At 37.7% G+C, this 52,013-nt stretch overlaps 10 protein-coding genes across 10 annotated transcripts in view; 3 read left to right on the plus strand and 7 right to left on the minus strand.

Moving 5' to 3' along the window:
- Positions 1-3,118, minus strand: part of LOC133743404 (UPF0481 protein At3g47200-like) — a 3,355-nt gene extending 237 nt beyond the window's left edge. Inside the window, exons 1-2 of the mRNA XM_062171337.1 lie at positions 2,325-3,118; positions 1-1,408 (exon numbers count right to left, since the gene is read on the minus strand). The exon at positions 1-1,408 is cut by the window's left edge and continues 237 nt beyond it. Coding sequence (XP_062027321.1) covers positions 1-1,384 — 1,384 coding nt within the window. The 5' untranslated portion in view covers positions 1,385-1,408; positions 2,325-3,118. The remainder of the gene's footprint in view (positions 1,409-2,324) is intronic.
- Positions 3,119-6,708: 3,590 nt separating this feature from the next.
- Positions 6,709-8,076, plus strand: LOC133744702 (anthocyanidin 3-O-glucosyltransferase 2-like). Its single transcript, XM_062172769.1, has one exon. The coding sequence runs from the start codon at positions 6,709-6,711 to the stop codon at positions 8,074-8,076; it is 1,368 nt and encodes a 455-aa protein (XP_062028753.1).
- Positions 8,077-16,673: 8,597 nt separating this feature from the next.
- Positions 16,674-20,723, plus strand: LOC133743546 (uncharacterized). The gene is made up of 9 exons (XM_062171520.1): positions 16,674-16,716; positions 16,837-16,870; positions 17,117-17,163; positions 17,655-17,751; positions 17,968-18,111; positions 18,186-18,216; positions 18,726-18,871; positions 19,583-19,661; positions 19,872-20,723. Exons 4-9 carry the CDS (start codon positions 17,720-17,722, stop codon positions 19,968-19,970), a joined length of 531 nt encoding a protein of 176 aa, XP_062027504.1. The 5' UTR covers positions 16,674-16,716; positions 16,837-16,870; positions 17,117-17,163; positions 17,655-17,719; the 3' UTR covers positions 19,971-20,723.
- A 79-nt stretch (positions 20,724-20,802) lies between these two features.
- On the minus strand, positions 20,803-25,515 carry LOC133743544 (NAC domain-containing protein 83-like). Its single transcript, XM_062171519.1, has 3 exons — positions 24,701-25,515; positions 23,750-23,891; positions 20,803-22,356 (listed from the first exon to the last, which is right to left on the minus strand). Exon 3 carries the CDS (start codon positions 21,911-21,913, stop codon positions 20,945-20,947), a length of 969 nt encoding a protein of 322 aa, XP_062027503.1. The 5' UTR covers positions 21,914-22,356; positions 23,750-23,891; positions 24,701-25,515; the 3' UTR covers positions 20,803-20,944.
- A 765-nt stretch (positions 25,516-26,280) lies between these two features.
- On the minus strand, positions 26,281-28,202 carry LOC133744703 (aspartic proteinase CDR1-like). The gene is made up of 3 exons (XM_062172770.1): positions 27,669-28,202; positions 26,478-26,585; positions 26,281-26,391 (listed from the first exon to the last, which is right to left on the minus strand). The coding sequence occupies exons 1-3, from the start codon at positions 28,200-28,202 to the stop codon at positions 26,281-26,283; spliced, it is 753 nt and encodes a 250-aa protein (XP_062028754.1).
- Positions 28,203-28,356: 154 nt separating this feature from the next.
- On the minus strand, positions 28,357-28,959 carry LOC133744704 (aspartic proteinase CDR1-like). The gene has a single exon (XM_062172771.1). The coding sequence runs from the start codon at positions 28,957-28,959 to the stop codon at positions 28,357-28,359; it is 603 nt and encodes a 200-aa protein (XP_062028755.1).
- A 3,259-nt stretch (positions 28,960-32,218) lies between these two features.
- Positions 32,219-33,571, minus strand: LOC133744705 (aspartic proteinase CDR1-like). Its single transcript, XM_062172772.1, has one exon. It carries the CDS (start codon positions 33,569-33,571, stop codon positions 32,219-32,221), a length of 1,353 nt encoding a protein of 450 aa, XP_062028756.1.
- Positions 33,572-34,123: 552 nt separating this feature from the next.
- LOC133745897 (pentatricopeptide repeat-containing protein At2g36240-like) lies at positions 34,124-36,442 on the minus strand. The gene has a single exon (XM_062174058.1). The coding sequence runs from the start codon at positions 36,406-36,408 to the stop codon at positions 34,963-34,965; it is 1,446 nt and encodes a 481-aa protein (XP_062030042.1). The 5' UTR covers positions 36,409-36,442; the 3' UTR covers positions 34,124-34,962.
- An 80-nt stretch (positions 36,443-36,522) lies between these two features.
- Positions 36,523-40,087, plus strand: LOC133745898 (1-(5-phosphoribosyl)-5-[(5-phosphoribosylamino)methylideneamino] imidazole-4-carboxamide isomerase, chloroplastic-like). The gene is made up of 8 exons (XM_062174060.1): positions 36,523-36,662; positions 36,748-36,809; positions 36,902-37,109; positions 37,560-37,645; positions 37,754-37,855; positions 38,216-38,349; positions 39,144-39,192; positions 39,614-40,087. The coding sequence occupies exons 1-8, from the start codon at positions 36,545-36,547 to the stop codon at positions 39,788-39,790; spliced, it is 936 nt and encodes a 311-aa protein (XP_062030044.1). The 5' UTR covers positions 36,523-36,544; the 3' UTR covers positions 39,791-40,087.
- A 1,210-nt stretch (positions 40,088-41,297) lies between these two features.
- LOC133745795 (UPF0481 protein At3g47200-like) lies at positions 41,298-45,509 on the minus strand. Its single transcript, XM_062173932.1, has 2 exons — positions 44,720-45,509; positions 41,298-42,920 (listed from the first exon to the last, which is right to left on the minus strand). The coding sequence occupies exon 2, from the start codon at positions 42,894-42,896 to the stop codon at positions 41,388-41,390; it is 1,509 nt and encodes a 502-aa protein (XP_062029916.1). The 5' UTR covers positions 42,897-42,920; positions 44,720-45,509; the 3' UTR covers positions 41,298-41,387.
- Between the last annotated feature and the right edge of the window lie 6,504 nt (positions 45,510-52,013).

Genomic DNA, 52,013 nt, shown 5'->3' on the forward strand with positions numbered 1-52,013 from the left:
GCCAACGACGCTTGCAATACTTGTTAACTTCCTGGGAAAGCTCTAGGTAGTAGAACTCGGTGACATATGTATCACTGTAAAGATTGTCAAAGATCTGGGATGCCTTTTCTGGATTCAACCAATTCTTAATGATTCCATATTTGCAGAGTATATCAATGTCTTTTGGAGTGTTGATGAGTATATCTAGTAGCATTGCATAATTTGTGATCCTAGGATCGCACAGATGGTAACACTGCTCGAAGCTGATCATGTTTCGGAACAAAGCTTCAGTTGACTCGTGAATTATGAAAGGTGGTATTTCGAGTACCCCATTGCTGAATTTGATGTCCAATATGCCATAATCCGTACTACCCTTCTTGAATTTCACTCCAGCTTCTATCAGGCTTGAGGCACTTGGAATTAGTTCCCATCTTTCCCTATTTCCGCTTTCTAATTGCAACGTTGACCCAATTAACGAAGATCTCAACAGATCTAGTACATGTTTAGTTTCGTTATAATGAGTGCTTCGCAACAAGCTAGTTTCCATTGATGAATCTAATCCTCTTGTCCCAAAAATTCGAAAGAACCTCAAAGTTAGTCGAGTCAGGACATTAACAGACGATATTGGCTGTGGAGAACGAAAGATAAGAATATCGTCATCAGAAGAAGTCAAGCTAAACAAACGATGAAGCACCATCCAAGGTATTTGGTTTTCTAACAAGAACAAGTCACGATCTACAACCTCGAGCATACAAGCCCTATTCATCACGGGGTCATTCGCTGAAGTCGATGAATCAAGACCTCCGTATTTACGGAATAGCTCGATGAGAAAGCAACCATCAACTAACAAGATTTTGATAAACTCATCTCTAGTGAATTCAACTGGTACAGCATAACATTGGCGGGCTTCTTCCTCAATACATGCAATCCATTTTACCATGTCTTTCAAAACTGTGCCCTTTGTTTGTGAGACTCGACTGATGAGGTCTTGCGTATATTTCAGTTTAATTTGCTCTGTGGCTGTCAATCCTGGTTTGCCATGGTGTAAAGGCCCGATCGAGAATGCCGTGGGGACATAAGTTTTCTCATTAGTTCTAAAGAGTATTCCGGGGGTTTCGAAGATGGAACATTTGGTTGACAAGAGGGAGTTTTCAAAAACAATACTATCCAGTGAAGATCTCAAATCACTTTCCACAAATCCAATATCAATGTTTTCCATAGAAGATCCAAAATTACTTTCGTCTGATGCAGCTGCAACATCAATATTATTTCCCATGAAAGATCGAAAACTACTCTCATGTGGTGCAGCTGCAGTATCAACATTAGTTCCTGTGGAATATCCGAAACTGCTCATTTCAATAGGACCAAAATCATTAGCGCTATCATCTCTACCAAGACCTTCCATATCCTTCTATTTTTCTTCTCCTTCCTGTCAAAAAGAACTTTCCTTTACTCAATAATGTCTTTTATTCTGTTTATGACATATGTCTAATTAATGAGTTCATAAGTTAAAAACGTAAAACTTTTTTTTCTTTTGGATTAACCGGGAGAGGAGATCCGAGTTCACCAACTTTTTGTTCGAGTATAACACTTGAGTTAAAAAGAACTTTTCTTTACTCAATAATTTAGAGAAAATTTCTTTATAGCATTTCAAATTGCTAAATTGGTGAATCCTTTGACACAAACAAAAGTGCCTAGCTTTTTAAGTAGTAGAGATATGCTACTACAAATCTATAATAGCAATTTCTGTAAAAAAAAAAATGGCTCAACATTAGAGTGGGAAGTTTTTTTTTATCAGATAAACAACTCAAATGCTATGACTAGTCTTTCGTGAGTCGAATTCATAGCCTCCCACTTACGAAGTGGAGATTATGTCACTAGACCAAATGGTACTGGGCTAGAGTGGGAAGTCGAGTTCTCTAAAACTTAAAATTATACATTAGAGGTTTTAATCTCCTCTGATATAACAAAAAAGAAAAATCTCCAAAATATAGACTCATGTGGCTCTTTTACTCTTAGACTCTTAGTGCAGTAAATTAACTACATTTTCTCTTTTATTTCTTGATTTTTACAGATCTGAGTTGCTCATCATCTTATCCACACTGAAAAGGGGAAAGAGGACAGCAAAGAAACGTACAGTAAACATTAACAAAGATGCATGTTGAAAATGACACATTAATGCTTTCTTCAGTTACAATCATGAATGAAACTTAAGAACCATCTGATCACTTGTTAGTCGTATATTAGACAAGAAAAAACAAGAAGCTATAATTTTCTTTCGAAAAGCATATGCATGTATTAGTGAGCAAAATCAGTTGGAAGGCTCTCATGAAAGTGATACTTACCTGGTATCTTGAAGCTTTTAGGAACCAGGTGGATCAAGTGCTGGCTCTTCCTTCCGAACCTCTCTATGCCATCAGCCTAATATCGGGTTTGGTATAAGTTGCTTCGTACAGAATATTAGTTCTTGGAACTGAACGAGGGAGAACCAGCCGCAAATTAAGTCTTCTTCGTCTACTGACCAGAGATAAATAACCAGCAAACTAGTCAAAGTCAAGCAAAGGGAACGAATACTCAATTGGTGTGCTTTTATCTTTGACCAAAAAAAAATAAAAAAATTGGTGTGCTTTTGCGGATGTCGAATTATTATTCTAGCTATACTAAAATGCAAACAGAGTGAGGACAAACGAAATGAATAGTTCCTTGACCATTCTACCCCTCTCCTGCATGCTATTTTATGAAATTACCCCGACACCTGTCTAGCCCCAGTCATTCTGCTCAGTGTACGTGTGTCTCTGCTTCCTTACTCCCTTTCTACATGTCTTTGCTTCTTTACTCCACAGTAAGGGAAGGAGAGAGGTAGCCGCTTCATTCGCTCTATTCCAATTTCAGTTCAACGAGCCAGTAGCTTTACAGGTTTGCTTTTACAATCATGGCATTCAAATCCCCACTTTATACGAGCGGAAAGGATGAATTTGTGTTTTAAATGGCGAGATTAAAGTGGCGCAAGATTAAAGTGGCGGAGTGGAATCAGAGAAAGAAGGAGGGGAGGTTTTCGGGGAAACTATCCATCTCGGGTGTTTTGTCCTTGGACTGACTAGCTTTCACGAGAAAGAAAGAGGAGAGAAATCTGAGTCTGGGTTTGTTTTGGATTGCGGATGTAAGTTTTTTCTTATGAAAAAAATCTCCCACTTATGAATGAGAGACGATGTCACTATACCAAATGATAATCCATCCAATCTTTTGAGTTTTTAAATCATTATCTTTTTGGGTTATTTTTTTTAACAAATAGTCAATGATATATATATACACAGTCCTTCTTGGCTAAGGATGTCCTTACCTTATCTTGGGAACAGATTTCAAGTTTTTGACTACTTTTCGATCACATATTCACATCTTAACCGTTCAGTTTTTATATCCTAATGTATAAATCATCTCTGCAAAATTTCAGCCAAATTGATGATCGTTAAGACATTCAAAACTGCAATTTACAATAATGAACACGAACGGTTCCGGTTCAACAGATTCTTTCATTGGTTTAATATAGTTCGATACCTTAACGATCATTAATTTGGCTGAAAATTTGCAGAAGTGATCTATACATTAGGACCTAAAAACTGAACGATTAAGATGTGAATATGTGATCGAAAAGTGGTCAAAAACTGAAAATCCGTTCCTAAGGCTAAGATAAGGATATCCTTACCTGAGAAGAACTGTGTGTGTGTGTGTGTGTATCCTATCTAGAGCAGAGCTCCGATTTGAAATTAAAGTGTGCAGTTAGAGTTTAGGGTCACTTATCAGTCGTATATCCACATATGACCGTTCAGTTTCTAGGTACTAATGTATAGATCATCTTTGCAAATTTTCAGCCAAATTGATGATCGTTAAGGTATTTAACTCGCTTAAACCAATGGACGAACTAAATCTGTCCAACCTGAACCGTACTAGCTTTAAGGCAGTTATTAATGCCTTAATGATCATCAATTTGGCTGAAAATTTGCAGAGATGATCTATATATTAGTACCTAAAAACTGAACGGTCAAGATGTGGATATGCAACCGAAAAGTGATCCTAAACTCTAAATGTGCACTTTAATTTTAAAGCAGAGCTCCGCAATGGATATGATATATATATATATATATATATATATATATATATATATATATATATATATATATATATATATATATATATATATATATACAGATCCTATCCGATTAAAGTGAGAGGTTGGAGTTTAGGGTCACTTTTCGGTCTCATATCCACATCTCGACCGTTCAATTTTTAGGTACTAATGTATAGATCATGTCTGCAAAATTTCAGCTAAATTGATGGTCGTTAAGGCATTGATAAACTGCCTTAAAGCTAGTACGGTACAGGTTGGACAGATTCAGTTCGTCCATTGGTTTAAGCGAGTTAGATACCTTAAAGATTATTAATTTGGCTGAAATTTTGCAGAGATGATCTATACATTAGTACCTAAAAACTGAACGGTCGAGATGTGGATATGAGACCGAAAAGTGACCCTAAATTCCAACCTCGCACTTTAATTTCAGAGCGAGGCCTCGCTCTGGATAGGATCTGTATATATATATATATATATATATATATATATATATATATATAGTTATTGTACTTGTTACTTTCCTTATCTGGTTGGTCTGATTGAACTCAATGCCATGCAATGTATGTCTAGGCTGCAGCACAAATAGGGTTTTTATTTTGATTTAGGGTTTGTAAGATATGTGGAAAAACATATCTAAACATTTGCCACCTCTGGCTCTTGTTTGGTTTCCGCTTTTATCGGCATCTCCAACTATATGCTGCCAAACTTGCATCTAGAAAAGCTCATTTTAGGGAAAAATGTTAAAGCATGTCTCAGATGATTACTTACCAACATATCCTATCAAAGAACGTACACTAAGATTATTACCTACCTATATATGATCAAACCAATTTTTTCGATATAAATACGAAAGAGAATATGAAACTTTGACAAAAAAATTAGAACCCAAACGTACGAACATATTAAATCTAAGTGATAAGATTCTGTGGGGAAATTGACTCATCAAAATCAATTGAAGTGATTGATTCTGATTTGGAATACTTTGGATTTGGACCGAAAACTTGAGGTTTTAGTCATGGTCTTTGCCAACAATTTTAGTCATTTCAGGATCATTCAATGATTCAAAATTTCAAATACTCGTCAAAGCTGAATTTGAAAGATATATATATGGGTCAGGATCGTTTGCTATCTTCAATCAAAACCGACCATTCATTCTCAGCTTCTAATTAAACCCATGTGTTATTAATTTGTATTTATCCAGTAAGACTTATGGACATAGTCTAATTCCTATCCTTTAGTTAAATAAATTAGATCAGAAAACCGTCAAGGTTACGCTTTAAATTTAGACCAAAGAAGGCATATGACATAGCAGTCTATAACGAGTCATTAAATTCAAATTTTCAAACTGAACAAAATGTTCTTGAGAATTACACAAAAAAGGAGAACAAATTATTTGTTGCTTCCATTATGATTAGATGGAGTCATAACCTTCCAAACTTAGAAGTATTATGGGCTGCAGACAAACCTAAAAGTATTGTGGGCTCCCAGGGGAGCTTTATGTACGCAGACAAACCTATTATAGAACAGTTGCCAAATACCCAAAGTATACTTGGGCTCCTTTTCTTACATTCATCTTCTACACTAACATTTAATGTGGTAATGCAGTGTGGTTAATGTATTCTTGATAAGTTGTATTCGTGATTGGTGTTAATGATTTAACATTGATTGTTAGCTAGAGTACGTGCTTAGGGTTTATCTCTCAAATGTTGGAACAAGGGTGATATATCACCATAAACCTTACACAATCAAAACTGATTTTAGCCACGCACATGTCAAGCACTATTTTGCAGATACATCATTGAAATGCCACTAATTGACAATTTTCTTGACATCAATGACATGTACTTCTTGATCGTCGCACATATGTTGTGGATTTCTTTTCTTCTTTGATTAACTCTATCAAATGATGAGAGATTTCGTATGTGGGACATTTACACTAAATGTTATTTTTTTTTTAGTTTTTAGTGTAGTAGCATTTTGATCCTTGTATACGTTGTTACTTATTCTAGTTATTTGATTGTAAGAAGGGGAGTGAAATCCATACTCCATGTTTCTTATTTTGGTAACTTAAATTTTATCTTTACTAACTTAAATTTTGTCTTTTTATGATAATTTTGAGCATAGAAGGAAAGAGGGAGTGTGGATTTCACTCCCTTGATAAGAATTTATTTGTAATTAGTGTCATCTCCCTTACTTACTTGACCATTGATTTAGGGTACAAGTACATAGGAATAGATTCCTGTGTTGTTCTAGCTTTGGGCCTGTTAAAAAAAAAAAAAAAAAGTTGTAATGTTCATTAATACATACCAATAGTAAACTTGCCAAAATGTATCTGCAACTTAATTTGTTTGTAAAAAAATTTCAAACTGATAATTGGTAACTTAAAGTACTTTTAAAGCCTCATAATGATTCTGGTTAGTTTTTCTTACATGCAGGTTATATTAGACTCATAATTTTTATACTAGTATATTGAATGAAGGAAAGAAATAACGTCTTTGCATTTAAGAAGTCAGCTTCAACACATTGTCGATCTGTAACCTTCTTATCTCGCTTTGTTTAAACCATCGAGCCAACCTGCGATGCTTGATAAACAAAGTGACGCAATGAACAGAATCTCACCAAAAGGACATGTTGCCATTCTTGCATTTCCGTTTGGCTGCCACGCAAAGCCTGTGCTTAACTTGGTGTGCAAGCTTGCGAAAGCTGCCCCAAACACGCGCTTTTCTTTCTTCAACACATTGAAATCCAACGACTTGCTGTTCTCAGAATCAAAATCCGAGATTTTGGATAACATAATACCCTACAATGTATCAGATGGTGTTCCAACAAATCATGTCTTAACAGGAAACCCGCTAGAGGCAGTGAACCTTTTCCTCAAGGCGGCGCCTGAAAACTTCAAAACCTGCATTGAAAAGGCAATGGCAGACACAAGCATGCAGATCAGTTGTCTAATAACAGATGGATTCTTGGTCTTTGGTAGCCAGATGGCTGAGAATTTGGATGTTCCATGGATTCCAATTTGGATACCCTTACCTTGCACCCTGTCTGCTCATATTTACACTGACGTTATCCGCCATTTATATGCAAATGATGGTGTTGATGGTCAAGGCAAAACCCTAGAAGTCATTCCGGGTTTGTCTACAATGCGCATCGAGGACTTACCAGAAGGAGTACTTCCCAGTGAATCTCTATTCTCGCACACGCTAAGACGAATTGGACTAGTCCTACCACAGTCGACAGCCGTTGTCATGAATTTCTATCAAGAACTAAACCCCACGCTCCTTGAAAATGATCTCAAATCCAAGTTGCCCAGGTTGCTCAATGTAGGTTTTCTCTCCCTTTCATTACCACTACCACCATTGCCACCATCAGAATCCGATGCCACAGGCTGCCTTTCGTGGTTGGACGAGCAACGAGCTTCGTCTGTGGTGTATATCAGTTTCGGAACTGTGGGAGCTCCATCTAGGAGTGAGCTTGTAGCTCTGGCTGAGGCATTGGAAGCAATTGATGCACCATTTCTTTGGTCTGTTAGAGACAATTTTAAAGACTTATTGCCGTCTGGTTTTGTTGGAGGGGCAAACAAGCATAGGAAAGTTGTGTCATGGGCACCTCAGGCGCAAGTGTTAGGACATAGCTCAATAGGTGTGTTTGTGACTCACTGCGGGTGCAATTCTGTGTATGAAAGCATTTCGAATGGGATCCCAATGATCTGCAGGCCATTGTTTGGAGATCACAGAATGACTGCGCGGATGGTTGAAGAACTGTGGGGTGTTGGAGAAAAAGTGGAGGGCGGAGTATTCACAAAGAGTGGAGTGATCAAAAGCTTCGAGCGGATTTTGAAAAATGAAGAAGGGAAGAAGATGAGGGAGAAGGCCAGAGCCCTCAAGGAGATTGTAGGAGTGGCTGCTGGGCCTTCTGGAAGCGCTCTTCAAGATTTTCGAACTTTGGTGGATGTAATTTCTTTGTTTTAAGGCAGGCTTAATTAGCATATATATAGTTGACTATGTGACCAATTGGCTAGTCTAAAAAATCATAGGGAAAAATAAGGGTCCGTTCACTTGGAAACGCTTAGCGAATTGCAATCTTACAGTTGATGCTAAAATTTATTAATGAATTAAATTATGTTTAGTCCCTGTACTTTGTCCCTCTCATCGTTTCAGTCCCTGACATTATAATTTAATCTAAAAACTCCCTGACCTCACAATTTCCCTCCAATAGGTCCCTCCCGCGTCAAATTAAGAGTTGGCCTTAGGTGAAATGTCAAATATACCCCTTTGTTATTTCTTTTTCTTTTTTCCTTTTTAATTTCTTTTTTTCCTTTTTTTTTCTTTTTCCTTTTTAATTTCTTTTTTTCCTTTTTTTCTTTTTTCTTTTTCCTTTTTAATTTCTTTTTTCCTTTTTAATTTTTAATTTTTAATTTTTAATTTTTAATTTTTAATTTTTAATTTTTAATTTTTAATTTTTCCTTTTTAATTTCTTTTGTTTTCTTTTTTGTTTTTCCTTTTTAATGACCATCGTATCCTGCTGCATCGGTAGCGCCACGTCGGCGAACCAATCCAGATCGACCCGAAACCCTAATTCTTGTTCTCCACGTCGGCGGCCCTTTTTTTTTCTTTTTTCTTTGGGAAATTTTATTTGCACATTGCTATCTATTTAATACACACCCCAATTTTTTGATTTTTTTAAAAATACATTTTTACCCTCAAAATAGATAAACACAACAAAATAAAATTAAAAGAATACACAAACTTAACATATTTATGGGTTCGAGTCACCATGGGGGTAGGAGTGAAATCCTTTGATTCTCTAATTTTTAAAAGAAAAAAAAAAACATCTAGAATCCATGGCCGAGTTCATAGACAACCCTCCATGGTTGTCAGGAGCAAAGGAAACCAACACACATCTTTCTCTTGAACGAGCCCAGCCTTCACCTAGTTTGCAAGGATCGTTTACATATATTAAATACACACACATGCCCAAAACATAATTAGAATTGCGTAAGGTTTGAGAGTTGGGATATCAATATATGATGGAGAATCTTCCAAGCAAAACCAAACCAAACAAGCAACATAATTGAGCTACTGAGACCAATTGGATACAAGGAAACTGCACCTACGATGGAATTCAAGTTTGTATTACGATGATCGAACTACAAGATTCAACAAGAGATCAACAAATATAGTAATTCTTGCACCAATACTTTATCTTAGGAACAAAGAAGTATATTTGGGTGAGTGGAATGAGGTTTCATCCTGTCACAGTGTCACTGAGGATGCACACTATGGTGGTCTTGCATTCCGTTGGTTTTCTTTTCTTAAAAACATGAGGGGCATTACAGGAAATTAGAGGGAAAAATTGAACAAAAAAATTATGGGGGTGTGTATTTAATAAATAGATATGTGCAAATAAAATTACACTTTTTCTTTTTCCTTTTCCTTTTTTTATTTTTCTTTTTTCCTTTTTAATTTCTATTTTCCTTTTTCTTTTCTTTTTTCTTTTTCCTTTTTCCTTTTTAATGACCATCGTATCCTGCTGCATCAGTAGCGCCACGTTGGCGAACCAATCCAGATCAACCCGAAACCCCAATTATTGTTCTCCACGCCGGCGGCCATTTTTCTTTTCCATCACTACTCTTCTTCTTCACTTCTGGTTTTGGTCAACTTGGCCATCAAAAACCATCATTTCAACTAGACCCAAAATCCAAATCACCATTTTGAGCAAGACCCAAAAACCTCAGGGTCTGAAAAAATGGTAGTTTTCAGTGAAAAGTTTCCAAATTGAGGCTTGATGTGGAGAGAGAAAGTGAGATTTGAGTGGGAGAGAGAGAAGTAGGCTGTGAAAACAAGAGGGGAGTGGTTTAGCGGCGAATTTCCGAGCTGATTGGGATCTGCTTGTGTTTGGAAGATGGCGTCGGTGACGATGGAGGCGAGGGCGGATCCCAACAGAGGGAGATGGCTTCAGAGAAGGTGAAGAAGTGATCGATCAGCTCCTAGCCTCTTGCTTTTGCTCGATGTCCATCTCTGCACCGCCAAGCTAGGTCTTTGCTGGGTTTGGTTTCAATTTGGGGAGAGAAACAGATGGGTTGTGGAGTTTGATCGGAATGAAATTGGTGGGTTGAGGAAGGAGAAAGTAGGCAAAACGAAAAGAGAAAAAAAGGAAAAAAAGAAATTAAAAAGGAACAAGAAAAAAAGAAGAAAAAGCAAAAAAGAAATTAAAAAGGAAAAAAAGAAAAAAAAATTAAAAAGGAACAAGAAAAAAAGAAGAAAAAGCAAAAAAGAATTAAAAAGAAAAAAGAAAAAAAAGAAATTAAAAAGGAAAAAAAAGAAATTAAAAAGGAAAAAGAAATAACAGAGGGGTATATTGGACATTTCACCTAAGGCCAACTCCTAATTTGACACTGGAGGGATCAATCAGACGGAAATTTTGACGTTAGGGACTTTTCAGATTAATTGAGAATGTCAGGGACTGAAACGAAAAAATGATCATAGTACATGGACTAAACATAATTTAATCCTTTATTAATTAAGGTTCTGATTCCACAATATTTTCTCGGGAACGGATTCTATGCACTGACAGTGCACTTGCACTGACGAATATTTTAATACTACGAAGCAATCTCAACCATTCATATTTAGGATAAGTTATCTATGTAATCAAAGCCATTCATACATACAAACTTTTCATTAACAGACGTTAACTGTGCAAAGACTGAATAAAAAAAAAAAAACTAGTCAAGAAGATAAAATTATTAAAGGGATAAATCTGGGTAAATTCTGAAATTAAATCGGCAGAGGGAGGGGGAGGGGAAGAGAGCAGTCGCAAATCGGGTCGACGACGATATCATGTAAGCATTGACTCGGCGTGAGCCGCCGTGTGGGAAAGTACAAAAGCCGGCGCATGGAGTGACCTCATCGGGATCGAGGTTCGGCAGCCCGGCGGCTTGACTGGTCCTGTAAGCCTAAAGTTGGTGAGGGTTTTTCATTATATGAGCGTTCATGCGGTGGTGAGTACCAATCTGCAAAGCTTTTAACTTTTCCGGTGGAGCTTCAAGTTGAAGGAAGTCGATGAAGAGTGGAAGAGTAAGCAAATCTGAGATTCTGGTTTCTGGGTTTCGGTGGTTCAGATGAATAACATAGCTACAATAAATATAAAAAGGAAGGAAGCGTTCTCACCAACTGTAGTTAGCAAAGCGGTAGAGGCTTCAAGTCATGGACCGTATGTTGTTGTTTCGAACCACGACATTGTTTGGGTGTGTTTGTTTTTTTGGTGTGTTTATCTTTTCCTTTTTTAATAAACAAAACAAACTACATAAATAATTTTTTTTGGTTATCTTTCTCTTTTTTTTTTAATAAACTACAATACTTCAAAATATATAAATAAACAAACTATATTAATTACAGAAAGACGAAGTAAAAATTTTATAGACATTTTATTTAACTTTGAATATATTTTCCTCTCAAGGTTCGAGCCACTTCCACCTCAGCTCTATAGTTGTTTTTTCTTTAATAAAGTATATACTTAAATAAAAGGTTGTTGTTTTCATTATTAAAAAATATAACTGCACTACTTGCTCGACCTCTCTTAATCAAAAACAAAAATAAAATATAAAAAAATTCTTTAGAAACCTACATTACTTAAATAAAATTTTAGTTACATGCATTTTAGTTTTGATAGAATATGGTTGACAATAGGATCGAAACATAAACGAATACTAAAGAGGATACATTTTTTAGCGTAGACATTTTATACCATAGTAATCACATCCAACAGTCAAATTAGCAAATTTCTTTTTCGTCCATGTTGTTTGTCTTGGAAGATATACCATATACGTTTGTATATAACCAATGAAAAAATTTGACCACACCAGTAGGCATATAGAGATTTTGTGCGATTTGAAACATTAATAATGAGATACAAAAGATTTGACATTGTTTATATGTATACCACATCGTAATATGAACCATGTGAAAAAATTACCTTGTCTATCATATAAGCCTTGACTGAGATGGTCAATTGTTAGTTATGGCCATATATATATATATATATATATATATATATATATATATATATATATATATAAAATAATAATAATAAATAAAAACTTTATTTTTTCTAAACAAAAAGTAACAAATCATTGAAATTGTTATAGTAATTCAAAAGACAGTCATGTGAAAAAATTGGCACGGTTCGTGGTCGTTATGTCATTGGTCAACTAAGAGGTTGTATATGTTACTTCGGTTTGACTATGTGGATCGAAGTCAAAAATATGGCGAAATTGTTTACAGAATGCATAAAATATTACAATCCTCTCTTCCAACGGTTGGTTTCCCTAATTTCCCATGTCTTAATGAAGTTGCTCTTTGAAAAATTTAATTGATAAATGTATGGTTATAAAGGTAATTTTGGTTGACCAACTTAATCAAAGTAGAAACGAGAATGAAATTGGAAGAATTTTTGGATAATTTCAATATATCAATTTTTAATTTCATTTTTTTAGAATGAAATTGAAAATTGATAAATTTAAGGAAAATTATTACTATGAAAAATTTAAGAAATTAAAGTAGAATACATGGGTAAGCTAATGCAAATGCATTACTACTATGGTAATGTCAAATGCATTAGTACATATTACTACCCAGAAGAATTTAAGAATTAAAGTAGAGAATTATTAGAAATTGAGTCCATGGTATTAGAGATTGTTTAGAGACTTCGGGAATATTTTCTGAATTTTTCTTGATGTGAAATCCCCAATTTATAAACTCAATAATAATGTGCACGTCGTGGGGAGTTTGTAAAAATTTTCAAAATTTTTTTCAGACATCTGAGCTATTTATTACGATTTTTTGTAGTTCATAATAATGAAAAATTTTAAGGAAAGAGAAATTAACGTGGTAAAATCTGAGCGGTTGATCAAAATTTGATCCTACGGTATAAATATGCAATTCAGATCGAAGAGCCCAGAAGCATCGGGTCTCTCGACCCGTTTTCGCGACCCATGAAGCTATGACGGTGACCCGACCAAATCTTCGCCTTCAGGCGACATGGCGCCGGCGCATCCGTCCCATCCGACTCGCATCTCTATCTTCGGAGTCCCTGTTGTATTGGTTAGTCCGTTAGTCAAGTGTGTAGGGAGAATCGAAGGCTGAAATCTTCGGCAGCTCAAGCTGTTCTTCTTCGATTTCCGGCGACTCCGGTCACCGTTAGCGGTGCATGGGGTATGAAACATGATCCACTCGTCGAATTCTACGTATCTGTATGATTATTTTTCAATTTTAATTGGGTTTTGAACGAATTTGTGTTTTGGGTGTCGTCGGGCTTCGTGGAGCCACTGTCCACGGTGGCTGCTACTCTAATGCTTCTTAGTTCATTTTCATCTTTGATTCATGCCCAGAGAGCGTATTGGTCTCCTCGTGATTCGATATCCTCACCATGCTTGAGTTGAAACAAGCAAGAAGGTTGTGTTGATGGTTGTCCTTCGTCTTCATTTGTGTGATCATGGAAATTGTGGTGTTGATCTTGGAACCTTGTTGATCTTCGTAACTTTCTTTTTAACTGTTCCTTTTGTTTTTTTATCTGCGTTGACTAACGTCTGACCTAGATAACATTAACTGCCACGTAGGAAATTTTTGTCAGTGTTCATGCACCAACGGTGCATGGAATACACTCCCTATTTTCTCAACAAGTAAACCAATGTTACAGTAACATCTCCTTATCAAGTTAATATACTTATTGCTAAAAGTTGGATTTATAAGCATACATAAAAGGAACTAAAGGTCATGGAGGCCAACCAAAACAATAAAGAACAGAGGCATATATTACATGTATTTCCGAAAATGAAGCGCAACATAAAACGAATTGCAAAGTGCAAAAATCAAACAACCATCACAGGTGGTCGAGTTGGTAAGAGCCTCCAGGTGTGGAACCCCCACACCCGGGTTCGAATCCCGCCGACGCTTATTGGAGTTAAATCCCAATATATTCTTGGTGGCCAGGGGGGAGGAAGCGTTCTGACAAGATCTCCCGAGCACGGATTAGTCTCTGGGCCTAGGAAGCCTTTGAGGACACCGTGTGATTGACAAATTAAAAAAAAAAAAAAAAAGTGCAAAAATCAAACGAGGTAACATTATGGAACATTTATTTTTTTTGGTTACAACATTAAGGAACATTTATTAGCAATGGGATAGCCACCAAATAAACTAGCTGAGCAAATCCTAACGATTTTACCTTTCAATTTTAACTCTTGATTCATCTTGATCATATGTGGGCCACAGCTCAATTTCCTTCAGTATTTGTCGAGAAACTTAAAATCTTAAATATCACATCCGTATATCTTTAGAACAGTTTAAGAAGTAATCATGGTAAGTCACAGTGTGATTCTCAAATTTAACAGTAAAATGGCGGTTCTGCCCTTGCCTTTTTCTCACAATTTCACGCTGCCATTGCCCGAGGTATTCTACGGACTGTTTCTTTTGTTCTCACTGCGCTCCCATCTCAGCGATTTCTGTTCCCGGTATTCATCTTGAGCTGAGGTCATCATAAGCGTTGTGCTTCAATCGATTTCTCAAGTTTGATGTGTGAGTTTTTGGTTTTTGTTCGTTTTTAGGCGATAGTGTGCTATTTCTGATCGAAAGAAATTCTGAAGAAGGGAAAACGATAGGAGGTCTTGGGATCATAAGAAGAGGAGAAGAGTTTTTTCATCGGAGCCTCGGAGGTGATGTTTTATTGATGTCTGTAGTTTTGTGGTTTTGAATCGGTGGATTTTGTTGTGGTTGGGTTTCAATTGATCTTGGTTTTTATAGGTATTGATTTTGGTTTCTATGTGTTTGGGTATGGCACAGGTTTCAGTGGGTGGTTTTTGTTGAGGTTTGGATTGTCAGTTTTTATACATGTTTCGGTGTTTTGTTTGTGTTTGAATGGTGATGATTGTTTTGTTCTTATTGTGTAGGTTTTATGCAAAGGAGTATTTGGGTTGTTCTTTTGGTTTTACTTGGTTGTGCTGCTGTGAATCAGGTATTTAACTTTTGTTTCTGATTATTGATTAATCTTCTGTCTTTAAATCGGAGGAAAACAGAAAGCCAATAAGCTCGCTGAGAGTTTTTTCTTTTGGCTTCAAAAACATGTAATTGTCATATACATGTTCCTTAGAAGCCATGTTAATATTGAGTTGGAATGGCTTGGAAGCAAGGAGATCGATCGATGAGCTTGCTATGTCAAATGTCTGACAGGAATTGAAGTACTATAGAAATGTAGGAAATGGATTCTATATATCAATAGAGCACATATATTAACCTCTTTCTTTCTTTTGGTTAACATAAGTGGATTCTATTTGCTTTGAAACAATAAGATCTATATGTCAGGAATCGCAATGCAAACTAAACTCTTGCTATCTATTCATTATCTTTGCCTATTCATTGATGCTTTTGTTATTTCATTATCTATTCATCATCTGATGATATCTCTAAGGCCCTTATGCTTTGACTCTTTAAACTTCACCAACCTTTTCTACCATTTTTCACAACCCTGGCTCAACTTTGTAACAAAATGCATTACAACCCTACTATATGCTACCACAGGTAATGAACCAAAATCCTATTACTTGAATAAGAAAACGGCTAATCCACCATCTTCGGGAAGCCTCTGTCAACATCTAGATTCACTATTATCCAGCCTCAAAGTATAGTACATTCATTGTCAATTATTATCTTCTTAACAGTGACTGATCCCAAATTAGTTTTCTTCGTTTTTCAGGGTTCGTAAAACTCCAACCACTGAGATACAGAAGACAACAGAACAAATCAATCTTTGTTTGCTTTGTAAAAGGTAGATATTACGATTTTGATTGATTACATTGATTATAACAAAATGAATGTCCTTCCCTTGATAGAACTTAATTTCCAAACTTTTATTATATCTCAAAACAAAAGTCTCTGTTGTTTCTTTGTTTTCTTAATTAAATGTTTAAGAGTAAGAACAAAATCAAATCAAATACAGGAGGGGATTCAATTATCATATTATTCAATCATTTATATATGAAATTTAGTCCGATTTTGTAGCCTTTCCTCTACTTTTTGAATAGTTCGAAGAACCAAACTCTTTTGGTACTGTTAGCCTTTCCCAGATATTTAAAGATCTTATTCATCTTTGTTAACCAAACTACTCACCTACGAAATCTACAACTCAGTATCATCACATGAAAATTCTGCCCCGCAGCAACGCGCGGGAAATATTTCTAGTTATACTATATATGAAAGATGAGTTAACTGTTCACACCTGTTCATGTAACAGTAAAATGACGGTTTTGCCCTTGCCTTTTTCTCACAGTTTCATGCTGCCATTGACCGAGGTATACTAGATGCTTCCATCGGTTTCTTCTTTCTTCTACGGCTGTATAACTTCAGTTGTTGGGTGGGTTCTGCCGACACAGAGTGGGAAGATTGAGTAGCCCAATGTTTTTTTTTTTTTTTTCCTTTCTCCTTGCTCTCAATGTTCCAAAAATACAGTGAGTAATTGAGGCTGATGAGACTCATGAGAGAGAGAAGGAAGGGTGGTGAACTGGTGATGTTGTTGAGTAATTGAGCTTCGTCGAAGACAGACAAAGCACAAACTTCCAGGTTTTCTTTCGTCTGAAGACTAACAATTTCTCTGAAGACTTTTTTCCTTGATTCTTGGTTCTTACTGTCGATTGCTAATTTTTTTTTATGCATGTTCTTCTGGGAATTCTTTTTGTGCAGGAATAGATTCATTGGAGGCTTGGCAAAGAGTTGGGTAAGTGATTTTGCTATCTAGACTTTCGTTGGGTAGCGATTAATTATCCTTTTTGAATTTTGCATGAGAATTGATTTTGGGACTGGGTTTCTTTCAGGTTGGTTGCTTATGTTTTGAAAAGCTTTATCCTGAATGCTGGTGAGTTTTCATTCCTTCCATATTGGTTTTCATTCTTGGTTCGTGTATTCTGAATCAATTTGAAGAAAAACGAAATTTTCATATTGTAAATTCTTTTGTTTTGTGTAGCTTCAGGAAACAGAGTGAAGGCTTGAACAATAAGGAGCAGCACAAGGTTTGATAGGAATATTTTGGTTTTCTTCTTTGTCCATGATTTTCACAAATAGAATCCTACATCTTTGCAAAACAAAAAACATAAATGTATATAAATTTCCCATCTTTACATGGATATAGCATAGTGATACTGTTGCATGGAAATAAGGTGGAGAAATAAGAGAATTCGATCATTACTCAAATTTGGGTTTGGGGTTTGTTTGGGTGTGAGGTCGATTGCTGATTTAGTCAGGGAAGTGAGCAAGGTTAATTTCTCTCTTTCTCCCTCTGATGACAAAACAACTTTTCACTGAACAGAAAATGTAAAGTAATGAAAGGAGTATTCACTACATTGTACTTCTCCTGTGCAAATAAAAATCCTAAATAACACTCTTTGAATCTCAGTAAATCATAGTGACAGTGTTTATTATTCTCTTCTAAAGTATCTATTTGTATTATTGTAGCTGCAACTGACATTTATCTGTGAAATGTTTTTCTTTTAGGCAAAACATTCCAAAACATGCACCAGCACAATTTTACATCGACAATGTTCTGGCTCGAATCAAGGAGAAGAAGATAATGGCCCTGAAGCCTTTTGTTAATCAACTTGGGTTAGTCACGAATTTTATATATGTGTGGCCTACCCTGAACTCAGAAGTTACATTTTGGTTCAAAGAAAAAAAAAAGATTTACATGCTGCGTTTCTATTATGAAATCTGATTATTGATTTGGTAAAGCTGTAATATTTTTTCCAGATATAAGCTTAAGCTATTAGGGAATGACTCAACTATATTTAACCTTACAATATCATGCCATTTTTGTTTCAGGTATGTCAATGTTCCTCAAGAAATCAACAGGCTGAGGTGCGGGGTGAATTATCACGCTCTTAAATTTCTTCCTGAAATAGAGCAGATGGCTGATTTATTGGCATCAGGGATGAGAAACCGCACCGGAAGTTCCAATCCTTATATGTATGTACATTTCCATTTAATAGGAACTACTCAAACTCCTGCTTGGTTCTCTCTAACAACTTTCCACTCGGCAGGGCCCTGCATCTTAGGTTTGAGAAGGGGATGGTAGGTCTATCCTTCTGTGATTTTTTGGGGATGCTAAGGTATTCAAATTTCGGTTTGTATAGTTCTTGGAAGTGAAAACGCAAACTTAGTTCAAGGTGAATATCTTACCGGAAAAAAGTATATATATGGTTCTGCAATTATATGACTACAGTTTAGTGACACCAGCATTACCCTTTGCATTCCAGGCCTATTTAGAAATGTGACTCCTTACATTGGAGATGCTTTAGGAATTTTACTTCATAGACTTCTCAGTATTATAAGGACCGTAGGTTTGAGTTGATTATTTTATTGGATATTAAAACATATATGTAGTTCCTTGATCATTAAGTAGAGTTTGGTTGCACCAACACTGCCCTTTTGGCTATCAAGCTTATTTAGAAGTGTCTTTTGGTATACATTTGTTATCTGGGAGAGGCTATAGGAATTTAACTCATAGATTTGCTGGTATCATAAGCACCTTCAGATTGACTAACAGTATATTTGAAATGTTGGTCTTTTCCAATATTCAGGTCAGGTTGAAGAGATACTTGGAGATGACGGGTGCTGATGGAGGACCGGCCTTGGAGAAGCTTATGAGCTTTGCTTGCATTTTGGGTAATAAGCTAAGCTACTGCAACCTTCTCTTTCCAGATCGCTTTGCTTGCATTTCAATCGGGTACTTTTGCTTTTGTTCTTTAATTTTTGCTACTTTTATTCGATCAGATTATTGAGCACAACAAGTTTGGCAATGCTTATTCCTGCCTTAAAGAAAGTTTAGCTTCAAAAAAGAATTTTTTTTTTTTTTTTTTTTTTTTTTTTGTTTTGGTCAGTTTTGGTAGGGTGGAAGCTGTCGTTTTTGTCAAGGCTTTTGTTAGTTCATTTATGATTGGTCAATAATTCATTTATGGCGTAGGAAAAGATCTTACTTACATTGGATATTTGTCGAATAGGCTGATATGTTCTCATCAGTTGAATGGCATATTAGGTAGTAGTTGCTTTAGAGCATAATCTGTTTCAAGAGTGATTTAGAAGCCTTGCCAGATTTAGAGCATAGTCTGTTTTTGATTATATACATGATATTTCCAGATTAGGTTTTGGCTTAGAACACATCACTTTGGTTGGCTTAGAACCTACAAAAGAGTATCAATAAATTTTTTGTCGCCGGGTATCAAGAAAATGATAAAGAAATATGTCTGGTACCAGGTTATGGCCACTAGCTCAGCTCCTTCCTAGACACTTATTTTTTTGAGTAAGTTCTACTCTGGTTTATATGTGGTTAATTGTGTTTCTGTTGATGTGCATTAGCAACTCTTATCGTCAGTGATTTATAGGCTTCTATTGTCTCTATTTTTTACTTTATTACCTTGATGTTTTATGTACATCACAGATATGGCATGGAGGCCATCTACTTTGATGAAGGTGTAAGGAACTCAAGACGACACCAACTGGAAACAAGAGCATTGGATGTATGACTACTCTCTATGTTTCTAATATAACAAATTTTGGTTAAGTTTTTCCAGTTTGAAACAGCTCCTGGAAATCAGTTTACATTTTTTGTTTCATTACCATGCGTATTGTAGTTTAAATGTTGCTTTTGTTTGAACTTTCCAATTTTTGTTCCCTGCTGATACTACCATGCTCAAGCATTGAAAAACTTTAAATTGACATTGGAGCAGTCATTAAACAAAGGAGAAGGATTGCCTCATCTGTTCAAACCTGTAAGGAAGGATGCATGCTTCAGTTTGACCATGGATATGCAAGTAGTGTTTGTATAATTGAAATTATGAGATTTTGTTGCTTATAATTGATAGAATAAATGCCTGAGATTTTGTTTTTTTGCTGGTGATCATCACATATTTGCAAAACACATTGTTTTTGTTATTTCTTAACATGCATTTGAATCACCTTGATGATTCTCCCCTTTTCCTTCCTTACATTATACACTTGCACTGTTGATTCCTTATATTCTTTGGAAGAGTCCGTTTTACCTGTGTGACTACTGTGGTTTGATACTTTCTGGACGCACTAGAAACTTTTAGTTCCATTGCAGCTCTGGGCATTGAATTTTCTTCTAATGATTAGCCTTTGGTGCAGGTTTTGATAGAGCTCTTTATAACCTGAACTTTCTTGAAGTTACTAATATGGCTCTCTTAAGAACTATTTGTTTTCTCTGTTTATCTGCAAACTTGCTGCTACTTGCTACATATTCAACTGGTATCCATTCTTATTCCCTTCTGCTGCATTCTTACTTTGTCTTGGCTAATTAGGTGACCTTTCGTGAGGAGTTGTAAATTAAAGGATCTGCAGATTCAAAACCAACAAATGCTGTGAACAATGAACCAGCTGAAGATGCGGAGTCTGAACTGCAATCATAGACAAGTTTTTTGCTAAGTTTAACCATTTTTTGTAATATGCACATATACACCTACTTGGTTAGCATATTTTGAAATCTGGCTAAAGTACCATATTTTGGATCATGTAAAACAATGTCTAATGTAATATATAACGCACTTATATAGTGTACCTAATGTTTGTAATTTCGCTAGTGACATTAATTGTTGGGTTTTTATGGCAATTAACCATAAGATGAAACTTTTAATACTGGGGCGGTGAGGCCCTCAAACTCATATTATTAGTTGAAGAAGAAGATACAACAAGGGGGGCATAAAGCCTAAATCCCGTCAACAATTACATATATTAATTCTGGTAGAGATCGACCGCAAAAGAGAAAAAAATATGAACTAAAATGCTAAGTGCTCAAAATCTGAACAAGAAAATCATTCCATTCACCCTCTTCCATGGTATATGGCTGGTCATCCTTCACTAGCTCCCCTATAAAAGAGTCGGGCCAGTTTGCACCAACCATAACATCACTCAAGTTGCCTCCATACAGATCGACTTCCCCTGGTGTCAAGATACCCTCTTCAGCTGGCATTTGCTGCAACTGATTTTTATCTTGGTCACTCATTATTTCATTAGCTGAAAATAATGTTGGTATCTGACATTGTTGCCCCAAATTTTCTTCGCTTGGTTGAGGTTCAGCTGGCAGCAAGAATTGTTGTTGATCATACCATTTTTCTAGCTGAGGGAAATCCAATAATGATGGTGCTGGCACATTTTTCTTCGCTTGGAGCATCTCATGATTCTCTTCTTCTTGCCTTAATTTTCTCTTCTTCTTTTCCGGTGGTATATCGTTCTTCCTGAGTAAACAAAGAGAGTATGCATTCTTATTTACTTGTTCCTGCTTGTGCAGGAGTTGCGACTCATCAAGTTCGAACTCGTACATGATCCAGCGACCATGATGCACAGAGCTCGTATTCTTGTAGGTGTAGGTTTTCTTGAAACCAAGAAGAGTAGTTGTTGGCTGCTGATTCTGATCAAGAAGATATATCTCCTTGGCTGCGTCCTGGCCTTTCCATGTACCACTCCCAACTTTTCTGCTTATACGCGAGGCTTTTGCACTCACCTTCTTCTTTTTGGTAAAGAAGTAGAGATCTTTGTTCCTTCTCAAGTCGTTTGCCCTTCTTGCTTCATATCTTTCCCATATATTCCAAGGTTCTTGCTCACCATAAAGATCCAACTCGCAAATAAGGGCTTCTTTTCCGGGTACCTCCTCTCCATTCACCTTGGGTTTAAGGTAATACATGAGTAGTTCATCTTCCATGGGGCAAAACCTTTGGCCCGGAAGAAGCATATAACGCTCATAGCCACCCTCCATTAATGGAAGTTGGTTGTTGTTTCTGCTGGCCCGACTTTGTAGGGGTTTATGCGTACGTGGAGCAATCAGATTATTTAACTTTTTTTTTTTTTTTTTTTTTTTAAAGAACCTAGAAATTGATATGGGCACCCAGAGAAAAGCTCCGGGCACCCAATCGGATTTCCAATATATAGTTCAACCGTGAAACTTGAACCACGACGCCGCCGATTTCTCACCACCTCAGAGCCTCCGTCGTGAAGCTGACCGGAATTGGAGGCGTTGGGTTCGGAATCGGGGCTGGGCCTTGTCGATCGGAATCAGAATCGGAATCGGAGCAGGTCCTTGTCGATCGGAATCGGAGATGGGCCTTGTCGATCGGAGTCCGAATCGCCGCTGGGCCTTGCCGTCGAGTGTTTTCGCCGCCAGGGGCGGATTCAGGGGGTGGCGAGGTTTGGCAGTTGCCCCTGCACACTTGGAAGAAGGCGAAGAAGATGACCTCTGGGTCTGTTAAAAATGGCGAAGAAGATGATGCTCTGATTCTTTTGGAAACCACTATGAATTGGGGTGAATTTATAGAAACTCAAAACTTGATCGACAGGGTAGGGGTTTATACGTACGTGGACCAATCAGATTCCAATAAATGACTTTTAGAAAAGAGATCCTCGAAACGATGCCGTTTAGAAATAGTTTCATTAAACAAAACAACCGTTTGAAAAATTAATTATAAAAAAAATTCAAAACATTGCTATTGGTTTTTATTTTTGATTTTTCTTCCTTTCAAGTTCGCAGGGGCCCTCCATCAATTCATTTATCAAATTTATTTTCTTATCCTAATTAATGAATCAATAGAAGCTGATGGATGTTCATCATCTCATCGAGATTCATTGATTATTTTTTCTTTCTTACTGAATTTTTTTAATTATAGTAAATAATATTTATTTGTACATTTTATTGATATATATATATATATATATATATATATATATATATATATATATATATATCTATACTATTATTAAGAGAAGAGGTTTTGTTAGCCAAAACTGAAAATTTTGACAGATTTAACCCTGAAAGATTAAAAAACTTTGACAACAAATTAAATCACTTGGGTAAATAGGACAATTATAAAATAGATTTTATTAAGAAAATTGAAAAGAAATTATCCCACAACCTCCCATTTTCTCTCCCACTATTTTCTCTCTGCAATAACTACCCACTAAATCTATTTTCTTTTGCAGATAACTTTTTTTTTTACAATTAAAATTTTTCTTACTTGGTGGAGCATGTGATTGCAGACTAGTATATATATATATATATATATATGTTGTGATCAATGAATTTTTATTGATCTTCACCTACAGTGGCGGATCTAAGATCCGAGACTTGTCTAGGCTAATTAGAAGTACATTAATATTTTTTTTTTATTGAGGTTTGGAACCCACATGAGAACAGAATTACCAAAAGCAAATCCTAAACATGATCGCAGGTCTAAAATTTGAACTGATGCACTGGAATATAGAGCAAAGAATGTTAAAACCACACACATCCTAAACAAGATCGCAGGTCTAAAATTTGAACTGATACGCTAGAATACTTCATAGGAACACACTAAAGAAGTTAACTTGCTGGTGTTTTACACAGTTTATATAAAGATTAAGGTACCTCTCGGTTTATTAAAGATTTTCATCCAATATTTATTGCCTCTACCAAGCATATCCTAGTACCATTAAATTACTAGTGTAGGTAAGTTCTCAAAGAAAGAAATCTGCCTGTGTGTATATATATATACAAACAATATATGAGCAGAAATAAATTTTTGTAAGCATCAAACCAATGAACTTAGTACTTGATCATTACCAGCTTCCATCTCTTTTCTTCGATTCCTCGATTCGGATCACCATCGTGATACGCTCAAAGCAAGCGCATAATTTAACCCTATAAATATCATTAGTAGTATAAGCAAGTAGGGATCGTTCTATTCCGGGGATTGAGGGTACACCTGTCATTGTCAAACAATTAAACAATTAAAATTAAAACAAAGTAATATAAACACAAAGATATTCACAAGTATAAACATATTTACGAAAAAGGGGGAATTTTGGATTTTGGATTCGAAAATAAACTAAGTTAAGAAAACAAATAAAAATGCAAAAACATAAAAATACGAATGGAATGAAGGAACAAAGATCAAAACCGAAACTTATGATTAAAATTGATTCAAACCCTAATATTGTTCATCTAAGTCATGAGAAAGGAGTTGATCATGTGAAACATTCGAAAGCAAATGAATTCCCATTTTTTACTTTTCAATGCTAATTAACCTAAGCGAAAGCACCTAGATTAATCCTATCAAACATGCAATCAAACCCTAGAAAGCTAGTCAATCATGTCATGTTTAACGCATTACACATAGAGAAAGGCTATCAACTCAAGTGTACAACTTAGTATGGAAAAGTCCACCTAATTGCAATTCTCTTTAATTAAATTCGATCTTTGTACAAAACCTTTACTACTTTGATTCAAGTTTACACAAAACGAAAAGTCGATTTCATGTTCTTAAACCTAGCACCAATTATATCGAAACCCTAAGTGTTTGCAACCACATAAGATTAAAATACAAAAGTTATCCATAATGCAAATTTAATTAAACAAACCCACATAAGCAACTCTTGAATCACAATATATGAATCTGAAAATTCTCAATTAATCATAAAATTCCAGAAATTAACAATTGTTCAAACATATATGTCAACTAAGGCAAAACCAACGAAATACAAAGCAAAGGTTACAAAGTAGAGGTCGAATTACACCGTGGATGGAAGATGAAGATGGGTGAATAACGTTGAATCCTTTGAGACTCGAAAGCAAGCTTCAAAGGTGGAGGATGGATGATGATGCTCACGGCTTGGTTCTTCTCTTCCTTGGCCTTGCTTGAACTTCGTGGCTTGCCCTAGAGGATGTTGGAAAGGAAAATGGAAAGGAAATGGAGAGACAAAGAAGATGGAATGGATGAAGGAATGTGGTTAGAGTGAGAGGAGAAGGTGTTTATATAGGGAAGAAAAAGAAGAGTGAAATGATAAATGGAAGAAAAATAATGAAAGTGGTTTGTAAAATATGGAAAAGATGGAGTAATGATGAAATGAAAGCAAGGCATGAAGGTGCAGAAGTATGGAAGTGATGATGATCTATTGGAGCAGAAAAATATATCCAAGGAAAAAGAGAAAAGCATCTAGCTTTCTTCATGTGGGTAGGAAACTTGAACATGTGGTGTTGAGCTGTTTTTAGATCAGTTTCTGCCCCTTTATTCCTTCAATTATTTCTCCAACAGGACTTCAGATTTGGCTCGTGACTTCTTCATATGAAATGATCTACCATGAGTGTAGATCATTTTGGTAAAATTTCAGAATTTATTTCCATGCCTTTGGGCCAGAATCTCTGCTGGACTCCTTACGGGTCCAGTTTTCCAGTTTTGCTTCTGCAGGAAATTGGGCTGACTGTTTGAAGGCCTTCCACTCAAAACTAGCTCTGGCACTCTTCATAAGAAATGATCCTTAGGATGTCTAGAATGGATCTGGAAAGTTTCAGCTCATTTAGAGTTCATTTGTTCAGGCGGCCGCTCCTTCCTTGCTTGGCTTGGTTTCTCCTAGCCGGAGTAGGAAAATGTGTAAAATTGACATTTTAGTACATTTCCATTTTTCTCCACCATTTATAGGTAAGTGTGGACCTAATGCTCATTTCACCATCATTTACTCCAATGTACCTAAGAAAATAGAAATTGAGTTAAAAATCGATTCGTTAAGGAATTAACTAAGCAAAATGTGAGGAATTAACTATTAAAATACCACTTTAAAATGCTCCTATCACATCGCCAAATACAAATGAGAAAAACTAAAAGAAAACATGCATACAGTCAGTTCTTTCCTTTTCAACAAAACTTGAATGAATAAATATAATGAACGTTTCAGCCTCTCACTTACAGATTCACCAAATTTCAACGTCCCAACAACTGGTTGTGGTTTTTCTTTTTGCTTCCTGTAAACAATTGGGATCCCAGTACATTAATGACATAAACAATAAAGGAGGTTATTCGCAAAAGTCTTCTCAACAACTAAAATAACTCGAACTGCAACACTTCCACAACACTTAATAAGAAACAAGGATAGCAGGGGTTACCGATACACTTCAGTCCGACACGAGGGAAAAACATCAATTGAATAATCATAACTCGTCCGATATGAGCTTCCTCCACTAGCGAAAGAAGAAGTTGAAGACGTCGACGGGATGACATCAACATTTTCACTATTATTTTAATCAAAACAATATAGTTAATTAACAGTCCTAGTAGTACAAAAGTGTTCAAATTCAATTGAAAACAGTATCCCGAAAACTTACTTTAAGGCAATGGCTATAAGGGCAACAAGAATTGCAGCGAACACAAGAATAATGGAAGCAATCAGAGTAGTTCCAAATGAAACCCTTGCTAAATACTCAGCCCCAGCCTGTCAAAACGCATCATATGAATGCCGATGTCTTGCATAACTTGAAACACAATGAAGAAATTATCAAATCCCATAAGCATCACTACCTTTTCCTTCTCAAGCAGCGGCTCAACTCTCATTATGAAAGATCTGCCTACAAGTTTTGCTCGATAATCTCTGGGAAAAACATAGAGTACATCGCCTTCATCGGAGACCTATATATCCAGACCATAAGAATTGTACCATTTCACTAATATAATCTATAAAATAATCTAAACATGAGCTACTACATTTTCCATTCAATTTCTTCTGAAAACATAATTTACTAACAAAGTTCATGATTTACTAACAAAGTTCATGATTTTTGTTAACATAATGCATACGAGTATAGAAATTTGTGAAAATTAGGACCTCCAAGAAGCCCTGAGTATCAGAAGCGAGAGCTTGCAAAGCGTTCTGAGCCTCATGGAGCTTAAGCCCAGCTTTGCCGGCCACGTCACCAACAGTCACTCTTCTTCCACAAGCGTCCAAGCGTCCATTGCTCGTTTTCTCACGTCGGAAGGTAACTTATCGCTCTCGACGGCACCGCCGGGCCTGATCGCTGCAATGCTGGCTCTGACAACCGGCGCGAAAGCCCTAGATTGTGGAACCCTGGAGGCAGCGCCCGGGAAATTGGAGGTTTGGGAACGATTAGGTAAAAGTGCAGCTTTGAAAACGAGAAGATGACGAGGGATTGGTGGAAGAGTGAAGCAGGTAGCCATGGATGCCATTAATTGATTTCAAAGACCTTCTGCCCCTCCTGGCTTGCATCGCAAGTCAACACATAGTCCAGTTGGCTCCTGGCTTTTAGTGCTTGCATGGGAGCGAAAAGAAACAAAAGGTAAAAACCACTAGCGGTCACTCCAAAGTTGGTAAAACCGAAAAAAATAGGGTACGTCGTTGGATAATGAACTGCATCAATGAGTCAAAAGCTCACATAAGCCATGAAGTACGGCAAAAAAAGTCTATAATTCTCATGAAATTAAAATTCGTGACATGAAAACGACATCGTGAGATTGTGACATCTTCTGAAAGCAACAGAAGTAGTTGCATATCCATTTTCTAAACAATATATAACGGATAAGAAGCACGCTCAAAGTTTTTTATCATCTACTCAAAGCAACAGAAGTAGTTGCACGATACTAAATTTGTTTATGGTTACATTTAGAAACACTCTGAATGGCCATAGTGTCTAGCTAGCTAGTTGTACAATCAGTTGGCTGGAAGGAAACAGTCTTGTTCTCAAGGTCATATCCTACCAAGTAGTTTATCTGTGCCCAATTCCCATAGGTTCCGACACCGCTGCCTCGGGAGAATGCTAAGCAAACAGTCTCATCATCCATCCTAACAAAAGTGTTGGCAGATTTTAGCTTCACATCTGCCCCTTTAAAATGGAAAGTGACATTGGGACCAGGAAGAATATCATACTTAGTCAAGAAACAAGACAGCCCAGAACCAGTCGGATCTTGCTTCACTTCCAGATCTCGATCTTTAAGTTCTTCTTCAATTGCTGATTTGAAACTGTCGTAAAGCAACTCCGGCAAGTACGTTAAGGTAGTCCCCGAGTCTATGATCATGTTACCCTTAAAGGCCTTGGCATCTGCATTAAGTGTGATATTGTTGGCTCCAACACTAATGCCTTGAAGCTCAACGATATAAAAGGTTTGAGTGGCGCTAACACCGTTCGAAAGCAAAGGGGTGGTGACCACTTCAGGACCTGATGAAGTATTAGGTCGACCAAAATACATCTTGCTTGATGGGGTTGCATTAGAGTTATTAGACAGGAAAGACATTGCAGGATTAGGAACCAAGCAATAAGAGAAATATTTCCCGCCAACCAAATACCCCCCTATTTGGGAGATAAACGACATAGCTCCACGTCCTAGTCCGACAATTCCCGACTCAATCCCACTGAATATTGATATTTCCCGCCAACCAAATACCCCCCTATTTGGGAATGGATGTGGAACCCAACGTAACAGTGTCGAGGGACATGTTTCCGGTGGTATTAGACCCGTCGACATATGAATATTGATAGTCACAAGAGCTTGAATTACTGGAACAAAAGGAGGCTGGTCTTAGCAAACGACATTCGTTGGACATACACGAAAGAGCTCTGTAAGTTGATGAAGAAGCTGGATCAAAGAGAGGAGGGTTTTGCTTGAAACATTGCCTGCATGGCATGCATTGTGTCCATATAAGATCGCTTCCGGTGTCAACAATTCCAATGAAAGGTCTTGGTGGTGTACCGATTGATATGTTCACCAGGTAATCTCCTTCGCTGTACATTAGATGATCAGGCGATTCATCTTCTGATGAGGTGAAACGGTTGATGCGATCACGTGAACGTCGCAAAGCATTGCTTACTCGTTGCCAATTAGTTAACGACGAATTGTATAAGGGAGAAGATGGTGTGTCACGATGGATCATGTTGACGCTAATAACACCACCATGGTGAGGAACATTATCTTGTGCATTAGAGCGAACTAAGAGAAAGAGAATAACAATAGAACTTGCAATGGCGGAGAGTGAATGATATGGCGTCGCCATAAGAACTAATGGAGAAGATTATAGGACAGTTATACAGACTGAGAGCGAACGAGGGTGAGGGTGGCCCATTTATAGGAGAAGAAGGCCTGATAATCTTAGGAATCAAGTAATCAACCTTTTCCATTAGTCAAGACATATTCTGAAATCTTTTTGATTTTCCCTGTGGATTTTGAAAGATTTTTCTGAACCTCATTCCTGTTTGTAGTAATTCGGATTTACGTTTCCTTTTTCAAGTCTTGTTTTGGATCTCTGCCCTTTTTTGAGGGAAAGGAGGTCAGATTTTATTGATGAAAGATGTCTAAAAATTACACAACTTCAGCTGCTAATGCAGCTTGTAAAAAAGAAGGGGAAGAAAAATAAAAAGTCTCCACGGGGAGAGTCCTAGTATGAGCAGCCATCAGATGTGCCACCCTAGCTATTTGCACTTCTCTTTGTATGGATCTCTGCCCTTTGAATTTGCTTTCCCGTTTACTGTTTTCCTTAGGCCGATTAGGTGATCAGCTGTATGATGTAACTGTTCAATAAAAAGTTAAAAGTGTTATTTGCTTATTTCCCGTTGCAATGATAGAGGGGGTCTCAATGAGGTCTAAGATTTGTGGCCTCAAATATGTCATGTAAGCAAATACAAATTTTATTTTTAATTCCACATAATATATCTTGCCACATCATACTATTGCAACACCAACTTTACCATTTTAATTTCCTTTTAGATGTTAGGGGGTGAATCAATGACATTAATGAATTTAATTAGGTGACGAAAAATAATATGATGAATTATGTATTAATTTAAGGGATATATCTATAGATTCTTTGACCAATATTTGTCTTCATTTAATTAAATTCTTTCCTATAATTTTTCTTTCCAAATAGCATTGATTTCATCCAAAAAAATATATAGCATTAATAATTGAATTTGGAAAATGCTTATGTCCAAATTAAGAGGTAAAACTCAAATCTAACGTTTATTATATATAATCATATGAATATGTATTTTTCATATTATATTTTCAAAATTTACTGAGTTCAAATTCATATACATGTGTTATGCAAATCTATTGATCGAATGTATGTGCAAATCTATTGACTGAACTACATTAAATGTTTTCTATTCTTTTTTTTTTTTTATCAAATTTTTTTTTCTATTCTTGATTGAAGAAAAATTGTTGTTTAAGTTGTATAATGAAAAAAAAAAAAGAATTTAGAAGAAAACCAAAATAATTTAGCGCCATTAGATTTTTTGGAAGGATAAGATAATATCTTTCTCAAGAATTACATAGAATGATATGACAAATAGGTAATGTGTGTAAGTGACATGACATGACACCTAGGATTGAGGCCACAAATTTTAGGCCTCATTAATGAGGCCACAAATCATTTTACATTTACTCGCGATGGCATGCAGTGCATAGAGTTGGAAAGAATTGTTATCTAACAAGGATAACAAGGCTTCCTTAGCTAATGCGTGTCTGGCACTTCGATCGGAAAGAGCAAGAATTCTTGTATATATCTAACAAGTCGTTTTCACTGGAAACCAGTTGAGATCATCTTAAAAATAAAAATTCCACTCGCTCACTAATACAATCTATTCGCTTTCTTCATTAGCAAATTTCATGAATTCCTAGGTGAATACAAGCACAAATTCATAAACATTAATAAAAGCAGTCTGACCTCATTGAGCATAAGCCTAGCTCAAATGACCATGTCACCAATAGTCACTCTTCGTCCACAAGTGTACGTCCAGAGCTTCCATGCTCGCTTTCTCACACCAGAAGGTATCTTATCGTTCTCGACAGCACCGCAGGGTCTACACGGTGTCTTGAAGATTGAACCTTCGAGGCAAAGGCCTGAAAAGGGGTACTGTTGTGGATGCCCCTCGTTTGGGCCCCTGGCTGTCGTAACCAATCTTGCTGTATTCATGAATGTATCTTTGTACGTAGAATCATATGTCTAGCGCCTAAACACTGTTTTAGATCCATCATTTTATCGAACAGATGATGAAGTACGGCCATCCCCATTGTGGAAGCTCCAAATAGAGTTTCATCATGCCGCATGTTTAAAAGCTCCATTTTAACTTGGTTTTGCTGATTGATCATCTCCAAATCCTACACCCCACAAGACATGTTGTTAAAATGATAAATTACAGGATAAAAAATGAGTTTAACCATTTTGTTTACAGCTTCATGTACGTCTCCAGCTTTCAGCCTCTGATGTAGACCCTAACATGCCTTAATTTTTGCAATCAAGTCCTCACAGAAAATCATAATTGAGCACGATAACCGAAAATGTCCACATATTTATCCATCAACCAACCTATTATATGTAGCAAGATCAGGTATAAATCCCCTATCCAGCATCTCATCCACCACCACTTCCACCGATTCTTTTTCCCTTCTCTTGAATACCCAACCACCAAAATGGTATACGCCATGCCGGCTAGCTCCAAGCCTTTACTCAAAGACAACAACCTAAGGTTATCAACTTATTCCTCAGTTCTCCCCAAATTGCAAAGATCTTGAAGGAGGCAATTAAAAGTCACAATATCTGGAACCATACCCTCTTCAAGCATCCTTTCCATCACTTCTAAAGGTTCATCAATCCTCGCAGACCTCCTCAAACCCTCAACCAAAGTGATACAAGCAATCAAGCTCGGAACATTTCTTGTCCTCCACAGCTCATCCGATCCGCCACCTCCAACGCTCTACCCGAAATTCTTTTCCTACAAAGCACTTCAACAAGACCATAATAATCATACAATCTAGGCAACACATTGATTGGTTTCAAAGACCTTGTGTGAGTTGTGTCCCTCCTGGCTTGTTTCGCAAGTCAACACATAGTCCAGTTTGACTCCTGGCTTTAAGTGCTTGCGTGGGAGCGAGAAAAAACAAAAGGTAAAAACCACTAGCGGTCACTCCAGAGTTGGTAGACTGAAAAAATAGGGTACGTCGTTGGATAATGACGTGCTTCAATGAGGTTGTCAAAAACATTACTAAACCAACACCTCACACTTACGGCCAAAAAAGCTTACATTCTCACGAAATTAAAATTTGTGACACGAAAGTTTGAAGCAACAAAAATGGTTGCAAATCTATTCTCTTTTATCGAACGAGCTTAAAACAACATATCACAGATATTGAGCATAAAGATGCACACATCATCTATTAAATTGTAAGATACTTAACAAGATACAAATAAACTTAACATGATACTAAATTTATTTATGGGTATATTTAGAAACAGAGAAGCTATCCAAAGTGTCTAGCTAGCTAGTTGTACAATCAGTTGGCTGGAAGGAGACAGTCTTGTTATCTAGGTCATATCCTACCAAGTAGTTTATCTGTGCCCAATTCCCATAGATTCCAACACCGCTGCTTGGGGAGAATGCTAAGCAAACAGTCTCATCATCCATCCTAATAAAAGTGTTGGTAGATTTTAGCTTCACATCTGCACCATTAAAATGGAGAATGACATTGGGGCCAGGAAGAATATCATATTTAGTCAAGAAACAAAGTCCAGAACCAGTCGGATCTTGCTTCACCTCCAGAAATCGATCTTTAAGTGCCTCTCTAATTGCTGATTTGAACCTGTCATAAAGCAACTTCGGTAAGTACGTTAAGGTAGTCCCTGAGTCTATGATCATGTTACCCTTAAAGGCCTTGGCATCTGCATCAAGTGTGATATTGTTGGCTCCAACACTAATGCCTTGAAGCTCAAGGTAATAAAAGGTTTGAGTGGCGCTATCACCGTTCGAAAGCAAAGGGGTGGTGACCACTTCAGGACCTGATGAAGTATTAAGTCGACCAAAATACATCTTGCTTGAGGAGATTGGGTTATAGTTATTAGACAGGAAAGACATTGCAGGATTAGGAACCAAGCAATAAGAGAAATATTTCCCGCCAACCAAATAACCCCCTATTTGGGAGATAAACGACACAGCTCCGCGGCCTAGTCCAACAATTCCTGACTCGATCCCACTGAACACTCCTTCATTATGGTGTCCGCAACCAAATATAGTGTTGGGAATGGATGTGGAATCCAAAGTAGCAGTGTCCAGGGATAGATTTCCGGTGGTATGAGACCCGTCACCATATGAATATTGATAGTCACAAGAGCTTGAATTACTGGCACAAGAGGCGGCTCCGCTTAGCAAATTACATTCGTCGGACATACAAGAGAGCTTTCTATAAGTTGATGAAGAAGCTGGATCGAAGAGAGGAGGGTTTTGCTCGAAACATTCCCTGCATGGCATGCATTGTGTCCATATAAGATCGCTTCCGGTGTCAACAATTCCAATGAAAGGTCTTGGTGGTGTACCGATTGATATGTTCACCAGGTACTCTCGTTGGCTATAGATTAGATGATCAGGCGATTCATCTTCTGATGAGATGAAACGGTTGATGCGATCACGTGAACGTCGCAAGGCAATTCTTTCTCGTTGCCATTTAGTTAACGACGAATTGTATAAGGGAGAAGATGGTGTGTCACGATGAATCATGTTGAGGCTAATTACATCGCCATGGTGAGGGACATAATCTTCTGCGTGAGAGATAACTAAGAGAGAGATAATAACAATGGAAGTTGCAATGGTGGAAAGCGAATGATATGGCATCGCCATAATAACTAATGGAGAAGATTATAGGACAGTAATACAGACTGGTAAAGCGATCGAGGAACTCTGGTATAGGACAATGAAAGGATTGTGGCCCATTTATAGGAGAAGGAAGGTCGGATAATCTTGGGAATCAAGAAACCAGCTGAAGCCGTTTTTTGGTCTGAAGTCTGAACCAGCTAAAGCCTTGCCTTTTCCATTAGTCTCAAGTTATATATTGAAATCTTTCAAATCTTCCTATTTTGAAAGATTTTTCTGTACCTTCTTCCTGTTTCTTGATTCGGATTTACGTTTCCTTTTTCAAGTGTTGTTCTGATTTCTGATTTTGCTTTCCCGTTTACTATTGCCTAGGCCGATTAGGTGATCAGCTTCTATATTCAATAAAAAGTCAAATGTTATTTGCTTATCTCCCGTTTATTCACGATGGCATAACATTGACAAGATTGCATCAGCTTATTCAAACTCCCTGGCAAACAATTTTACAAATGCACTATAAACAATACAAGCAGGGATGGAGCTAGCTATGTCAATTAGAGTTATATATAAAAACTCTCACAAAGAAAAGGAAATTATACTATCGATATCGCTATAATATTTGAATTGTGAATACAAATTTTCGCTTTTCTATATATCTTGACCTTCTATGCTAATACAACCACCAAAATACCCCCAAAAAAAAAAAATAGAGGTTCCTTGGAGCCTTAGGAAATATTTTTGAAAGTAACTATCTCTGATCAGAAGCGAGAGCTTTTTGCAAGTTCTTAGCCTCATTTGAGCATAAAATTAGCTCAAACGGCCATGTCACCAATAGCTCTTCTTCCACAAGTGTCTAGAGCTTCCATTGCTCGCTTTCTCACATCAGAAGGGATCTTATCGTTCTTGACAGCACCACCGGGCCTATAAGTGGGGGTGGTGTCTTGAAGACTTGAACCTTTGAGGCAAAGGCTGGGAAAAGGGATTCGTTTGGACCCCTGGCCATCAAAACCAATCTTGCTGTATTAATGAATGTATCTTATTGTACAATCATATGCCAGCACCTAGACATTTTTTTAGGTCCATCACGTTATTGAATAGATGATGAAGTATTGCCATCCCCATTGTGGAAGCTCCAAATAGACTTTCATCATGCAGCATTCTAAAAGCTCCATTATAAGCAAAGACTGAGCCATGCTCACTTTAACTTGGTTTGGCTGATTGATCGTCTCCAAATCCCACCACACCAGAAGACATGCTGTTAAAATGATAAATTACAATATAAAAAAGGAGTGTAACCATTTTGTTTGCAGTTTCACGTCTCCAGCTTTTAACCTCTGACATAGACCCTAACATGCCTTTCTTGCAATCAAGTCCTCAGAGAAAATCATGATTGAGAAAAATAACTGAAAGTGTCCACATATTCATCCATCAACCAACCTATTATATGTAGCAAGATCAGGTATAAATCCCATATCCAGCATCTCATCCACCACCACTTTCACCTCCTTCTTTTTCCCTTCTCTTGAATACCCAGACACCAAAATGGTATATGCCATGCCGTCTAGCTCCAAGCCTTTACTCGAAGACAACAACCTAAGGTTATCGGCTTCCTCAGTTCTCCCCAAATTGCAAAGATCTTGAAGGAGGCAATTAAAAGTCACAAAATCTGGAACCATACCCTCTTCAAGCACCCTTTCCATCACTTCTAAAGCCTCATCAATCCTCGCCGACCTCCTCAAACCCTCAATCAAAGTGGTACAAGCAATCAAGCTCGGAACATTTCCTGTCCTCCACAGCTCATCCACAACCTCCAACGCTCTCCCCGAATTTCTTTCCCCACAAAGCACTTCAACAAGACCATAATAATCATACAACCTAGGCAACACTCCTTTCCTCGAAAAATCAATCAACAGCTCACACGCCTCCTCAACCCGACCTTCTCTACAAAGTCCATCAACCAAAATCTCACAAGTCACACTCGAAAACTTGCACCCAAACTCAATCATCTCATAAGCCATCTCAATCCCATCCTCAACCTTCCTCTCCCTAAAGAACCCCTTAATCAAAGTATTGAAACTAACCACATTGGGACTACACCCCTTCTCCCTCATCTCCTTAAACAACTCCAAAGCCAACCCAAATTGCGAATTTCGACAATAACCACTAATCAAAATATTAAATGTAAACACATCAGCCTTAACTCTATCCCTAACCATCTTCTCATAAAACCCCAAAGCCTTATCATGTGCCCCACATTTCACAAACCCATTAATCACAATGTTATAAACCACAACACTAGGCTTCCCATCAATCAATTTCCTCATGGAATCAAAAGCACCAACAGCATCACCCAACCTCCCTACTCTACAATAAGCACTAATCGCAAATTTGAAAATGGGTTCTGTTCTGGGGCAAGAGAAAATACCATCGGAACAAGGGCATGGGTTCGAAACCATGAAACCGATGAGATGGCCCAGCTCGGCGAAGCGGTCGGTGGTTGCGAGAGTGCAGACCATCCATTCGAAAGTGGAGTGGTCGTGGCGGAAGGAGTCGACGGAGGAGGCCCAGTTGAAGACGTGGAAGTCGAAATGGGTGAAGGTGGGGTGGTGGTGGAGCTTGGACTTGAGGAAATGGAGGAGGGTTTTGGGGGAGAGAGGTGGGTTTTTGATGTGGGTTTTGATGAAGGTGAGGAGGTGGGTGTGGTTGTGGTTTGAGGTGTGGGAGAGAGTGAGGATTGGGGAAGGTGGTGGTGATGGGTGTTGTGGGGGTTTTGGGAGAGATGGGTTTGGGATCGGAGAGAGCTGTGGGAGTGTTGGAGGCTTTTGCTCCAGTAAAGGTATCAGCTTTGGTTTTCGGAACCTCCTCATATCACCAACAATGGCTTCTGTCTTGGTTTAGCCATGGCTGGTTTTAAAGGGAAGAGCTGTTTTGACCAAAATGCCCTGCCTTTGTGCTATAAAAGAAGACGTGGAGAGAGAAAGAAATCCCCAATTTTGAAGCAGAATGAGAGTTGAGAGCCTCTGTTCTTCTTTGGGTTCCGAGTTCAGTACAGTTTTTCAGAGCAGCTCTTCGATTTTCGGTACAAAGAAGCTTTATGGGTATAGGCCATCTGCAACATTCAGTAAGTTTCTGCTTCCGTTTTTGGTCTGTAACTCTTTGTGTGCAATGATGACATAGAACCCATTTTTGTTGTTGTTTGGTTATAGGGTTTAGGCGAGTACCCATTAGCTGTGCTGTTCGTTTCCGACCCTGCATTGATATACACAAGGTATTGGAGATTTAAAGTTCAAATCTTTTGGGACTTGACTCTGTTGTGTATTGTTGCATTTGTGTGATTGTGTTGTGGGTTTTTGTTGATAGGGGAAAGTGAAACAGATTGTTGGGTCGACGCTTTCGGATTCGAAGGAAGATGGGCCTGCGCTGGTTACCAATTTTGAGTCGGATAAGTCGGCTGGGGAGTATGCAAAGATGTATAAGGAAGATGGGCTTACAGGTGGCCATGTGATAATGCTGGGAGCAGACCCTTTGAGTAGAGCTGCGGCCATTGAAGCTCTGCATGCTTATCCTGGTGGGTCTTTAGCTGCCTTCTTGTTATTGTGATTCTTTTGCTCTTTTATACATTTTAAATCGATTCTCCCCTGATTCCATTGATGTGATAATAAGCAGAGATGGTGGTTCTTTTTGGATTGTTCTATTAGGTTCAGTAAAATGTTACCTAGTGCAGTGCAAATACACTTTTATCTTTGGTTGGTAGTAACATGGCTGGATATAATAGTTGAATCAGATTAAAGATTGTAACTTGTAATTATCAGGATTGTGAGGTTTAGGGAAACTCTGATATCAAAGAGATGCTAACTTCTGCAAAAGGATCAGCTTTCTCAATATTTACTGCATATATTGAGATTAGTAAGAACCTTGGGAGTATGCTATTTCACTTTGTTCTCTATGGGTTGATGATATGTTTAAAACTTACAGATTTTCCTCTGCTGAACTTGCTGCGAGGACTGGTATAATCTAGGTGGTTTGCAAGTAGGAGGTGGGATCAATTCAGATAATTCTTTGCAGTACATAGAAGAAGGGGCTAGCCATGTCATTGTCACTTCTGTGAGTTTTGTTTTTCTCCTCTTTTTAAATTGAAAAACCATGTATTCTTGTTTAGAACAATTGATATCAGGAAAACATTTTCTTAAACTTGTCTTGGTTTTCTTGCAGTATGTATTTAATAATGGGCAAATGGACCTTGAAAGGCTTAAAGATCTTGTTCGTGTTGTTGGAAAAGAAAGGCTTGTTTTAGACCTTAGCTGCAGAAAGAGGGTATGAAGTCAATTCTGGATTATACCTCCTATGTCCTTCACTTGCTCACTTTCTTTACGTGGTTAAGCAGTCTCATTGGACTATGTATTCTTGAGCAGTTTTTATTATTGCCTTTGAAATATTAGTTTATTAAAACTCAGATTGTATCATTGATGCTAGAACAGAGTGAATGAGGTTTTGCATATATTATCAAAACTATTGTATTTCCCTTCTTGAGTGTTTTTCAAGTCCCTTGTTTAATAGGCTTTTACGATTTAGCCTAATATGCAGCTGTCACACATTCGCCTGCTCATTAATTTATACGTTCAAGTCACTCTTTTATGCGTTGGCCTTAATATTTATCCGGTCTTTCATGTCCAGGAAGGTAAATATGCAATTGTCACCGATAGATGGCAAAAGTTCAGTGATGTGTATCTTGACAAGAAAATATTAGACTTCCTTGCCAAGTATGCAGACGAGTTTCTGGTACATGGTGTCGATGTTGAAGGGAAAAAGTAAGTCATATTTATTGCCATACATGTTTCATTACCACAATACATACACTCATATAAGTGCGGCAGAAATGTATATATTTAAATAAATGCTCATGAAAACCATTTCCTTGTGAGGCTTTTTGATTTTGTCTGGTTCATTGTATGTTCACACTTCTTTTGCTGTTATCAAGAAAACATTGTTTACCAATAAATTAGAATAGTTGAGGAAATTTTATGGATTCCCAAATTATAAATTACTACTGATTTTACTTTTTATCAAGCGAAGAGTTGGTTCAATTAGACTAATATGCATATTTGTGAATATAGTTATGGTTTTTGATTGTTCTTTCATTTCTAAAGGGTTGAATTTAAAGAAGGTAAACTCTTAGGTCAGCTTAATTTGTAATTTCAGATTTACTTAAGTGCTAGCCCTAAATGTTTAGAATGGCCATGGGGATTGTATAGCCATTTCCAGATGGTGTAATGCTTTGTGCAGTTGAGTTGAATACTGCTACAGGCTGACATTCTGTATCTTAAAATGTTGACTGATATGAATAGCCTGCTTGGGGTGAAAGCATACATATCATCTTGCCTGATGTTGATCCAGACAAAATATTAGTTATAAGCCTAAACATATGATTGTCAAGAACTTTGGCCACTTTGTAAATCAGTATTAAAATTTCCTGTTGTAGGAAGTTTACAACCATATAATTTGGCACAAGTAGCCCCCAACCTGACAATTGAAATTTGGAACATAAAATTTAATTTGCTCCTTAATTGTCAAGATTATCTCATTTTTGCTTTTGTTTATGCAGACTGGGGATTGATGAAGAGCTTGTGGAGTTGCTTGGCAAACATTCTCCGGTTGGTAACCTATTGTGACACATTTATCATTGCTCCACAATTAATTTTCCTATGTATCTGCACATCTATCTAGATAACCATTGAAAGTTTTATGTTCCACCAAACACAGAATAAAATGAGTTGAAACCATGCATGCTTCGTAACCAGAAAACTCAAAAAATTGTATTTTGTCATCCAAACCATTTGTATACTAAGTTGCTAATGAATGCTGATTAAAATGGGAGAATTGCCGGGCAGATGACCACACCGTAGGTAAAAGCCCTCAAATCTAAATAATTCTCTTTGAGCCAAAATGTGCGAAGCACTACTGTTATAGTAGAACTGTTGCCCTGGGTGTCAACATTTATAAATTGTTGCTTTATGCTATTATAGTATTATTACATGTGTAAATTACTGATGTGCTATGTGATTTTGATGCCAGATTCCTGTAACTTATGCTGGTGGTGTCACAGTAATGGCTGATTTAGAGAGGATAAAAGTGGCAGGGCTAGGACATGTGGATGTTACTGTCGGCAGCGCTTTGGATGTTTTTGGGGGCAACTTGCCGTACAAAGAAGTCGTTGCTTGGCATACTCAGCAGGAAGCATTGACTGTTTAGTATCTCCCTATGATCTGTTGGTGTGCAAGCCTGTGCAGTATCTGATATCTAATTGATTGTGGCTTATATATCTTGAAATGCCAAGGGGAGTTCAGTTGTTTGTAACTTTGAATAAGAGATCTTGTTGTACCCTATGAATAAAAGTAGTAATTTTTGGGGGAATTAAGTTGAATTGAAAACTTGCAACAGCTAATGTGTGAAACAGAGTTTGGAAAAGCCTGATTGAGATGCTGTTTTGCCCTTCCCACGTTTCGAAGCACCCTCTCAAGGGGCGGGTTTGATTTAATGACTTGCTACTGCATTACAAATATATTATTTATTTATTTTTGTTAAACCATTGCACACGCTAAAAGAATGAGTTTGGATTTTCAGAAATATGTCTTTGATATATAGATCCAAAGTTCAAATTGTTTCAGAACTATGTTTTCGATACAATTCCAAAGTTCGAATTGTTTCACTGATTAGACCCCAACACAGAAGCAATTAACTATTAACATAATGCACCCCATGATTATATGTTTTGTGTCTCTAAAATAATCACAACTGACAAAGATAGATGTAGTCCCTCATGATTGATTACTAGTTGAATTGGACATACTTCAATTTATAGCTAGATGAATTGGACATAATTCAATTTATGGCCAATTTCTTAGCAGTCTTGGAAGATATCCAACAGTTCAATGAACCACGATATAAATAGGAGACGTTGTACACTCATTATAATCTCACATAACCTATGCAACTCAATGACCGAGAATATGTGAATATGCTTAGTTTCCTCCAATATTTCACATTTAGTGCGTATTCAACTAATTGTAATGCCTGCAAAAAAAAGCTACTGGCTTCGATGGTATTGTAGCTAGTAGTAATGAGTAATCTAGGAAGCAATTGCCTATGGACTGCTGTAATAATTTCGAACATACATTGCTCGCCATCTTGGCCCCAACGACGTCTGCAATAGTTGTTCACTTCGCGGCAAGGTTCAAGATAATAGAAGTGGTAGACATTTCTATAGTTGTAATTTGTAAAGGTTTGTTGAAGAACTTGGTCGCATCTTCTGGATTCAACCAATTTTGAATAATTCCGTTTGTACAGTCGAAATTCTGTCTTGATGAGTGTATCAAGGAGGACGGCATAAGAAGTGATCCTAGGCTTGCAACAATTGTAACACTGCTCTTAGGAAATCAAGTTTCGGAAGCTAGAAAGCTTTTGTATCGAGAGTGGACAATATATATTACAATAACCAAAGGTGGTATTTCGAGTACCCCATTACTGAATTTGATATCCAATATGCCATTGGATGTACTATGTACCCTTCTTGAATTTAACTCCAGCTTCCATCAGACCCGAGATTCTATCTTGTTGATGCTGCATTAATATGTTTATTGACATTAATTTATAAGTATCTATGCAATAAGTTACGTACAATGCCAGGAAGGCCAATTGGTTAACAAGCAGCAAAGAAACAAAGAACAAGAAAAAACAGCAGAGAACAGAGACACACATATCAATATGTAATCCCAACATGAAACCAACCACACAGCAGAAAAGAGGAAAGCAAACGACCTAAGCGGCCAGATATGTCTAACTTTCAATTTTACATCTTGATAGTGAACACTGTTTGCAATAATGCAAGGATAAATATGATAGCTGCCAACATTTGCGAGGCAATTGCCCATGGACTGCTGAAATGATTTCGAACATACATTGCTCGCCATCTTGGCCAACGACGCTTGCAATACTTGTTAACTTCCTGGGAAAGCTCTAGGTAGTAGAACTCGGTGACATATGTATCACTGTAAAGATTGTCAAAGATCTGGGATGCCTTTTCTGGATTCAACCAATTCTTAATGATTCCATATTTGCAGAGTATATCAATGTCTTTCGGAGTGTTGATGAGTATATCTAGTAGCATTGCATAATTTGTGATCCTAGGATCGCACAGATGGTAACACTGCTCGAGGCTGATCATGTTTCGGAACAAAGCTTCAGTTGACTCGTGAATTATGAAAGGTGGTATTTCGAGTACCCCATTGCTGAATTTGATGTCCAATATGCCATAATCCGTACTACCCTTCTTGAATTTCACTCCAGCTTCTATCAGGCTTGAGGCACTTGGAATTAGTTCCCATCTTTCCCTATTTCCACTTTCTAATTGCAACGTTGACCCAATTAACGAAGATCTCAACAGATCTAGTACATGTTTAGTTTCGTTATAATGAGTGCTTCGCAACAAGCTAGTTTCCATTGATGAATCTAATCCTCTTGTCCCAAAAATTCGAAAGAACCTCAAAGTTAGTCGAGTCAGGACATTAACAGACGATATTGGCTGTGGAGAACGAAAGATAAGAATATCGTCATCAGAAGAAGTCAAGCTAAACAAACGATGAAGCACCATCCAAGGTATTTGGTTTTCTAACAAGAACAAGTCACGATCTACAACCTCGAGCATACAAGCCCTATTCATCACGGGGTCATTCGCTGAAGTCGATGAATCAAGACCTCCGTATTTACGGAATAGCTCGATGAGAAAGCAACCATCAACTAACAAGATTTTGATAAACTCATCTCTAGTGAATTCAACTGGTACAGCATAACATTGGCGGGCTTCTTCCTCAATACATGCAATCCATTTTACCATGTCTTTCAAAACTGTGCCCTTTGTTTGTGAGACTCGACTGATGAGGTCTTGCGTATATTTCAGTTTAATTTGCTCTGTGGCTGTCAATCCTGGTTTGCCATGGTGTAAAGGCCCGATCGAGAATGCCGTGGGGACATAAGTTTTCTCATTAGTTCTAAAGAGTATTCTGGGGGTTTCGAAGATGGAACATTTGGTTGACAAGAGGGAGTTTTCAAAAACAATACTATCCAGTGAAGATCTCAAATCACTTTCCACAAATCCAATATCAATGTTTTCCATAGAAGATCCAAAATTACTTTCGTCTGATGCAGCTGCAACATCAATATTATTTCCCATGAAAGATCGAAAACTACTCTCATGTGGTGCAGCTGCAGTATCAACATTAGTTCCTGTGGAAGATCCGAAACTGCTCATTTCAATAGGACCAAAATCATTAGCGCTATCATCTCTACCAAGACCTTCCATATCCTTCTATTTTTCTTCTCCTTCCTGTCAAAAAGAACTTTCCTTTACTCAATAATGTCTTTTATTCTGTTTATGACATATGTCTAATTAATGAGTTCATAAGTTAAAAACGTAAAACTTTTTTTTCTTTTGGATTAACAGGGAGAGGAGATCCGAGTTCACCAACTTTTTGTTCGAGTATAACACTTGAGTTAAAAAGAACTTTTCTTTACTCAATAATTTTCTCTAATTTTCTTTATAGCATATGTCTAATTTGATGGGCTAGGGTTTTGTTCTCAGCCCATCTCTATGTTTTTAGTTTTGTCTAATTCGTAATAACTCCCTTTTGTTTGGGGAAGGTAGTGGGTTTTGGCCCAATTTATGCTTGCTTTTTTAGTGAGCTCTAGTGTACATTGCTATGGTTTCTTTTTACACCAAGTTAATGAATCTTCTGGAGTACTACAATTGAGTGCATTGACGAAGGGAGATTCACGGTAGTTTTCTTAGTGTAAGCTGAGATTTGTAGTTTTGTAGCCTCTTGAATAGTTGCGCGACAATGTACTAGTGGATGGTACCCGTATTCCCTTATCTGCTTGACCACTGATTTAGGGTATAAGCATATGAGGTTTATTTGTATGTACCGTTCTGGCTTTGGGATTAAATGAAATCTCTATTACTCTGTCAAAAAAAAATATATATGTCTAATTCTCTAAACGAACCCCTAAATTTTTTTTTTGGACCAACAGAGGAGATTCGAAGTTGGGACATGTACTAACATTTTTATTTGATCATATGTCAACTAACATTCTTTTTTTGGTTTTTTTTTTTTGTTTGCATTTTGAAAAATTGCTCTAGTTTATATGATTCTTGCCTTTGACCTGTGTTTTTGCCTAAAGAATAACGCACGAACTTAATTTTTTTTTTTTGTCTCGAATTTAAAGAGAATAATAGTAACCAAAAGAAAACTACGTCTAGAAATGTTGGATTCAAATTTTATTTGACACCAACTTTTTTACATCTTATTTTGATAGTTTACGTAATGACATTTTTTGTACTCTATACGTGAGATAAGATTTTTTTTTATTTTTTTATAATTCTTTTATGCAAAAGTATTTATAGCATTTCAAATTGCTAAATTGGTGAATCCTTTGACACAAACAAAAGTGCCTAGCTTTTTAAGTAGTAGAGATATGCTACTACAAATCTATAATAGCAATTTCTGTAAAAAAAAAAAAAATGGCTCAACATTAGAGTGGGAAGTTTTTTTTTTTTATCAGATAAACAACTCAAATGCTATAACTAATCTTTCGTGAGTCGAATTCATAGCCTCCCACTTACAAAGTGGAGATTATGTCACTAGACCAAATGGTACTGGGCTAGAGTGGGAAGTCGAGTTCTCTAAAACTTAAAATTATACATTAGAGGTTTTAATCTCCTCTGATATAACAAAAAAGAAAAGTCTCCAAAATATAGATAAGGAGAGAGAGAAAGTGACTCATGTGGCTCTTTTACTCTTAGACTCTTAGTGCAGTAAATTAACTACATTTTCTCTTTTATTTCTTGATTTTTACGGATCTGAGTTGCTCATCATCTTATCCACACTGAAAAGGGGAAAGAGGACAGCAAAGAAACGTACAGTAAACATTAACAAAGATGCATGTTGAAAATGACACATTAATGCTTTCTTCAGTTACAATCATGAATGAAACTTAAGAACCATCTGATCACTTGTTAGTCGTATATTAGACAAGAAAAAACAAGAAGCTATAATTTTCTTTCGAAAAGCATATGCATGTATTAGTGAGCAAAATCAGTTGGAAGGCTCTCATGAAAGTGATACTTACCTGGTATCTTGAAGCTTTTAGGAACCAGGTGGATCAAGTGCATGCTGGCTCTTCCTTCCGAACCTCTCTATGCCATCAGCCTAATATCGGGTTTGGTATAAGTTGCTTCGTACAGAATATTAGTTCTTGGAACTGAACGAGGGAGAACCAGCCGCAAAGTCTTCTTCGTCTACTGACCAGAGATAAATAACCAGCAAACTAGTCAAAGTCAAGCAAAGGGAACGAATACTCAATTGGTGTGCTTTTATCTTTGACCAAAAAAAAATAAAAAAATTGGTGTGCTTTTGCGGATGTCGAATTATTATTCTAGCTATACTAAAATGCAAACAGAGTGAGGACAAACGAAATGAATAGTTCCTTAACCATTCTACCCCTCTCCTGCATGCTATTTTACGAAATTACCCCGACACCTGTCTAGCCCCAGTCATTCTGCTCAGTGTACGTGTGTCTCTGCTTCCTTACTCCCTTTCTACATGTCTTTGCTTCTTTACTCCACAGTAAGGGAAGGAGAGAGGTAGCCGCTTCATTCGCTCTATTCCAATTTCAGTTCAACGAGCCAGTAGCTTTACAGGTTTGCTTTTACAATCATGGCATTCAAATCTCCACTTTATACGAGAGGAAAGGATGAATTTGTGTTTTAAATGGCGAGATTAAAGTGGCGCGAGATTAAAGTGGTGGAGTGGAATCAGAGAAAGAAGGAGGGGAGGTTTTCGGGGAAACTATCCATCTCGGGTGTTTTGTCCTTGGACTGACTAGCTTTCACGAGAAAGAAAGAGGAGAGAAATCTGAGTCTGGGTTTGTTTTGGATTGCGGATGTAAGTTTTTTCTTATGAAAAAAATCTCCCACTTATGAATGAGAGACGATGTTACTATACCAAATGATAATCCATCCAATCTTTTGAGTTTTTAAATCATTATCTTTTTGGGTTATTTTTTTTTTAACAAATAGTCAATGATATATATATACACAGTCCTTCTTGGCTAAGGATGTCCTTACCTTAGCTTGGGAACAGATTTCAAGTTTTTGACTACTTTTCGATCACATATTCACATCTTAACTGTTCAGTTTTAAGATCCTAATGTATAGATCATCTCTGCAAAATTTCAGCCAAATTGATGATCGTTAAGACATTCAAAACTACAATTTACAATAATGAACACGAACGGTTCCGGTTCAACAGATTCTTTCATTGGTTTAATATAGTTTGATACCTTAACGATCATTAATTTGGCTGAAAATTTGCAGAAGTGATCTATACATTAGGACCTAAAAACTGAACGATTAAGATGTGAATATGTGATCGAAAAGTGGTCAAAAACTGAAAATCCGTTCCTAAGGCTAAGATAACGATATCCTTACCTGAGAAGAACTGTGTGTGTGTGTGTGTGTATCCTATCTAGAGCAGAGCTCCGATTTGAAATTAAAGTGTGCAGTTAGAGTTTAGGGTCACTTATCGGTCATATATCCACATATCGACCGTTCAGTTTCTAGGTACTAATGTATAGATCATCTTTGCAAATTTTCAGCCAAATTGATGATCGTTAAGGTATTTAACTCGCTTAAACCAATAGACGAACTAAATCTGTCCAACCTGAACCGTACTAGCTTTAAGGCAGTTATTAATGCATTAATGATCATCAATTTGGCTGAAAATTTACAGAGATGATCTATATATTAGTACCTAAAAACTGAACGTCAAGATGTGGATATGCAACCGAAAAGTAATCCTAAACTCTAAATGTGCACTTTAATTTTAAAGCAGAGCTCCGCAATGGATATGATATATATATATATATATATATATATATATATATATATATATATATAATTATTGTACTTGTTACTTTCCTTATCTGGTTGGTCTGATTGAACTCAATGCCATGCAGTGTATGTCTAGGCTGCAGCACAAATAGGGTTTTTATTTTGATTTAGGGTTTGTAAGATATGTGGAAAAACATATCTAAACATTTGCCACCTCTGACTCTTGTTTGGTTTCCGCTTTTATCGGCATCTCCAACTATATGCTGCCAAACTTGCATCTAGAAAAGCTCATTTTAGGGAAAAATTTTAAAGCATGTCTCAGATGATTACTTACCAACATATCCTATCAAAGAACGTACACTAAGATTATTACCTACCTATATATGATCAAACCAATTTTTTCGATATAAATACGAAAGAGAATATGAAACTTTGACAAAAAAATTAGAACCCAAACGTACGAACATATTAAATCTAAGTGATAAGATTCTGTGGGGAAATTGACTCATCAAAATCAATTGAAGTGATTGATTCTGATGTGGAATACTTTGCATTTGGACCGAAAACTTGAGGTTTTAGTCATGGTCTTTGCCAACAATTTTAGTCATTTCAGGATCATTCAATGATTCAAAATTTCAAATACTCGTCAAAGCTGAATCTGAAAGATATATATATGGGTCAGGATCGTTTACTATCTTCAATCAAAACCGACCATTCATTCTCAGCTTCTAATTAAACCCATGTGTTATTAATTTGTATTTATCCAGTAAGACTTATGGACATAGTCTAATTCCTATCCTTTAGTTAAATAAATTAGATCAGAAAACCGTCAAGGTTACGCTTTAAATTTAGACCAAAGAAGGCATATGACATAGCAGTCTATAACGAGTCATTAAATTCAAATTTTCAAACTGAACAAAATGTTCTTGAGAATTACACAAAAAAGGAGAACAAATTATTTGTTGCTTCCATTATGATTAGATGGAGTCATAACCTTCCAAACTTAGAAGTATTATGGGCTGCAGACAAACCTGAAAGTATTGTGGGCTCCCAGGGGAGCTTTATGTACGCAGACAAACCTATTATAGAACAGTTGCCAAATACCCAAAGTATACTTGGGCTCCTTTTCTTACATTCATCTTCTACACTAACATTTAACGTGGTAATGCAGTGTGGTTAATGTATTCTTGATAAGTTGTATTCGTGATTGGTGTTAATGATTTGACATTGATTGTTAGCTAGAGTACGTGCTTAGGGTTTGTCTCTCAAATGTTGGAACAAGGGTGATATATCACCATAAACCTTACACAATCAAAACTTATTTTAGCCATGCACATGTCAAGCACTATTTTGCAGATACATCATTGAAATGCCACTAATTGACAATTTTCTTGACATCAATGACATGTACTTCTTGATCGTGGCACATATGTTGTGGATTTCTTTTCTTCTTGGATTAACTCTATCAAATTGTTTGGCTCCAATTTTGTTGCAGCTGGTCAACAGTCTCTTTTCTGCGCGGGCGTGCCAGCACCGTTCGGGTGCGGTCGTCGGGGGTGTCCCTTGACCTGACTTCTTTCAAGCAATTGTGGACGATGAGAGCACCAACCTCGTCGTGGGATTCTTTGTGCCTCGTGGTGAGGACTTTTGCTAATCTTCTTGCGTCACCAAATCGATACTCGATGTTGTAGATCGAGCAGAGCGAGAACCACCGGGAAGTAGAGAGAACTTGCTAAAGCGTGACTTTAGCTTGGCTGGGTTGCTAGGGCGTTACCCTTGCTTGGCTGGTTCTGTAACCGTTGTGGTCGCGGCACTACCGTCGGCTCCCGAGGAGACTAGGACCGAAGCACGTTGACAGAGGGTTTGGTGGCACTGAAAGTCGGCTTCTGAGAAGACTAGGACTAGGAGTGTGATCACCGGTAAGAGAAAGAGAAAGAGAGGGAGAGGAGTTGCTCTTAGAGGGGTTTGCTCTAGAGAGAACTTAGATCATCTTAGAGATGTTGTTGTTGAATGTGAATGTGTGAATTGTGTTTCAATGTAACCTCTATTTATAGGCTACCATGCCAACTACTTTGGCATTAAACAAATGAAAGTGGAGCACTAATTGGAGATAAGGGAGGTGGAGGTCTAGGTGGAGCACTAATAGGAATGATGAATTTGGGAGATAAGGGAGGTGGAGATGGAGGTGGAGCACTAATAGGAATGATGAATTTGGGAGATAAGGAAGCACTTTCGGCTCCTTTATTCCTTCATGTATATCTCCATCAGATATTCAGATTCTGGCCATGATGTCTTCATAAAAAATGTTCCACTATGAATCTAGATCATGCTGAACAAATTTCAGAGCTTTCTTCCATGTGGTTGGGCCGAAAATGCTGCTGGACCTCTTACAGGTCCAGTTTTCCAGTTTTGCTTCTGTAGAAAATTGGGCTGATTGTTTGAAGGCCTTCCACTCAAAAAAAGCTCTTGCACTCTTCATAAGAAATGATCCTTGGGCTGTCTAGGATGGATCTGGAAAGTTTCAGCACATTTCGATTTCATTTGGTTAGTCTGCCACCCCTCCTTCCTTGTCTAGCTCGGTTTTTCCTAGCCGAAGTAGGAAAATATGCTAAAGTTGACTTGTCATACTTCCATAGTAGGCTTTATTTAGCCTCTAAATATATATTTCGAGCTTGTCGACAATATATAGCTTGAGCCACTGACATTGGCTCAATTTCTCCAAGACACGCCTTGTCAGGCCAAAATGTTCATTTTGGGTCCAAACATTGCCCCCCAGACCTCGAAGTCAAAGGTCCTCGTCTTGACTAAAGAGGTCTTGAATCAGCACTCCTCTTATAATGTTGTTGCTCCAAAGCCACTTGTATTGGCTTGACTGTTTCCATATAGGCCTGTAAATAGGCCATAAAGCTTGAATGCCACTATTGAATTGCCTTTGTCATGAACTGACGCTTCCTTTGCCAACTTTATTGCCCCCCATGGATCTGGCAAAACTTGGGCAGGTTGTAGGCAATCAAAACTTTAGCGTGCCCCCCATGCGAAGGAGACTGCTTTTGATCGCGAATGAGGATCCTTCTCTTCCTTGGTGGTAGCTTCGCCATGTGTATAGCAAAAAGTATCTGCCTTGTTTGCTGGCTCTCTGTTGATTTTTTCAAATGTAGGTGTTGGAGCCGCTTTCCTGGCTAGATCAAGGCCTATAGTACTTGGCGAAATAAGATGCAAAATAGCAAACTGTTTGCTTTCATTTAATCCTTCGCGAGTCTTATGTCAAAGAGGATGATTGGATCATGGCTATCGTCATCATGACGTGTGACCAATTGAAACCACCATATTTTGCTGCAACTTTAGCATCTAAAACCGCATCGGTTTTAATCATGTTTTAAAAAACATCAGGCCACTATGCTGGCCCTGCGGTGATTGGAAAAGGTGGAATATCTTCACTGTCGCCTTAGATGCGATTCTCAAGATGGAATAATGACTCATTAATTATCAACTAGGGCCACTCACTGGCCCAGCTAATAAATTAATCTCCAAACATATTTGAGCTATAAATCAAAGCGTATTGGAGAAGTATCTTCACTGTCGCCTTAGATGCGATTCTCAAGATGAAATAATGACTCATTAATTATCAACTAGGGCCACTCACTAGCCCAGCTAATAAATTAATCTCCAAACATATTTGAGCTATAAATCAAAGCGTATTGGAGAAGTATCTTCACTGTCGCCTTAGATGCGATTCTCAAGATGGAATAATGACTCATTAATTATCAACTAGGGCCACTCACTGGCCCAGCTAATAAATTAATCTCCAAACATATTTGAGCTATAAATCAAAGCGTATTGGAGAAGTATTCCTTGCGACCTAGAAATGGCATCCAAGAAACCATTCGTTATCGATCAGGCAGATGAAATCACTGAGAAAGCCGCATTCGTCTGGCGAACTAACATGAGTGTTCGATGTAGAAGTCAGAACGGAGAGGAGAGAAGTCGACTGATGGGCTTTGGTGGCGGTGATAGTCAAGCGAGTCTGGGTCCCACACCTCGCGATCGTTTGCCAGATGATGCTATGGCCTATTATGGGCTTCCCATCCGCCGTCCCATAGCGGCTCTTCGGCAGGTGCCTGGTGATTTTAGCAGTTGGGGACCAAGGAGGAAAGTGGGCTACTGGCCTACCGTCGCTCCCGAGGAAAATATTTGGTATCAGGATAACCGAGCGAGAGATTTGGCCCGATGGGATGCGGTGGGTATCACCCAAACCATCGATCTATGCTTCTGTCTTCCCAATAATACTAGCCCTGCACCGCTAGCTGCCGCTCTTTGCTTCTGGAACACCTCCAGCAATACATTCGATTTCCGGTTTGGGCAGATGAGCATAACTCTACTGGATGTTCTTACCATCACGGGGTTGCCCATTGACTTTGACCCCTATGTGCATGGTCAGTTTGATGGCACTCAATTTTCTTTGAGAATGGATATGGCTGGTCGAGGGCATCACAGCAGATCCTACCCATCCTGGCGCGAATATTACTGCACCTGGCGTGACCATACAGGAGGTATCGCATTCCTGGAATTCTGGCTTTGCAAATTTATCTTTTGCACTTCTTCCAACAAACCTACTGGACCTTGGAATTCTCTGGCCACTGCTCTCTACAATGGTATTTGCGTTGGCCTTGGGCAACCTGTATTGGGTGCGTTATATCGCTCCCTTTATAGAGCCGTAATGCGCCCATTTGATACCGAAATTAGTGGCCCCTTCTGGATCCTTGCCTTTTGGCTGCAGATTTATTTCCCTCTCTTCCGTCGCGGTGATATTCCAAAGGAACCTCCAGTTGATTCCCTTTTGAGGAACTGGCTTTGCCGCAACGTAAGGTATCGAGCTCCACCCTACTCCGAGTGTTTTATTTACTTGTACTTGCTGGGAGAGATGCCGGACCCAAAAATAGTCCTTTCTAGGCGATTCCCTCCTCCCCTTGATGATGGCTTTCTGCCCAGTGGACGGGATCATAGCGAAAGAGCCTTCCTGGCCTTTCGTCGCGCCATCTCCTACTTGGATATTCGTCTTGCCACTGAACGCGTAAGTTATGAGCTCTATGCCCCTAACCATTTTGCTCGCCAATTTGGGTTGGCCCAGTTGGTACCCTGGCCTCTGGTTGATTCTGCCAATTACTACACCTCTTGGCGGAGATTAGCCCCACCTGGGTCTGCCCCCTTTCAGAGTCAGTTTACTTTAATAGTGATTCCCCCTTGGGTCAGAGCGCTGTACCCCCTCAACGATGTCGACGATGATTATGCTGATTGGTGGAAAGAAGTGTCCGTGAACTGTTGGGACCTGCCACATGACGAACTCTTCGTCCTGATCTTTCGTGGCATGAGTAGTCCTGGTCCGGAGGACCGCAAGATTCTTGAGCGCTTCTCCAACCTTGCAGCACAACCCCTGCGACCTATTCTACCTTCTCGCTCATCGCGTCCAGGGATACAAATCCACGAGCCTAGGGCAACAGTAAGTTTTTGTCTTTCTTCACCATTCTTTTTCCT

The sequence above is a fragment of the Rosa rugosa genome, chromosome 4 (genome assembly GCF_958449725.1).
Source record: "Rosa rugosa chromosome 4, drRosRugo1.1, whole genome shotgun sequence".
Lineage (NCBI taxonomy): Eukaryota > Viridiplantae > Streptophyta > Magnoliopsida > Rosales > Rosaceae > Rosa > Rosa rugosa.

Bases quoted from the DNA above. Each gene is read 5' to 3' on its own strand.
- LOC133745898 (XM_062174060.1), top strand. From the start codon at position 36,545: ATGAGAGTTGAGAGCCTCTGTTCTTCTTTGGGTTCCGAGTTCAGTACA. The intron at 37,110-37,559 runs GTGGGTCTTTAG...GGTATAATCTAG, and splicing joins AGCTCTGCATGCTTATCCTG to GTGGTTTGCAAGTAGGAGGT. The intron at 39,193-39,613 runs GTTGGTAACCTA...TTTTGATGCCAG, and splicing joins TGCTTGGCAAACATTCTCCG to ATTCCTGTAACTTATGCTGG.
- LOC133744705 (XM_062172772.1), bottom strand. From the start codon at position 33,571: ATGGCGATGCCATATCATTCGCTTTCCACCATTGCAACTTCCATTGTT.
- LOC133743544 (XM_062171519.1), bottom strand. From the start codon at position 21,913: ATGGAGGGTGGCTATGAGCGTTATATGCTTCTTCCGGGCCAAAGGTTT.
- LOC133744702 (XM_062172769.1), top strand. From the start codon at position 6,709: ATGAACAGAATCTCACCAAAAGGACATGTTGCCATTCTTGCATTTCCG.
- LOC133743546 (XM_062171520.1), top strand. From the start codon at position 17,720: ATGGCCCTGAAGCCTTTTGTTAATCAACTTGG. The intron at 18,112-18,185 runs GTATGTACATTT...TCCACTCGGCAG, and splicing joins GGAAGTTCCAATCCTTATAT to GGCCCTGCATCTTAGGTTTG. The intron at 19,662-19,871 runs GTATGACTACTC...ACATTGGAGCAG, and splicing joins TGGAAACAAGAGCATTGGAT to TCATTAAACAAAGGAGAAGG.
- LOC133744704 (XM_062172771.1), bottom strand. From the start codon at position 28,959: ATGGCGACGCCATATCATTCACTCTCCGCCATTGCAAGTTCTATTGTT.
- LOC133745795 (XM_062173932.1), bottom strand. From the start codon at position 42,896: ATGGAAGGTCTTGGTAGAGATGATAGCGCTAATGATTTTGGTCCTATT.
- LOC133744703 (XM_062172770.1), bottom strand. From the start codon at position 28,202: ATGTCTTTCCTGTCTAATAACTCTAATGCAACCCCATCAAGCAAGATG. The intron at 26,586-27,668 runs GTAGGATATGAC...CTGGATATATAG, and splicing joins GGGCACAGATAAACTACTTG to GTCTCCGATGAAGGCGATGT. The intron at 26,392-26,477 runs GTAGTGATGCTT...GCGTTTTGACAG, and splicing joins CGCTGCTTGAGAAGGAAAAG to GCTGGGGCTGAGTATTTAGC.
- LOC133745897 (XM_062174058.1), bottom strand. From the start codon at position 36,408: ATGAGGAGGTTCCGAAAACCAAAGCTGATACCTTTACTGGAGCAAAAG.